General features: G+C 48.6%; 1 protein-coding gene and 1 long non-coding RNA gene across 2 annotated transcripts in view; one reads left to right on the top strand and one right to left on the bottom strand.

Annotated features, from left to right (window-relative positions):
• The window catches only part of LOC119089104, a 1,448-nt gene extending 654 nt beyond the window's left edge, over nt 1-794 (bottom strand). Inside the window, exon 1 of the long non-coding RNA XR_005092934.1 lies at nt 1-794. This exon is cut by the window's left edge and continues 30 nt beyond it. This is a non-coding gene — a long non-coding RNA (uncharacterized LOC119089104).
• A 28,599-nt stretch (nt 795-29,393) lies between these two features.
• Nucleotides 29,394-52,003, top strand: Tlr5 (toll like receptor 5). Its single transcript, XM_028894572.2, is given in 5 exon segments — nt 29,394-29,565; nt 46,166-46,264; nt 46,943-48,620; nt 48,623-48,841; nt 48,844-52,003. Coding segments are annotated over 3 exon segments (2,571 nt in total). The 5' UTR covers nt 29,394-29,565; nt 46,166-46,264; nt 46,943-46,945; the 3' UTR covers nt 49,521-52,003.
• Nucleotides 52,004-72,089: the final 20,086 nt, after the last annotated feature.

Below are 72,089 nucleotides of genomic sequence, written 5' to 3'. Positions count from 1 at the left end.
ATTCTCACAAATACCCAACGATCCGCCGTCCCCATCTTCCCTGGCTTTGGTCTTTCTTTCTGACGCGTCTCACCTCCCACTCTTCTCATCTGGACAGTTGCTGAAGTAGAGTGGAAAGAGCTCTTTGTCTGAAGCCTCTCTTGCTTGGCACTTCCTCCTTTCAGCCCTGGCATCCCCACCCCTTCCTCTTTTCTTCAGGAAGCACTTTGTCAATAAATCACTCACACGTAAGTTCCCATTTCACCATCTGCTTTACTGAATCTGCCATAGATGCTGGTTTTGTCATGTTAACTAAAATAAGTGCTTAAAGAACATTCCACCTCCTCCAACACCTGGTACAGCTGCACACTGCAGACTTCAGAGAGGGTGGACACTCACACACAGCCTTCAGACTGTGACTACCATGTCAACTTGCCATGAATCTCAAAGTCCCCCAAATATACCTCTGAGCTAAATGTACCTTTTGTGAGAAGTGTTACTGTTTGCTAGCTGGGAAAACAATTCCATAGGTAAGAGCACTTGCTTCACAAGCATGAGGATCTGGGTTTGAATCCCTGGCATCCATGTTAACATTTGTCATGGTTGTACATGCCTGTAACCCCATCCCTGGGGGAAAGGTGGCAGGCAGATCCATGGAGCTCACTGACAGGTCAGCAGAACCAAACTGGTGAGCTTCAGATCCAATGATAGAACCAGTCTCAAGGAAATACAGCAGAGGTAGTTATAGAGAAGGACTTCTAGACCTTTCTCCATCTTCCATACCTGTACCTGGGTGCATATCTGCACAAACTACAAACACACACATCACACAAAAAGAAATAGAATAAAATGAAACTTAAAAAGAATGAGAAGGAGGAGAAAGAGGAGGATGAAGAAGAGGAGAAGGACCTTTCCATGTCTTAAACCAGCCCTGGAAAACATTCAAGGGAGAAAAACATCTCCGAGTGCATGAGTTAGTGCCAGAACTATGCAAGGTACTATAGAGATGTGCTGACATTTCCCCCGAAAAGAGAACAAACTGAAATCCTTCCATCCTCCCAATGTAAGCTGAGCTTCTTCAGTACACTGTCCTCAACAGACCTGGGGGTGGGTGATGGTGAGTGAAAAAAGACCAGGCTGAATGTGAGCCATCTTCTCAGAGTGTGAATTGTGAACTGAGACATCTTCTCAGAGTGTGAATTGTGAACTGTAAATGTGAGACATCTTCTCAGAGTGTGAACTGTGAATGTGAGACATCTTCTCAGAGTGTGAATTGTGCTGAAAAGTTTCTAGGAACCCAGCCATGGTGGTACATACCTGTAATGTCAGCACTTGGAAAGCCTGAAGCAGGAGGATTGGGCTATTTGGTGAGACCCTGTCTGAAAAACAAAAATGAAGCAGGAAAAAAAAAAGAGTTACTGGGATTTTTTTAAGTTAAGTATTTTAAATAATTTAAAACATTACCTTAATTTTGCAACAAGGGGATGAAGAACTGAGTATAAAATTTCAATGCTTTGGACCACCTAAGAAGATGCTCCATAACTTCAGGAATAAAGTTCTTTTTCCTTCCCTGTCTGGTGGATTCAGAAATAAGTTCCTATGCAATAGTGATATTCCTTGTGCTTATCCTTCTTTGTTGTCCATTTGATTGGGTCAAAGATAACCTAGGAGACTGGGAGAGCACACTTCTAGGTGCACCTGTAAAGGCCTTCCACAGAGGATTACTAAAGGAAGAACTACTCTGTGTGGGTAGCATTGTCCCATGGGCTGGGGCCCAGATACAATACAGGTGAGGTGGGAAGAAAACCACTCAGCTAGTGCTGTGTTCTATCTGCTTCCTGTCCTATGATGCTCCAGCAATTCTCATGATGCTCCTGCATGCCTTTCTACCATGATGGATTGGAACCTTTGAAATGATGAACAAAATAAAAAATTGTCCCCCTATGTTCTTTTTTTGAGGCCTCTGTCATAGTAACAGAAAAACTAACAGACTCACTGATTTAGGTATTTTTCTATTGCTGTGGTAAAATACCATGACCAAGGCAGCTTATGGAAGGAATGGCTTATTTGGGATTGTGGTTCCAGAGGGCTAGAGTCCAGCCCTGGGGACAGCATGACAGCAGAAAACATGACAACTGGGACTGGAAGCTGAGAGCTGATGACTCACATCTCAAACTTCGAGCAAGATGGAGAGAGACAGAGAGAGAGAGAGAGAGAGAGACAGAGAGAGAGAGAGACAGAGAGACAGAGAGAGACAGAGACAGAGAGAGATACAGACAGACAGAGACAGAGACAGAGACAGGGAGGTGGAAATAGCACATGGCTTTGAACCCTCCAAGCCTACCCCCAGTTAGTTCCCTTCCTTCAGCAAGACCACACCTCCAAAGCCCATACAGACAGCTCTACCAACATGCCCAAGACCGTGGGGAATATCATCAATCAAACCAGCATACTTCCCTTCTTCCTTACTAACCAAAGCCAGGTTCTGTTAGGAGACCCACCAGGGAACTGACAGTAACTGCTAACATTTCCTGACACCCCTTAAAATCATGGTGGCCAGCTGTCCATTCTGGATGGCAGTGTAAATAAAAATGACCGAGAGGACACCACAGAGAAAAAGCTCCTTAGGGCAGTTGTGTGTGGCTTGAGCCTCCTTTTAGCTTTGCCCTTTTCCCTACTTTCCTGGGAGTGCAGCCTCATCTCAGCATCTGTTTCTGAAATAAACTTGGCCCTGACACCTCTGAGTCATTGGAACATACCCCGAGCATCTAGCTCTAAAACTCTTGTATTAAAAGAAAAATCGAAGCCGGGCGTTGGTGGCGCACGCCTTTAATCCCAGCACTCGGGAGGCAGAGCCAGGAGGATCTCTGTGAGTTCGAGGCAGCCTGGCTACAAGTGAGCTCCAGGAAAGGCGCAAAGCTACACAGAGAAACCTGTCTCGAAAAACCAAAAAAAAAAAATAAATAAATAAAATAAAATAAAATAAAAGAAAAATCGAACTCCTAACATATGGAAACCACTGTTTTTCGAGTTCCTCTTATACCTGGTTGCAGTTCTTCATTAATACAGTGTCCGAGGTTGGGGGATTTTTCAGTAATTCTCAATCCTTTACATTTACCCCCTTTCACTGTGTGTGTGTGTGTGTGTGTGTGTGTGTGTGTGTGTGTGTGCGCGTGTGAGTATGTGTGCATGTGAGTATGGAGTCCAGAGGTAGATGTATATATGTCCAGGGATCTTCCATTAACTCCATTATCACTTTCCTCCTCATCTTTTGAGACAGAATCTCTCAGTGAACTGGGTACATGCTGACTGCACTGGCTGCTTGGCCAATGAGTTTTAGGAGTCTACCTGTCCTTGGCCCTTCTCCTGCCTCAGCCCTAGGGTTACAGACAGGTGTGACCATACCCAGCCTTTACACATGGGAGTACAAGCTCAAGTCCTCACACTCATATAGCAAGCCCTGTACCCGATGAACCATCTCCCAAGCTTCCTCTTTTCAATATTTTACCTTCTGAGCTGATTTCTTATCATGTTATTTGCACTGTAGGGGATTTTATTGATTGATTGATTGATTTTTGAGAAAAATAACTGGATTTTAATACATCGATTCATAGACCTTCGTTTGCAAGAGGTTAACATCTCGATTCTACCGCTGGAATGAGTCAGGTTACAGAAAATAGAATTCAAGTCTATGAGCTTCTTTTCTTATGCTCCTTAGGGAGTCCCCGATTGGGATGCTAGGGAATCAAGAGTATGCTGGGTTAAGGGACAAAGGGGAAGCCCTCCCAGCTGGAACTAAGCACAAAGACCCAGGACCCATTCATTCCCTACGAAGGCTCATACTCCTGGGTCTTCTCTCCAGCCATCTTCTTACCTCCTCCGGCTGCCCATATGAAGTCACTTGGAAAGCTGGATCCTGAGGCTGCTGGAGTCCTGCTCTTTATTAGACACTGTAACACGAATCTTAAAAGGTCTTATTAATAAAAACAAACTCAGAGCCAGGTATGGGGTGAACGTTGAAGGATCAGAGAGACAGAACCAGCCACAGCTACCTCACCTTGCCAATTCCTCAGCTGACCCTGTTTCCTCAGACTGGAAGCCTCTGTGTCCTCATCTGAATGGGTCTCAGCTGAACTGTGCTGCTCAAAAGCCTAAAAGCTTAACCAGGCTCTAGTTCCTCATCTTCACACCTTATATACCTTTCTGCTTCCTGCCATCACTTCCTGGGATTAAAGACTCTTGTTATCATGCCTAGCTGTTTCCAGTGTGGCTTTGAACTCACAGAGATCCAGACGGATTTCTACTTCTGGAATACTAGGATTAAAGGCGTGTGTGTCACCATTTTCTGGCCTCTATATCTAGTGGCTGTTCTGTTCTCTGACCCCAGATAAATTTATTAGGGTGCACAATATTTGGGAACACAATATCACCACAAGACACGAGTCCTCTGGTCCCCATTCATAATGGTACCTGGTCACAGTGATAGTGAGATGACAGCATGTAGTAGTGTACATACAGTGCCTAACACAGAACCTTGCATGTAAAGCATGTCCAGTGTCTTGTGTTTTCTACCCTTCCTTCAAGTTCATTTTCCTTTTATCACTTGTATAAAATTGGTGGGGTACAGTAGAGGAAGTGGCCCCATAGTGTGACTTTTCTTGAAGCTCTGTGTTTCTAAAAACAGTGCTGGTGGGCTGTGGGGCAGAAGCAGGAACCTGAGAGAGTCCCCAAAGGTCGGAGATGTCAGCTACAGACTCGCCGTCCCAGAAGACAAGAATGAAGAATGATTGTAGCTGAAGCTCCAAGCGATGAAGTGAGGTGACTTTGAGAGACAAATGGGCGTAGGACTGTGAGTTCCCGGCCACAGGGAATGGGTTGGGGGGGGGTGTTGGGGGGGTAGGGTGAAAGCACACCTCTGCTGGCTCTGGGCTCTGCTGCAGTGTAAATCGGAGCTAGTTTCTGTCATGTTATTTACACTACAGGTTCTTCTGAGAAAATAACTGACATTTAATTCATCGATTCATAGACCTTCATTTACAAGAGGTTAATATCTCAATTCTCCCAGTGGAATGAGTCGGATTAAAAAAAAATAGAATTTAAATTCCAGCTTTATCACCAACTAGGTGAGTGATTGGAAAACTCATTTTATCTCTCTGGGGTAGACGCTATGAAGACTCAATGCTTCTTATTATGACACATTTAAAAACATACAGAATTCTGTAAAGAATAATATGCTCTTGTCCACACCACTAAGCTTTATTAAATCTCAGCGTCTCGCCACAGGCATTTCCTTAAAAAAGTAAAAAGCCATTACAAACGCAGCCCCAATCCGAACTGGTTCCTGCTCCTGCTTGGCAGCCAGCATAATCTGCATGTGCTGCTGTCATTTATTATTTATAGCTGGGTTGGGGCTATTATTTATTTATTTGTTTATTTGTTTATTATGCTCAAGACCCACCAACAGTCTTGCTCATACACCCCAATCCCTATGTGTGATTTTATTCTCAGATGTATTTTCCCTTATTCACAAATATGAACCCCCCAAAACTTCTGAGATACAAATGGGGTTCTGTTTGTTTCCTGATTCTGTAAATTTGTGACAAACTTATTTGAGAACAGAATCTAAATAGACACAAAGTTATTTATGGACTTTGTGTGTCTCACTTTCAATGACTGCATTTCACTTCAGAATATTAATTATTTCACTTTGAAACGTTAGTGTATACGAACATGGTTTGGTCCCCCTTGATAGAGATATGTCCCATCATGTATAGCCCATGTGAGGATTCTAAAATCAGAACAACTCAGAATATCAAAATACATTTTGCCCCTACATGTTTAAGATAGAGCAGTGGCTCTATATGGCCTTGTACGTACCATAGGTACCCAGCTTCAAACACACATATTCATGAGGGTTCCATGCAATTTTCCAGCTTTTATTTAATGATATCATACAATATACTTTCTTTGGCAACTTGCTTTTGATCACTAAATATTTTAAGGGTTATTTTATTTTTTGTGCAAATGTGTGTACATGTGCATATGTATACATGCATGCTGGTGCCTGTGGAGTCCATAATAGAGTATTGGATCCCTTGGAGCTGGAGTTACAGGCAGTTGTGAGCCGCTCTGCGTGGGTGCTGGGAACCGAACCCCGGTCCTTTCGAAGAGTGGCACAGGCTCTTAAGTGCTGAGCCATCTTTCCAGCCCCAACACTAAATATTTTTTCAGCGTACCCACACTGATAAATGGCAAGTGTAGCTTTGTGACAGACACTCCATTGTATGAAGTGGCTACTTTATCTGTTCATTCTGCCTTTGGAGAACGTCTGAGATATTTCCAGATTTTTCGTTTTTTATAAACTGCACTGAATGAGCACACACTTTCATGTGAGGAGATCCTTCCAAAAGAGGGATTGCTGCCCCCAGGAACACATCTTTAAATTTTAATCGTGCTTAATTACAGCTCACAGTGGCCAGGCAATTTACTCTCTCAGCAGCAGTGCCCAGCCCTGTTGTTCCTGTTCCTAAGGGCACATGGCATCATTTAAATTTTTCCCATTGTTGCCAGTCAATCTGTAGGCTTTGGAGAGCCCAGCCAACGGGGCTTCTTCTCGCCCAAGTTACGAGCCAGTTGGGAAATAATGACAAATGGCTTGCTGATAGAGGCCCAGCCACCCAAGGGGCTTGACCTTGGAACAGCCTGGCCAGGGAAGAATGAATCTACCACAGTATGCTTTCCCAAGCTACTCCTCATGCTAATGCAGTCAAAAAGGGAGAGAGAGACCATACTTCTGCGTTCGGGATCGTTTTCCGGTTGAGTTTCACACAGAAGAAAAAAAAATGTGATGGAATGCCCACCCCAGGCCAGCCACCGTTCCACCTCGGTAGGAAGGAGGGAGACAGAGAAAAAGCCCTAACATTTAGAGGAAATCCCTGCCTGAAGAAAACAGGGTGAAAGAGGAACATCTGGATTCTGGCTGTTTGTTTTGTTTTTATTATTGTTTCTCTGGTGCCTACCAAAGCCGAACAAATATTCACAAGGTTGTTGGTCAATGATGCTTTCTCTGCCGGCCGTTACTTATTTGCTTTCTGTGCCCATCCTTGTATTGTGCTGTCTGTCTCATCTTTATTGGCATAATTAATATGCTCTGAACTTTTTGGTGGCCATGCACATTGCTAACACCGTTTCCCAGAGTTAGCTTTCTTTTTTTCTTATTTATGATGAAGTAGATATGTATGAACAGAAGGCTTTTGCTATAGTACACAAATCATTGATTTTCCTCTGAGGTACGTGTGTGTGTGTGCGCGCGCGCGTGCGTGCGTGCGTGCGTGCGTGCGTGCGTGCGTGTGTGTGTGTGTGTGTATGGTCTTTGTACCTTGAAAAACTATAGCTACTGTGAAGGCTGGGTAGGGAGAGTTCCAGGAAATGTGTGGACAAAGCCACCTGAGCCATACTCTGGAGTGGGAAAATGAACGCCCATATTTTTGGTTTTGTTCTGAGACCAAATCTCACTATATAGACAAGGCCAGCCTAGAATTCATAGAGCTCCACCTTCCTTTGCCAAAAAAAAAAAAAGATATGCTAAATAAAAGTATCATTGATCAATATGGATATCAAGTGCTGAGATGAAAGGAATGTCCTCCATGCCTGGCTGGAAGTCTGTAATTTTGAGGCGCAAAGAGGGAAGATGTAAATGGAGGAGATCCCCAGCTGGCTCCGAATGGTTCAACTTGTCCAGAGTTCTACTGAGCTCAAGCCCTCAGATTCAGACGTGTGCCCCCATTCCTGGCTGGCTGTGCCTTCCTGTTTTATGTACTGTTGCTTTTGTTTAACAGGTGTGACGAAATACCTGACAGAAACAACCATAAAAAGCATTTATTTTGTCAAAATGTTCAGTCCATCCTGGCTAGATCTTTTGTCTCAGGGTCTGAGGGGAGCAGACTATCATAGTAACATGAGCATGTGACACCTCAGGCTAACAGGACACAGGAAGGGGCGCTCTGGGGACCTAGGATAAGTGACCTGTTCCCTAGCCAGGCCCTACCTCCCAAAGTCCCCACCATTTCCCAAAACAGTGCCACCCAATGGCCAAGGATTTAACACAGGAGCCTTTAGGCCAGGGGAAACGTACTTTCCAAACCAAAACACAAAGAGGTGGATCAGCAGTTGAAGGTGCGTGCTCTGTAAGCCGGGTGACCTGAGGTCAATCCCTGGGACCTGCATAAAGGTGGAAGTCAAAACAGACTCCACGGAATTGTTCTTTGTCCTCCACACATGCACACATGCTAAAAAGAAGAATAAATAGGGAAAAAAAAAGAGGCCTCAAGACTCCTTGGGCATCAATCCTGTTTTCTACCCACACAATCTAATAACCTCCAGTTCTTAACTATTGCGTTGGTGATCAGGTTTCAAAGTGGAAATAGTGGAGAAATACTAACATTTGACTTCTGTGGGAGACACAAAGGTCCTTGTGCTCACAGATAAGCGTCAAGGGAACCAGGAATGTTAAACACAGAGGGTTGACTTTTCAAGAAGAAGAAACGTACAACTGTTTTCTGCCCAGAAGGCTGGGAGCAGAGGTGGTCAATAGCCTGGTGACCTTTGCAATATCTGTGTGGCTGAGACCACACCGGATCCTCCCCCAGACCATTACCATGAATTTGCTTTTCGCAGTCAGTCCATAGAGCCCACCTTTATGGAAGATGTCATGTGTACTTCAAGGAGTTTTGACATAGTCACATCTCAGACTGCTGTGCATATGGGGTTGAGTTCATTATCACCAGGATATTTTTCAACAATTCCTGCTGTGCTTAAATATGCCTAAAGTAAACTACTCAGAGTCAGACTCTCAAAGTTTGAACCAACACTGGCTATGGAGTCCTGTTGAACCTAACTACCTTCTTTCCTCCTCTGGATCATCACTCTGTTGGCTGTGTTGGTCACAGAGACGCCCTCCCAGCCCCTGCCCACCCTCAGACTTCCTCTGACCAGATTCTGGGACATTTATGGATGAGAGTGTTGGAAACTAGACAGACCCTATGTCCACCTTGCCAAGGGGCCCACAGGGCCCTGGTGGGGGTGGGGGGTCTTGTGGACACAGGCTAATGAGCCGGGTAGCACAGGGACCAGCCATCTCCTAGGCTAGGGAACGCTGAGGAATGTGCTGACCATTATCTGGGGAACAATCATCTGCCCACATCTCCTTCAAGTGCCTTTAGTGAAATCATCTTTGAAATCTTGAGATCCTGTGTCCTGAAGTCACCTGAAACCTTCAGATCCCCGCTGTGTCTGAAGAGTAGCAGCTGAGGTGACTTGAATTTGTGAACTGCAAACAAATTCTTCGGGTTCCATATTCACCAGGCATCAGGCTAGCCATGCTTCTGGAACAGGTTCCTCATGCTTTCTGGAGTCCTTGTCCACTGTACCAATCACAACAGCTCAGAAACTTTCTCTTCCTAGCTCCGTCCTTCAGAAAACTCTTTCCAATCTCCATCACAATCTAAACGGTCACTTGTCACACTTAGTAGGTCATTGGTGTCATTATTTCCCAGGGAGCCAACAGTCTGGCCTCTGATCTACTCCTTCCTGACTATAGCCCATCATATTCACCACACACATTCCCTCTCAGAGAACCCAGTTTAACCAAGATGTGGCCAAGAGAGGTAAATATCCCAGTGTAGTCTGGATTTCAGTCAATCACTGAAATACCTAACTTCCCACCATAATGCTGATGAAGATGGAGGGGAATAAAATGAGAGAGCCAAAGAGAGACAGACGTGAGGCTGTCTGGATGTCACCATGGAGGTAGAAAAAAGGACCCTTATCTCTTCCGCACTACCTGATCTTGATTCCAAACCCCCAAATCTATATTGATTGGACTACTGAACACCTGGACAGCCAAGTGGCTGCTTATAAAGAACTATGTTCTGTCCACCTCCACCCCAGCATCCCCTCGTCCCTCATCAGCTCTTCTCTCTTTCTATAGCTGTGTCTAGAGTAACTGAGGCAATGATGAGAGGTGGGAGGAAGAGGAGACACTGTCAGGAAGTGCCCTGGTACCAACCAGCCCTATAGAAGGTACTTCAGAGAACCAAGGAGGGGAGGCTTGAGAAGGGACCAGTCTAGCCTAGTGGACCAGAGAAAAGGAGAGTGCTAGATGTGGGGAGTGGGCCCTGGCTCAGTGTCCGGCGATGGGTGGGTCTGGGAAGACAATTTGGCAAGCAGTTAAAGGACTAGAGAGTTGTCACGTGGAGCCTCAGCCTCGTCGGTAGTCACAGCTCTGCAGAGAAGGAGCACACAGCTCAAGTCAGGCTGGGAACAAGTGCTGCCCTGTATGGGAAGGGGGAACGCCCAGATCGCTAGAAGTAGTTCTCTCTCTATCCCTCCCTCCCCCGCTCCTTCCTTCCTCAGAAACTAAGGGGAAGGAGGACTTAGTATTCTCTCAAGGGAGCGAAAGAGAAGATGTGGCTCACACAGAATAGAAGGGAAAAGCAATCCATGTGGAAAAGACCACAGCTGTGCTTGCATGAAGAAGATGGGAAGAAAAAGCATGGCCGGCAACAACAGGCTTAAAACTCAGGTTTCTCCTGCTCCACAAGATGAAGCCTGGCACCTAGGACCATCACTGGGCTGAGAACCTCATCTACACAGGGCCCTGGGGGAGAACCTACTGTTACCGCTCTGGAAAACAGACACAGTACTAAAGCCACTCCTGGCGACTTGCCCTCATAGCCACAGGCCAGTGCATCTCCTGACCCTCATTACAGAAGCTTCCATTTGTGGCAGATGGGGATGAACTCAGAGATCCACAGCTGGCCAAGACTCAAATAAGAGACCCCAGCCTGCTCAGTCCTAGATGGAACATATATACTGCACCCCTCCTTCCAAGCTCAGGAGTTGCTGAGAAAGAAAGAGGGGGGCAGGAAGACTGTGAGAGCCAGAGGCAGCAGATGACTATGAGGAAGCAGTAACCTGGACACTGCGTGGAAGCTGTACAGAGGAACTCACGGTGGTCGTGACAGCCTGCACAAGACCTGTGAAAGCCCGACGCACACCATGTCCCAGCGTGGAAAGGGGAGTTGAGTATGAAGTCCCGCCCCTCAGACAGGAGTGACAGGCAGCTGACAGCTTCCGGGAGAGGGAACGCCAGTTGTCTTTAAGAATGTAGTCCCCATAAGTCATCCACTCTCCAGGGGAAGGCCACACATCCAAGAATGTTTGGACAGCAAAAATTGGCCTTGATGAGTTTAGTTGGGTGGGGGCACAAAGTTGGGTGAGTAGAAAGGGGGTGTTCTGAGAAGAGTTGGAAGAGGGCATAAAAATGATCAGAAGAGGTGGTACAAATTTCTCAAAGAACTAATGAAGTATTTTTTAAAGACTTTTTTTGGGTTTTTTTTTTTTTTTTTTTTTTTTTTTTTTGCTAATGAGTATAAAACCAACCAAAGTCTCAAAGAGACTGGCTTTACAGAGCCCTTTTTAAGTTAATGAACCATCAATGGGGGTTGGAGAGGTGACTCCGTGGTTAAGAACACCCGCTGCTCTAGTAGAGGACCTGCATCCAGTTCCCAGCACCCACGTGGTGGCTCATAACCATTTGTAACTCCAGTCCAGGGAATATTATGTTCTGTTCTGACTTCTGCGGACCACTGCACATACATAGTGAACACACATATGCGCAGGCAAAACAATCACACGCAAGACAAAATTCACACTAGTGGGTCAGATGCATGCCTACCATCCACAAAGATGTGGGTTCCGTCTCCAGCACCGTGGGAACCAAACGTGGTGTGCTATCTCCCGTAACCCCAGCACTCCGTGGAGACACGAGAATCAAAAGTTCAAAGTCATCTTTTTGGCTCAGTCTAGCCTATCTTGGGCTGCATGACACCCTGTCTCAAAAAGAGAAAAAAGCACCTAAATTGCCTGCTAATCTCAAGGGGGGAGGAATAGAGCTTTACAACTGAGATCCCAGATATAACTGCCTTAGCCACACAATCAAACACAGTGTCCTTAATAATGGAACAAGGGGCAACACAGAAGCATCCCTAGGAAGTGCTCTTACTGTTACCAGGACCTCATTCTAAGCCTCCCCTCACCCCAGTCCTTGTGATCTCCCTCAGGTGAATTCAGACCAGACACAGAGCACAGGGTTGAAATCAGGAAGAGAATATTACACTCATGGAGTGGACAGTGGCAAAGGAAATGCTGCATAAACACACACACACACACACACACACACACACACACACACACACACACACACACTGACAAGGTGAGAGTGGACAATTGGCCACTGGGTCCATTGGAAAGAGAAGCACACTTGTGGGCTCAGAGTGCACAATGGCCAAAGGGACCATCATGCCGCCCTGCATGATAAGGTAGCCTTTAGACAATTTTCTCAAGTCTGTGGAGCAGACAGCTTTCCCAGGGGCACTTGCCTGTCTAGGTGATTGACAGGCTGTTCTAGTTCCCTCTGCGTGGCTGTGATAAAGCACTCTGACAAAAAGCAACTGAGTTGGTTTCAGCTTAGAGGTTAAGGTCCATCACTGAAGGAAGTCAAGGCAGGAACTTGAAGCAGAAACCATAGAGGAATGCTGCTTGCTGGTTCGAGCAGGCTCGTGCTTACCTAGCTTCCTTATAAGGTCCAGGACCACCTGCCCAGGGAGTGGTGCCGCCCATAGTGGAGGCCGGGAGCCCTCTTACATCCATGAATAATCAAGACAGTCCCCACACAGACAAGCCCTCAGGCCAATCTGATTCGAGCAATCACCCAGCTGAGACTCCTTCTGAGGTGACTCGAGGCTGTGCCAAGTTGGCAGTTACAGCTAACTAGCACACAGGCCCATCTGGGTGGGGACAATAATGTCTTTGTTCTTTCCAGAAAGGCTTCCTTCTGGGTAGTGATCTTAGAATATTCCTGGCAGTTCAGGAAGTTCTCAGGGCCGGAGAGAAATGTGACTCAGATCACATTCTTTTGACCAAGCAAAAATCATGTAGCAGAGTAGATTATACGGGATTAAAGAAAAAAAATTAATAAATCTATAAGAACATCCATGCTTTACCAGAGGGAAATAACTTTCTTTAAATGGGCATCCGTGACGCTGCTGCTTCCACCGTCCTCCGTTTCATTTGGTTTTCTAAATATTTGCTAAGTATGTTTTTTAATTGAGATAGAATTACATCATTTATCCCCTCCCTTTCCCCCCTCCAGTCCCTCCCAGGACCCCCTCCCACTCTCAAGTTGATAGCCTCTTTTTTCTTTCACTATTACTATTGCATACATGTATGTGTGTATGTATGTACAAATAAGTACAAATCCAACCTGCTGAATCCATTTTGGTTGTTATTATGTACGTGGTTTCAGGGCTGACCTCAGACAGCTGACAAGGGGTCTCATCCTTGGGAGAGGCTAATTCTCTTCTTCTAGCAGTTATTAGTTGCCTGTAGTTTACTACCTAAGGGTGGTATTCTAAACACTAAGGAGGGGCAACTGTGGTATTCCCCTTCATTTACCCACCCCTGCTTTTCACCTGCAAAATCAGTGTGTTACCAGCAACCAAGGTTGGGGCTTGAAGCTGATGATAAGGGAAGGCGGCTCGATCCTCCCTGAATCTTCAAGTCTGCTCATTTCTAACTAGCTACCTAAGGTCGCCCAGCATGCTTCAGTAGAATTGATTCCCACTGTCACACCCCACTCTGTAGTAAATGCAGGTGTGGAAGAGCAAGCAAGTGCCCCCAAGAAGAAACAATGAGATGAATCCGGAAGGCATGGAGAGCCTGAAACCAGCATCAGGAATAATGCTGGTAGAGCCGGGGGAGGGGGGGGGTCGGAAGAGCCAAAGCAACATAAGCAACATTTACCTTGACGGCACGCTAATCTGGGGGCGGAAGCTTGAATAGGAACTAGGTTTGGGTATTAAGGAGTTATTAAATGCCTTAGCTATGTTCCCAGTGTGGCACTTATTAAAAAGACTGGCCTTCATGAACTGTAGACTAGCGGCCGTGGAGCCCCCATGGGACTGGAATAGGTCCTCTGGATATGAAAGATGGTTGTTTGGCTTGAACTGTTTGGGGGGCACCCAGGCAGGGGGATCATGATCCATCCCTGGTGCATGAGCAGGCTTTTGGGAGCCCGGTGCCTGTGGTGTGACGCCTTGTGCAGCCTTGGTGCAGTGGGGAGGGGCTTGGACCCGCCTAGGCTCAGTGTGCTGGGCTCTGCTGACTCCCCATGGGAGACCTTGATTTGGGGGATGTGAGGATGTGGGGTGGTTTGGGAGGGAGGGCTGGAGAGTGGGAGGAGGGAGGAGGGGGGATCTGTGGGTGGTATGTGGAGTGAGTAGAAATTTTCTTGATAAAGAAAAATGAAAAGAAAAAAAAAAAAGAAGACTGGCCTTATTTTGAAAAGATACGTACTGGGCTGGCAACATGGCCAGTCTGTAGTGTGATTGTCCAGCATGCATGAAAGCCTTGAATTTGATCCCCGGAATCGCATAAACCAAGCATGGCAGCATATCCTTGTAATTTTAGCACTCAGGAAGTGGAAGAAGAAAGATCAGAAATTTAAGGTCATCCTCAGCTACATTAGCAAGCCCAAGGGCAGCCTGGGATACATAAGACCCTGCCTCAAAAACAAAAACATAAACAAAAAAACCACACTGAAGTACTTCACAGGGCCATGCTAGAACACATGCATTTTGTTTTCAAATGTTTGAGCAGTTGAAATATTCATATATATGTAAATGTATATATTAGATATATAATAGATAATATATGTACATGGATGATCAAATATGGAAAATTTATCAATACTAAATTATTTCAACTTTTTATTGAATTTATTTGGGAGGTGCTCATCATGGCACTTACATAGAGGTTCAGAAGACAGCTTGTGAAAGCCAGTTTTCTACTTCCACTATGTGGGTTCCAGGGTCCATCTCAGGTCATCAGCCTTGGTGGTCGGAAAGTGACTTTATCCACTAAGCCACCTCACTCTCCTCTGCCACCTCTATTACTTAGCAATATGTCATAGAAATAACTTGGTAGAATTGGCGCTATCTTGGTTTGCTTTCTATTGCTGTGACAAACACCGTGACCAAAAGCAACCTGGGGAGAAAGGCTTTATTTCACCTTTCAACTCCCAGGTCATGGTCCATTATTGAGAGCAGTTAAGGCAAGAACTCAAGGCTGGAACCCAGAGCCAGGAGCCGAAGCAGAGACCTGGAGGGGTGCTGCTTACTGGCTTGCTCTTCATGTCCTGCTCAGCCTACTTTGTTATATAAAGAAGGATTACCTGCCCTGAGGTGACCCTCCTCACAGTGGGCTTGGTTCTTCCATACCAGTATCAACCAAGAGAATGTCCCATAGACTTGCCTACAGGCCGATCTGCTAGAGGCATGTTCTCAGCTGAGGTTCCCTCCTCCCAGAACGGCTCTGACTTGGGTCAAGTTGACAGAAAACCAACCAGCACATGCTGCAAAAAAAGCAGCGGTAGCCTTGCTCTACGGAGTAAACAACAGAGAATACAAATGAGAGACACCCCCGTTCTAGAGCAAAAGAGCTGACAGAAACCACAGGGGAAAATGATGTCAAGTTTCTGGGCCAACTGACCTTGAGCGAGCCTGAGAACGAGTGGGAAAGCAAGATGAAAGGCGTCTTAGGAGAGAGCATGTCGTGGCCTTCCTGTTGTCCCGGTCTGTCTTCCCAAGGAATGCGCTGAGATGACGCCAGGGAGAAGGACAAGAACGGGACATGAAACGTAGCTGCTGCTAAGCCTGAGGAAATTTCAGGTAAATCCAAGCGTCTGCATGCTCCTTCCTTTTGTATCACCGAGACCGGAATACCTGACAGAACAGTCTAAGGCAGGGAGGATTTCATTGCGGTAGACAGCTTCAGGGGTTTCGGTTCCAGGGTGACTCGACCCCAAGCTCTCGAGCAGAACATCACGGGGGCAGGAGTATGTGGCGGCGGGTGTTCTCCCAAAGGACTCTGTGTTTCATTTCTGTTGCTGTGATAAAAGGTCCTGACTGGCAGAAACCAGCTTAGGAGAGTAAGGGTTCATTTGGCTCACTGTTCTGGGGGATCGGGAGTCTGGGAGGATGAGGCGGCAACAGTCTGGGCAGGAGAAGGGGCAGGGGCAGGAGGCTGACTCATCGCACTGCGTCTACGAACAGCAAGTGGGTGAAGGCTAAAAAAATCCTTCATGATGGTTTGAAAGAAAATGGCCCCCAAAGGGAGTGTCACTATTAGGAAGTGCGGCCTTGTGGAGTAGATGTGGTCTTGTTGGAGAAAGTGTGTCACTGTGGAGGTGGACTTTGGGGGTCTCATATGCTCAAGATACCACCAGTATCTCAGACCATTTCCTGTTGCCTACATGATATAGGACTCTCAGCTACTTCTCCAGCACCATGTCTGCCTGCATGCTGCCATGTTCCGCCATGATAATAATGGACTCTGAAACTGTAAGCGAGCCACCTCAATTAAATGTTTTCCTTTGTAAGAGTTGCAGTGGCCATGGTGTCTCTTCACAGCAATAGAAACCCTAACTAAGACAGCCTTAAACCCCACTCCCAGGAATGCGCTCCCTCTTGTAAAGCCCTGCCTTCTGAAGGGGCCATGACCTTCTCACACAGTGCCACCAGCTGGGAACCCCATGTCCAGGCACATGAGTCTATGAAGACATTTCATTTTCAAACTACAACAGACGCATTTCTACCTACCTTTCATCATCTCCCAATAATCCCAGCACACTGCAAGTCCATGGAGGGATTAACCCATCACTTAAGCCAAAGTTCTCATGATTTGTTCTGAGAGACACCCTTTGAGAGACAAATCCTTTCCTAATCTCCAAGGCAATTCTTGAGCCAATGAGTTGGTAATCGAGGTTAACCAGCACGGTTTGACTTCTAGACACTTTTTAAAAACAGATTTGAAAAAACAAAACAAAACTGGTTTGAACTACAAGGGACTGCAGAAACTGTAAGCATCCACACAAGGGAACTCCATAATAAGCAGAGGTATGGAGTTTGTATCACAGATAACTCAACAATGCTAAATATGAGGGGAAAGTCACATTACAAGCATTTCAACAAAGAAAGAACTCAATCATTTTATTCTCAGCCAAATTGTGTGCTGTGTAGAGGCAGTGGAAAGATGTTCTTATATATGGGAATGGGAAGAAGAAAAGCTTTTGTGAAAAATAAATGCATGTGCACATAGGCTCCATTCAACCAAGAGATACATTTAAAACACAGACAGGTAAAATCACTTCTAATAGTACCTGTAGGTCCTTTGTGGTTCGATTTGGAGCCCTGTCTGGTAATCCAGAATCCTTGCATCTACCCAGAGGTAGGCTGGACCGTTAGTTCATCCCCATTTTCTCCACTGAGAAGGCATTCTTTCAGCCCTAGGAGGTATGGCCTCACTCCATGATTGCAGGGGTGGTTCTCCATGCTTGACAGGCTTGGAGACAGTGACTGCTGCTGTTCTGTCCTCGATGTGGCAGTGGCTCACAACCTGCACGGTGACAGGGAGAAGGCTCTGCCAGGAGAATTGCTAAACTAAAAAAAAAAGTCTTAATTTCCCCCTCCTTCCGTTGATAAAGAGGCTAAGTATCACCACACAACAATAAAGAAGCTGAATAGTGATCGTTCTGCATCTTCAATCACAGGCAAGGGTTGGTTTGGACTTTCCAGTTCTAGAGATAGAAGCTGGCCTCTCATGCATGTGAAGCAAGAACTGAATCACACTGAGTCACGCACCCAACCCTTTTGTTTTTAGTTCTTAGTCCTAAAATACTAATGCTTCACAGTCATAGCTGTGCTGCCCACTACATCCCACTGCCAAGGACGGAAGGGCCTGAGGGATCGAGAAGAATCTGAGTAGGGTTCTGATGAACAGGGTACAGTGTGGATTTCTTTCCTATCTTCCAAAACACCTTTCATGAAGTAGCCATGCATCCTCGGTGTGTTGTGAAAGTGAGTTTGTTTCGTGGATTACAAAGAAATGTCAAAGAATGTGTCTGCGTGTGTCAGAACAGGATGTTAAGGATGAAAAAAAAACCTCGGTGATTTTTTTTCTCTTTTCTCTTATTTTTCTTGTATTTAGTTTGGGTTTCTTGAGTTAAGGTCTTGTGAGTCCCAGGCTGGTGTCACACTCACACTCACACTGTAGCCAAGGATAACCTTGAACTCTGATTCCCCTGCCTTGACCTCCCTAGCGCTGGGATTACAGGCTTGCACCACCACCACTTTGCACATTGCTAGGGATGAAACTCAGAACTGTGCACATGCCAAGCCGATGCTCTGCCCACTGCACTACATTTTCACTTGCTGCAGCATCCCACAGTTGAACAGACACTTTTATAACGAGGGAAACGCCTTTCTCAACATGATAATTGCATTTAGACTATTCCTAGCAGTCGGCCCAGGAAGAAGTGCCGTAGAAATGGTACAGTGGCTGCAAGTACACCGAATAGTGTGGCTGAGGTCTTCCCTCCTTCCTTTCCTGACCTTTCCAGTCTTTCTACAACAACTAGCAAGTGACTTTGAAGCCAAATCAGAATGAGTAATTTTATTTGCAATGGGAAGTGGGGTGCTATCAAAGCCAAGAGATATGAAGACTGATTTTAGGAAAATTTGATTGACTGTATGGGAACCAACCAGAGCAAGGTAAGATTTGAACATTGCCCCAACCAGTCTTCTCAGCTCTCTAGCCGCAATGAGCTCTTCATGTCTTATTACTGAGGATTATTAATGAACGATTATCTTTATTTGAGATATGCAGTGAACTAGTATACCAGAAATTCCCAATTTTTTTTTTCTGACTGTTAAGGGATAGGAACAGAATAAATAAGATACTGACTAGAAGCCGGGCGGTGGTGGCGCACGCCTTTAATCCCAGCACTCGGGAGGCAGAGCCAGGCGGATCTCTGTGAGTTCGAGGCCAGCCTGGGCTACCAAGTGAGTCCCAGGAAAGGCGCAAAGCTACACAGAGAAACCCTGTCTCAAAAAACCAAAAAAAAAAAAAAAAAAAAAAAAAAGATACTGACTAGGAAACACGGTGGGTAGAGGATGAAGGGGTTCTGCTTTAGGAAAGATGGGCAGGGCGTGTCTCTGAGAAGAACTGGTGTTCTAGTTGAGGCCTGAGGCCAAGGAGGAGAAAGGAGCTGTAGAGGGGTTTCAGGCCATGGATTCTGCAAGGACAGAGGGAGACTTGGGTGTGTCCACAGGTCAATGGTGCAGAGAGGGCAGGACGGAGCTTGTGGGGACCAGTGGCAGATGACGCAAGAGTTTTCCAGGAAACCACTGGAGGGTTTTTCACAGAGGGACGGTCTGATCTCACCGAAGTCAAGCTGAAGAGACCATTTAGGGGGTCAGCGCTGTCATTCATGAGAGACAATGGACAGGGTAGGTCTCTAAAAGGAATTCAGAAGGTCACAGGAGCTTAATTGTGACAGAGTTGGGAAAATGTAGCTCAGCTTGCCCTTATCAGTGCGACTCTGGGTGGGCATATGGCTCAGTGGGTAAAGTGTTTGCCACACAAGTATAAAGTCCCGAGTTCAGTCCCCAGGACCCACATAACAAGTTGGCTATGGTGGTGCACACATGTAACCTCGGTGCTAGGGAGGGTCCCTGGGCTTTTTGGAAAGTCAATGTAGCTGAAACAGTGAGCAACTGGTTCAGGGAGAGACGCTGTCTCAAAAAATAAGGAGAGGAGTTGAGGAAGACAGCCAATGTCAACCTCTGACCTCCACACAAACATGTACACACACATGAAGGCGCGAGCACACACATGTGCACACAGCAGCACAACCACTGCCTTCGAATGAGGCTTCTTCTGACTCTTCCCAGGTAGGATTTTTAGAATTCCAGGTTCCCCTTGCCCGTGGCCCTAGATACCATTGGAGCATTTTATTACATTTGTTTTGGGGCATGTCCATCTCATTTCCGTAGACAGCCTCCTTCCATCCCTCAATGATGCTGTATACCACAGCTGGGCCCTGGCGACGGCAGGAACAAGGTTCTGAATGCCTTCCACGGCTGTGTTTCCCTTGGGTGATTCACCTACTGAGATGGTTTAATTTGACGTGCCAACTGGACTGGATTAAGGGATTTCCAGACAGTTGGTAAAAGCATCATTTCTGGGCATCTCTTTGAGAGTGCTTCAGGAAGAAAATGGCATTGAAATCACCAGCCTAAACCAGAAACCTCTCACGCAGTGACATTGGCATCTTTTAAATGGTCACGGGCCTGTGACAGGTTTTGAGTTTGAAACCTCCAGCAAGTCCCTGCGTTTGAACACCTGGTCTCCAGCTGGGGGTGCTGTTTGGGTGGCTGTGGACATACAGCTAAGCTGGCGAGAGCAGGTTACCAGGGGTGGGCCCCGAAGTTTACCCACCCACCCTCTCATCTTTAGGCCTGCTATTTCTGCTGCCCCGTTCACAGGGATGGGAGGAGCCACAGCACAGACAAGGACACTCCAGCGGCCATGTCCTGGTCATGATGGATGGGACTGTGACCTTCCGAAAATTGGACCCCAAACAAGCCTTTTCTTCATTAAGTTGTTAGCAGGTGTCCTGTCACGTGGCTGAGCAATTTATGCAGCCCTGTGTGGTGATACTGTGTTCCCCAATCTATGGTGTACCCTAATAAATTTATCTGGGGCCAGAGAACAGAACAGCCACTAGACAGACATAGAGGCCAGAAAATGATGGCACTCACACCTTTAATCCTAGCCTTCTGGAGGCAGAGATCCATCTGGATCTCTGTGAATTCAAAGCCAGGCATAGTAACTCACACCCTTAATCTCAGGAAGTAATGGCAGAAAGCAGAAAGATATATAAGATGTAGAAACCAGGAACTAGAGCTGGTTAAGCTTTTAGGCTTTTGAGCAACATACAGTTCACCTGAGATTCATTATGGATGAGGACTCAGAGGCATCCAGTCTGAGGAAACAGGACCAGCTGAGGAACTGGTGAGGTGGCTGTGGCTTGTTCTGCTTCTCTGATCTTCCAGCATTCATCCCAGTAACTGGCACTGGATTTGTTTTTATTAATAAGAACTTTTGAGATTCCTGCCACAGCCCTGTTAGAACAAGAATGCAAAGGGCAGACATTCATTCACCTTTCTCTCCTCTCTCCCTTCTTTCTCCATCCCTTCCTCTTCCATTAATTCTTCCATCCCTCTGGCTGGAGAGATGGCTCAGCCGTTAAAGGCTAGGCTCACAACCCAAAATTCTCCTCGCCCCCCATCTCAGAGCTAGGACACTGATGTTCTTGTGCTCCTGGACACCAAAACTCCATGTACTTTGTGTTCTTGGCCCTTTGAGTTCCAGGACTTGTACCTGTGGCCTCTTAGATCTAAGAATTCTGGCCTCAGGCTGAGAGCTGCACCTTTGGCTCCTCTAGATCTCAGGACTTAATCTTGTGCTGAGCCATGATACAATCTCACAATTCTCCATTTTGTATATGGTGTGATGGGACTTCTCAGCATCCATAACTGTATGAGCCAATTTCCCTATAAAATTCCCTCCTAACTCTCTACCTAACCTATCTCTCATCTACCTATCAATCATCAATATATCATCTATCTATGTATGTCTGTCTATCTATGTATATCTATCTATCTATCTATCTATCTATCTATCTATCTATCTGTCTGTCTGTCTATCTACCTATCTATCATCTATCATCTATCATCATCTATCATCTATCATCTATCATCTATCATCATCTATCATCTATCATCTATCATCTATCATCAATCACCTATCTATCTCCTATCTATCTCCTATCTATCTCCTATCTATCTCCTATCTATCTCCTATCTATCTCCTATCTATCTATCATCCTATCTATCTATCATCCTATCTATCTATCATCCTATCTATCTATCATCCTATCTATCTATCATCCTATCTATCTATCATCCTATCTATTATCTATCATCCTATCTATTATCATCTATCTATCTATCATCCTATCTATCTATCATCCTATCTATCTATCATCCTATCTATCTATCTATCTATCAATCAATCTACCTACCTACCTACCTACCTACCTACCTACCTACCTACCTACCTATTGCTTGTCTATCATCTGTCTTTCTGTGACACTTGATATTGTCAAATTAACAGGATGTGGAATCACCAAGGAGATAGACCTCTGTGCCTTTCTGTGAGGCTGTTTCCAGAGAGGATTAACTGAGAGAGAAGACAAGCCCTCAGAACAGCCACTGCCTTCCCATAGGCAGCCTCCGAGGTCTGAGGGGGAAGTGCCTACCTGTGCTCACTTCTTCCTGAGCAACAGTGTCTGTGGCAGCTGCCTCACCCTCTGTTGACATCAGACTCCAGCTTCTCTGGACTTCCAATGTGGAAGTCAACATCAGTTACTCTCCAGGGAGCTCCAGGCCTGTGATCCTGGACTAGAACTACTGAGGGATCCAGTCTTGAGGACTGAGCAGCTGCTGGGTTCTCTGTCTCTGCCATGTACAGACAGCCATTACCAGACTATCTAACCACTATCATATATGTCTGTGTAATGAATCTCCATTTATCACATATATTCATTCCCCCAATTCTGCTCCTCTCAAGGACCCCGATGACCATCTATCACCTATCATCTCATTGGAACTGTTCTCTGTGCCTTGTATCATTTAAATCCTGACAAAACCTGGTAAAGTAAGTATTATTCTTTCTGCTTTGCAGATCAGAAACTAAGGTGTAGAGAGATGGGAGAACTTGCCCAAGATCACACCACTAAGAAATAGGGGAGCCTAAGCTTTGAGTGAATGGGGTGTAGGTGGCTGTCAAGCTCAGGCAGCCATTGGGTGGGGGATTCAGCATGCAGGTGTTAAGTGAGGGGACAAGCACACGAACATCTGGACTAGGACAATGCCAATGAGACTAGAGATAAGGAACTGCCAGAGAGAAAGGTTCCGAGGGAATTCTGGGTAAACTTCTATCCAGCTTAAACGTCTATCCAGATAAACTTCTGGGACAGCTGTGATCACACAGTGAAAGCCTAGCTAAAATATAATCATCATCATCAAACAACTCTCTTCTGCTTCTCTTACCTGGGTTTGCCAAGGGAGAAAAAGCAGCCAGTCCACGAGGCTTCAACATGGCCACAGACTGAAGTTTAACAGGCCCACCTGTTATGTAAGCGGGGAGAGGACCCAAATAAAGAGAGCGGAGAGTCCTCCATGTCCTGGGAAGCCCGTATGAAAAGGTCCAGAGTGACTGTTGTGTTGAAGTTATTGGGAGAGAAGGCAGTTTGGAAGAAATGGCCAGCAATAGGGTCAAACTCTTTTTAGGCCAAGTAGATTAAAAATCAAAACCTATTACCACAGTAGCTGTTTGTTTGGTTTTTAAACCAAAATTGTACTACCACCTAAGGCTAGGATGCACCTTGATTATTAAGAAGAATCAAGTCTGGGTACAGTGTGGGTCACAGAGCCCATTTTTACACCACCCATCCTGTAAGACACAACCCCCCAGTAGCCACAGGCAAAGACTGTGCCAACCAGAGAGTCACTGGTGGGTGGGGCACACAGTTCACTCTGAGACCACCACGAACAAAAGCTCCAAAGTGTGACAAGAGCTCACCTGAGGGGAAAGGCTCCATCCAGCACTCCGCCAGAACACAGCCTCGCTGATAAGGGTTTCTGGATGTTGCCTTTGCCTGCAGGCAACCTCCTTTGAACCTGACACTGCTTCCAGAGAGCGCAAAGTTGGTAGAAAACATGTGACTCATGGGTCTCATTGGACCCGCCTCACAGTTTTCAGAGGTATGTTCTCTGACACCAGGACAGCAAGTTTACAGAAAATCAAAGTAAAGAGAAAAAAAGAAAGAAAGAAATTCGTGCTCATGGTATAAACAAAAGAGGAAGGGAAACTTGCTGGCGTTGCCAGGCAACACCAACCTGCACCCCCTACCAATACAGGCCTCCTCCTGGGCCACACCCCTTGGCAGACAGGGGAGCCTGAAGAACACACAGCCAGGCACACCATCACAGCAGCCCTGCAGCTGCACCTGGGACTGTGACTCATGAATCTCCAGGGAGAGTTTACTCCAACTAGTGGGCATTCACTGACAAGATACATCTCATCTCAGCTGGGACTTTGCAGGGTGGGGAATATAGAAACAGGACTGTTCAGGAGGAAACAACTAGATTCCCCCCACCCCCAACCCACCCCTAGAAACAGGGGGAGGAGCTAGACCAAAGAATGTGTCCCAATGCTCAGGTGCACCTGCCTGTCAGACTCCTGAAAATAAAAAGCTTTGCAGAGAAAGAATGTGGAGGAGGAGGAGGAGGAGGAAGCAATTGCAGACTGGAAGCTGAAATGAAACTGAGTGCGGATTCAGCTGAACAGCATTGAGCAACCAACTCTACGCTCTCCTCATCTGGAGGACTGGCCAAAGGTGAACTTCCTCTGCAGCTCAGTGACAAACCAAGACTCCACAGGTCTTGTCGATCTCCCCAAGTCTTCCATGTTTTCATGCTCCCAGATGATCAACTCTAAAGAGCTTTAAGACGTGCTCAGAGACTACAGGAAACAGTGTTCCTTGGCTCTCTGTGGCTATCTAGACGGAGACATCTCATCTGCCTCCTCCCCAAGCTTACTTCCATTTACCTGTAGCCATTGTTCCCGGAGAGGGTCAACTAGAGTCATCCACAGAGCTTTCTAGAACTTTCTGATGTTAAGTAGGGTTGTGGTGCCATGGAGCTATACAAGCTCCAAATTGCCACTGAGAAAGTTTGTACTCTGACTCCCAAAGCATGATCATAGCAGGCAGAGCACCAAGACAAGACCACCAGGGACTGAAAGATGTCTTAGTCAGTAAAGTGATTGCCACGAAAGCATGAGGGCCTGAGTTTAATCCCTGCACCCACATTTTAAAAAGCAGGGCACAGAGGCACATGCCTGCAGTCTTAGAATTGGGGAGGCCTAGACAGGAGGATCCCTGGAGCTTTCCAGCCTGTCCCTCTAGCAAAATCAGTGAGCTCTGGGTCCAGTGAGACAGCCTGTCTCTAAAAGTAAGGTGGACAGAGATAGAAGAAAAAAAATCTGTGTCAACCTCTGGGTCCCATATGTATGTATGTGTGTATACATGCTCATCTGTACACACGTGTACACACACACACACACACACACACACACACACACACACACACACACATGCTCACTGTTCTCACCATCCTTTACTTCAATCCTTCAAGCAGCACCAGTGAAGGATTCACATGTGACACACACAGAGTTAAAGATGAAGGACACACTACTAAGGATAAGGAAAATTCTGGAAAGAGGCTGGCCTTCTTGAAGCTCAAAACCAAAGCAAGTGAACAGATTGGCCCATGGCAGGGATGATTCATTATGGCAAGTCAGGGAGGACACGTTGATCTTTTGGGAGCAAAATTTGCTAAGTAGGAAAGTGAGAGAGGCTTGACTGACCCAAGCAGAGGGACCATGGCAAACGGAACCCAGTTTCCAAGACTGCTTGCTTCTCTGGGTCATCGGCTTCTTGTTCTATTCCTCCTGTTCTACCTCTGCTCAACCAACTACCAGAAGCGGTGATGCCTGCTTACTGTTCTGCAGTTTCTGAAAGCTGAAAGTCCGGGCTGACACCTGGAGTGGCTGTGTCCTCTGCTCGAGGGCCCATCAGGCTGACTGGGGTGTGTTCTTTTTGGGGGTTGGGTCTCCTAGCAGAATTCAAATCCGTGTCATTCCAGAACTGTTTCCTGGCTAACTGGTGACCGGGGAGCACTGTCACCTGAGTCCATCCACAGGCAGCTGGTAAGCATGGCTGTCTGCTTCTTCAAGTCCCTCAGACAAGTTTCTAAGCAGTCTGCTCAGGTGGAGGCTTACACAGCAGTGCCTAAGTGGGTAAGGGAGCAATTACCTAATCCATGGTGGTGGTGGTAATATCGACGCAGGATTATCTAGATTAAGGTTAGCATCTAGGAATGTCTGTGAGGGAATGTCTTGATTATGTTCATCGATATAAGAAGAGCCATCTTAATGGTGGGTGGGGCCATTCCCTGGGCACGGGTCCCAGAGTGTAGAAGATGGGGAAGGTAAGTTAAGCCCAATGCATGCGTTCATTGCTCCTTTCTGACCGCAGATGTAATGGGATCAGTGGTTTCAAGCTCTAAGTGTCTCCCTTCCCCCTCACGCCGGGCTGTAACCTGGAATTGTGGTGTGAACTCCAAGCCACTCACAGGTTCACAGCCCTCTGATCTGGACCTGTCAACCTCCACTTCATCCACTCTGGTCCTTCTCCCACACACACCCACTCACTGAACCAGCAGGTCTCCAAACAAGCCACATTCCTTTACTCTTTTCTCTCTATAGAACATTCTCTACTGGCCTATCCAGCTAGTGAAATTGGCCCATCTGTTACCTGCAACCCCTACGTCAACTGGTCCCAGATTGAGGGTCTTCCAGGCAGTGCTAGAACTAGATGCTATTAAAACATTTATCAAATCACCTTCTAACCATTTGTTTCCATGTTGAACCCACTATGGGAACACAAACTCCTTGATGCTGAAAGGCAGACCTAACTCAGATTGGTACCCCTGGCAAGAAACACAAGGCCTGTCTGTAGGGGAACTGAATATATATACGATTGTTGGAAAGACGGTCAGTTTTAGAAAGTACCTAGTGGATCTTGGGGCTCATACTTTGGGGCTCGTACTTGAATCTTGTTTGAATTACAACCTTTTAAATAGAAATAATAACAATGGACACTAGTGCCTACATCACAGGCTGAGTCTTAATATTAAAATGAAGACGGCAAATAGTGTTCATTCATTCACCAACGAATATTTATTGGGAAACACTTATCAGGTACTAGATTTGAAGTGAAAAATCAGGCATGGCCCCTCCCTTCATGTGGCTTCCAGGCTGTCAGTTTGAAAGTCTGTCTGTCACTTTGACATAGAACATATCAATACAGAATTACAGACTGAAGCAAGAGTTGCAGAGGGAAAAGAGGGAGTAGATAACAAGATCTAGATAACAAGATGATGAGTCTAATATAGATGGAGAGTTTCTCATCTCATGATGGTGTGTGTCTTAATCAACTCATTGTAAATGGAAAATGTCATAAAAGGAGAACGTATTTGTTCAGGACAGCCCACCTACTGAGCATCAAAGCTTCAGAAGCAATATACTGCAGGTTTTGGCTGTTTGCTCTTGTGATCACGTGGCTGAGCAGGAGTGTGGCCTGCTGGTTGTACAGCAGCAAGAATAAGTGGCTGGAGAGGTGGCTCAGCAGGTAGGAACACTTGCTGCTCTTGCAGAGGACCCAGGTTCAGTTCCAGTATTCACATCTAGCTATTCATAACCTCTCTCAACTGCCACTCCAGGGGACCTGACACCCCTTTGTGGCTACCACAGTCACGCACACACACACACACACACACACACACACACACACACACCTATATATCTACATATAGATATATAGATATAGATTCACCATAAATTAGAGACTATCTGTAGAAGTGTTAGGAACATTCTTTTTGAAGATGTGATGCTAGGGGGGGTAGGGGTCTAATGAGCCAGGCAAAATCATGGAGAACATTCTAGCTAGTGCCTTTCATTCTGACACGAGTCTCTGGTGCCCAGTAACCAGAATGATTATCCAAAATCAGGGGCCAAGCAGGGTGGGGCCTTAGGGGGTCCCTCTCCATACTCCTAGCACTCCTATGATGAAGTCCTCCACGATCCCACAAAGGAAGTAAATGATGCCATGTACCTAACACTCCCTGGTCTTGTCCTCAGCCCTACTAACATTACAGGGATCGGCCCCTCCCTCCAGCAAGGCTCATTAGGTCAGATGTCGGTGCTGAGGCCACTAGCTCCTCCTGGGACTGACAAAGCTCCCCCCGCCCCTCCACGCTGCAGAGCAGGTGGACAGGGAGGCAGTTCCATCCCTCTGCACTCAGCCTTTCGAGAGCTACTTGAGGCAATTTGTCACCTGGGCTTCAAGCTGCCAGCCAAGGAGGGGAGCGGAGACGACTTTATAATGAGATCTTACGTGGTAATTAAGTGCCGGGCTTTGTTCTAACCTCTCTCTCCTGCCCTGCTTGATCATATCGCCTAGCTGTCAGGCGGCGGCGGCGGCGGCGAACGGGGAGTGTGAGTCACCCTGGGATGACATCCCAGCTACAGGAGGCCGCTGTCTTCTCTGTCCACCCTCCATGCAACCCTGTCTTACTCCGGACTGTGCCACATCTGTCCCTGAACTGGGTTTCAACATCCCCCCCCCCAAGCTACTTCATCTCCTTCTTATAAAAACAGCTCTTTTTAACACTCCAGTGGCAGCAGGCTCTGGGAGCCTTCCCTTCCTCCAGCATGTCCCTTTTCAGAATGCAGACACACACACACCCCCACACACACCCCAGGAGCAGGAGAGTGGGAAGGAAAGGGGGAAGTTAAGACAGAAGGACAGGACGCTGGGCTCACAGGACAGAAAGTGTCTCTGCCCTCTTGCACTCTCTGAAAGAAATCTCAACTTCCTTCCTCAGCCTTCAGCCGCACACGCAGGCAGCAGCATCTGCTGACCCTGATCTGACCTTAAGATATTCAGTCTTAGGCTGGGGAGACGGCTCAGGTGGAAAAGCGCTTGTGCACGTATGAGGACCAGATTCAATTCCTATCGCCCACGTAAAAAAGCCAGACACCGTGCCCTTGCTTGTAACCCCAGCACTGCAGAGGTAGAGACCAGCAGATCCCCGGGGCTTGCTGGTTAACCAGGCCACCCTACTTGGCCAGTTCCAAGCCAGTGAGAGATCCCAGCTCAGTAAACAAGATGGACAGCTCCTAATGAATAATATCAGAGAGCATTCTCTGGCATTTAAACATATATGTACACATATCTACACACACACACACACACACACACACCTTCAATAGTAAGGACAGAGGGTGTAGCTCAGTATTAGAGGGCAAGATGGCAGCCAGTGTCACCCCCAGCACATCGTCAGGATTTGGCCTGAATTTGGTACAGGTCAAAGACCACAGGCAAGAATGGAAATAATTGTATGGGTTCTGGTCCTGCTAGCTGGGCCTCTGTAGAGCACTTCTGGACGGGCCTAGGCTTCCTTCCCTGGGTCAATGCCGGCTTAGATTATTTCGGTGGATGTTTGGGGTGTCTCCAGAAGTCACGGCAGGCCCTCTGCCTCCTGTCCTGGGCTCTATGACAGCCCGCCCCAACTCTGCTTTCTCTCCTGCCTCAGTCACAGGATCACTGCAGCAGGGATAAAGGTCTTCCCCCTGGCGAGGGAGCAAAGAGAGCGCCTAGGCTGTGGTAATTTGGCCAGGACTCCTGGGGAGGAGGCGTGGACCACAGGGTGGGCGTGGTCAGAATTGTGGGCGGAACCCCTAGCGGCGGGCGGGGACTTCCCGAGCCCTGCATTCGAAGGCAGCTTTGGTGCCTGGAGGGAGTGAGGTCGGCCCTGGAGCCCGCGGTGTCGGGGATCCCGCTTGGAAGGTGAACCGCCTTGTAGTTGCAGCGGTCCTGCAACGGGTTCCCTGAGACCGGCGGGGCTCGGACGCGGCTGGACGCGGCTGGACACGGTTGGTGCCACCGTCCCTCTTCCCTCCTCCTGGGTTGGTCCTGGGCCCTTTTAACTCTCCTTCCTACCTGACATCCAGCCCCTAGAAGGCGCACTATTCGGTGCCATGGAAACTGGGGTCCCCTGGTGGTGGATGGAGAGCAGAGCGGGAGAGCTAGCAGAGAGTACATACCCTGTGCCCACCAGGGCAACTCTAGGATTGACAGGTTGCTTGCCCGCTGGTTTTAGGACTATGGATTCCCTAGTGTGTCGCTCACCTTTTGGCCCCACCCTCTAAAAGAAGCAAGTGGCTATCGAGTCACAGCCTTCCTTGGAAAGGGGAGTCTGTCACCATCAATTGAGCTATGGATGCCTTAAAAAGTCACTGGCACTGAAGGCTTTGAACACCCTACGTCGGCAGGAGAGGTAGGCCAACCCAATCGACTCCATGGAGAATATTGCTGGCCCTGAGGCTGTGAAGAAAACGGTCCTGCCTTTGGCGATTACAGCCGTGGCTCTGTTCTGTAAAACCACAGCTATAGTGATGGTCCCTGGGGAGTGATGGTGGCTTGGGGACACCTTGTTGCTGGTTGTCCTGGGAGAGAAGATGTGTTCCCCAGGAAGGTTCCTGAGGGCTTGTGTGGTGACAGCTTCCTCCCAGCTGTGGGTTAGCCCTAGAGTGAGCTAGTGTTTGGAACACATCACTGCAACGCTGTGCACCATGGGCAAGCAGCTAGACTGCAGGGCCATTTACATTGTTGCAGAGGGATGACCCTATCAGTCAAGTGTGCAGCCATGCCTTCCTCCTGCCCAGTGCCTGGAAGAGGGTGTGGGATGCTTACCTGCCGTGGTCACATAAGGCAGCAGGGCTCTGCCGCACACATGTGGCTTGGTCTCTTTCCTCTGTCTTTCCTCAAAGGACACAACTCTGAGTAGTTTGTCCGGGATCTGTATCTAGCTCTTGACTACATTCACCTTATTCCTTGGGGCAGAAATCAATAGTGAGGAACTCCCAGCATGCTAGGTAGAGTCAGGAGGGAATCCTGGGAAGAGAGCCCTGGGTTCTGCTCTGCAAAGTGTTTCCTCGTTCACACTGTGTGGGGTTCTGGGGGTATCCCAGAGTAGGGGCCTAGGTCAAACTTAATTACAGAGTGGCACAAAAAACAGTCCCTATTATAAAAATCAGAATGACCTAGCTCATACATATGGGCTTGATGGTCCTACTGGAAGACACTTCCATCCTAATCCATGGCCCAGGATCACTCCCTTCCAACCTTTGTTGCTCTGAGCAAAGCAAGAAGAGCTTTCTGATTCCACTGTGTGACTGCAAAGCTAATCTTGTCAGGTTTTAGTGTTGTCTGGGGAGGGACGACCTCTCCTGGGGCTGCTGTCTCCACCACAAAGGTTTCTTCGGTAATCTCCTGCATCCTCAGTTTTAGCTCTGCTGGGGAGTAGAATCAGAATCATTCTGTTTGTCCGTGCATGCTGTCAGTCCCATGTAGCAAAAAAATCCCTGAAGTAGCCAGTTCCTGAGCCCAGGTGTGTTTCTTCCATTCTTTGTTTTGTGGAGAAGAATTCAGAGGGTAGATCCACACCTTCAGTCAGATCTTTCTAGTCCCGGTTTCATAGTCTTCGGATGGGTGAACCATGGCTGTGACATGCTCAGCTCTGTGGGACAAGGTTGGGGCATGGCCCCCACAGTTCTGAGTTGTCCAGGTGGTCGGTGGGAAGATAAAACCTGCAACGGTGAGTCCAATTAGAGTGCAGTCGAGGAAAAATCATGGAGTGGCATCTGCTAACTCCAGGAAACAGGGTGTGGGGGCTGGAGGAGGCCGAGAATACTTGGAAGAGCTGGATGTTAAGAAGTTCAACTTAGAAACCAGGCAAGGCCCAGGCCAGGCCGGAGGAGAGCCTGGATCAGGACAAGCAGGGGCTCCTGCAGTCCACCTGCTCACTCCCCTCTGCAGCCCTGCTTCTGCTGCATGTTCCCCCCACCCCCACCCCACCCCCGCACTCCACACACCAGCCCTGCCACACTGGCTTCCTTCATGGTTCTGACCATGCCTTCTCTTTCCCTCCTCTCCCCAGAGCATCTTCTACTTTTTCTTTTAGAGACTGAGTGAAGCCCAGACTATCCTGGAACTCTGTGTGTTCCGGGGGGCTGGCCTTAAAGTCCCCCTCTTACTACCCTGTCTCCCACGGGCCGGGATTAGAGGCAGGTGAGAGTATGTGCACCCAGGTGCAGGTGTGCGTGGAGGCCAGAACAGGCCATGGGATCCCTGGAGCTGGAGTTACAGGTGGTTGTGAGCTGTCAGAGTGAATGGTGGGAGGTAAAATTGGGTGTCTGCAAGGGCAGTCAGTGCTCTTAACTGCTGATCCATCTCCCCAGCCCCTAACTTTACTTTATAATGGTCAGATACTTTGCCCTCCACACACATTAATAATATGGGTAATTGTGATAAATGCATAAGTAGCATTTATGTGGAACCAGGCACTGTTCTAAGGACTTAGTGATTACGCGATGAGTTGGGATTCAGACTCATCAGGCCTGGCTTGAGATCTATTCACTTAAAACCTCTCTGTTACACCCAGGACAAATGACTGGCCCTTTGTCTGGTTCGTGTTCACATTCCTGATGCCACCGCAAGAACCATTACCCAGTGTCGCCAGACCAGTTCTCCATCTGGACTCAGCTTCAATGTCTTAGAGCGCTCTCATAGTCAATAAGTAACTTAATAGCCAATGAGCAAAATGCAGTGTGTGAGATACTGTAAGAGACCCAGAAATCTGAGCTGTTTGTCCCATCCCATTTGCCCTTCATATTCACCCCTCTTTAGAGGAAGGGAAACCCTGAAAGGATTTGAACTCTGCACAAATGTAACAGAGGCCGCACCAAAAGCCACCCCTGGCCCTGAGCTCAGGACCACAAGTTGCTTGGAGATGTGACTCCATCTCCCCATCTCCATCTCCGTAGTGACAAAGCAGTGAATGTGGATCCCTAACATGGACATGCTCAGATGTGCGAGACTGCCACAACACTCCTTTAATTTCTAGAAATCAACTTACTGTGCACTTGAACTCTGGATCTCACTGGGCTGGGATTCACAGTGAATGGGACCCTGGGATTGTCACAATTTCCAGATTTTATGCACCGCCAAGTCCTCAGGGACAGGGGTAGTGAGTGTGTACTGCCCAGTCCTCGGGTCACTCCAGTTATCCCTAAGGGAGGTCTTAGTCTCCCGGCAGCCCTTTCTGTCCTAATGGCACTGGCACTTCACAACACAAAGCTAATTCCCCAGGGCCTGAACCAAGTCCTGTCCTCCTGGGCCCCCAGACCATGTTTCCTCTTCTGTGTCTATGGCCAAGCTGCTCTCTCCCTGGATTTCTCAGCAAAGAGTCTATGTCCGCACCCCAAGGGCCCTGCTTGGGAACCCACAAACTAGCCCTTGGTGTGATTCTGTCACATGTTTGCCAGAGGGTGAGGACCAGAGAAACTGTGAATGGTGGAGGTGGGGGAGGCAGGGTGGGAACACAAGGAAGGGAAAACACGTGTTCTCATCCCAAACGTTAGCAGTCTCCACTCTGAGAGTAAGGTTTGCTTAAAGCCAGGATACGCGTGGAACCATTTTCATCAGTAGGTCAAAGGCCTTCCTCTTCCTCTGCCTTCAAGGTCCCCTGTGACAGGCTTGCAGCTTTGCTTACATGGAGGTGAATGTTCTGCTCCGGGGAGGATTGGCTGGCTCTGACTGCTGTCAGACTTCCTTGGGTAGTTTCAGAGTCCACAAAAACGGGGACATGCTTCTAGTTCGTGGTCACCACTATGCAGATACATCACTCACCCACCCAGTTTGGAGCAACAGAGACCCTTCAAGGATTTGAACATATGCACCTTAATGTTGCTGTCATCCCTGGGATGTTGTGACCTGAAATGTAGGAACTGGGGACAAGGAGACCAAGACTGGTCCACAATCCCCAGTTGGTAGCTGAAGGAGGATTCAAACTCAGATGTGGCGTCTCTGGACCCAGCGATTCTGCTGTGGTCTCATATATCATGGAGGTAACTGTCACCAGCAGACAAGAGTCTGGTCACACTGACTTCCTGCCCCAACCTTGAATGGAGCACAAACACTTCTGATGCCCTGACTTGGCAGACTCCATGTGCATAAACCTGCTGGGGGAACACATGCTTCTCATCAGGGCACATCACCCAGCCCTTGCCTGTCTCGGTCCGATGAAGTCCTCTTTCCTCCTCTGCACCTGGATTCTTAGGCCTGACCTCCCCCTACTTTGGGGCCCAGCTTGGCCTAAGAAGCTTTCTCTTCAAATACTGACTACAGATCCTCCCCAGGACTATTCTCAAGTGTTTTACTATCTCACCTTCAAATTCCCATCCTCTGCAGGTCTGACCTGGGCTTAATAAGATTTCTACTCCCTGTCCGCACCCACCCACCCAATCCCAGCGGCTTCCGATTTACATCACTCTGCAAAGGACTTCTGTTGCTCTAAGCAAATTGTCTGTGTGGTTACCTGCTGCCTTGGACTTCCCATCTCTCCCTGCCCCAGCTCCCTGACCTGGCACTTGCCCAGCTTTCCTGGCAGTTTACTTTGTCCAGTGATACTCGAGGTTTAGCTGAGCTGCATCTGAGGAGGCTGTCCGAGCCTGTGGTGTTAATTTTCTAATTCAGAGCGCCAGTGGCGTAGCCTAAACCTGGCGACAGACAGATCGGAATGTCCGATGCCACGTGAGCTCCCTTCACCCGGGGCTTTTAAGTGTGTCATGCCAGGAGCTAGTTTTGCATAATCACTCAGTGGAAATGATTTCGTTTTGATCAGCTGTTATAAAAGTGTGCTAATGAGTCTATAATAAGCACGCAGAAAGAGCCATTCCAAGCCTAGACCTTTGGGATACTAACACTGGTTTTACAGAGTATCATTTTGTTTGCTTGTTGTTTGGGAGTGCTGGGGACCATTGCCTAAAGATATTAAAGCAAAAGGGAGTCATTGTTATGTAATTTCCCATGAATGGTAAAAGACACGACACACCAACCCGCTCCAGGAAATGTTCCTTTTCTCTGCATTCCTCTTCAGCGGTTTCTCTGGGTGTGCCTTTCTGCTGAGGTGTGGGTACGTGGATGATGCTGTCTCTTTGAGCAAGGCACTGTTGGAGGATTGTACACAGGTCGCTGGTTCTCTGGTTTGCCCCCACCCCCCGACCCCGTGTTACTGGAGGAAGCGGTAACGATTATCCTTGCTATTTTATAGACGATTAAACTGATACTCAAAGAACTTCAGCGCTCGCCCCAGCTCACGCACCTGTTAAATTGTGGAGCTACGATCGAATTTAGCCGCTAGTTTGGTTGGCGTCTTAATTTGGAAAATGCCCCGCATTTCGCAGGCAGTTGGCGCTTCCCAGCAGAGCCCAGCTCCGGTTTTCCCGCTGAGGGCGAGGCGGGCTCCTCCCCTGGTCTCCGCCCAGTGTGTGCCCCCTGCTGGTGTCCAAGAGTACCACCTCTGCAGGACCTGAGAAGTTAATCCCAAACTCTGTTGCCTCCTTCGCTCAGATTAAACCATGGGGCTTTTCCAGCTCTTTCTCATGAGAAATCTCCAGCGAGAGGTGAGAGAATTTGGGGTGAATTCATTAATACAGCTCAAAACCAGTCGTATAGAATTTTGTCCATAAGGCATTCACAGGCGAATGGATTAGTGCCGCACAACCATGAGGCTAAAAGCAGGACTCCCAAAGTCCTGTCCACTAGGATGTGCTCACTGGGCCAGCCCATCAGAATCACCTGGCAGCACGTTAGACCCGCAGGCTCTTTAGCTGTGAAGATAGCTCAGCGGGGAAAGCCCAAGTGTGAGGACCTGAGTTCAAATCCCTAGCACCCCACATCGAAACCAGCAACTGTAACACATCAGCAATCCCATTGCTTCTGCAAGGAGATGGAAGAGACGAGAGAGTCCCAGAAGCTTGGGGGCCAGCTATTCTGGGGTACAGAGTGGCAAACAGCAAAAACATCCTGCCTCAAATAAGGTAGTAGAGGATACCTGAAGTGGTCCTCTGGCCTCTGCATGAGCACTGTGCCATTCTCTCTCTCTCTCTCTCTCTCTCTCTCTCTCTCTCTCTCTCTCTCTCTCTCTCTCTCTCCCTCTCTCTCTCTCTCTGTCTCTCTCTCTCTCTCTCTCTCTCTCTCTCTCTCTCTCTCTCTCTCTCTCTCTCACACACATACAAATTTCTCTTAATTAACAAAAGCACACGCTCTCGGGTTTCCCCAGACCAAATGGATCAGCATCTCCGCCTCCAGGGGACCCCTGTGCACAGCATCTTTGAGGCTCTATATGTTTGGTAGAATTTTCAGGTTTGATTTTGTTTAAAGATCACAACGACAACCTGACAACTGGGCTTGCAACTGGATTCAAATCCCAGCTCCACAATGTACTCTGGGTGAGACATTAGTCAAGGGCGCGACCTCACCAGGCGCTCGTTTAATCATCTAGAAAATGATCTGATGCTCAACTCGTCAGTTCTTCAGCTCTTAGGACACTCCCATCCATATCTGAGACCCAGTGCTTACACACCAACTCCTAACCCTGCCGCCATTCACCCAGCTCTGCTGCTCTGAGATGCCAAACCCTCATGGTGGCCTTACTTCATGCCTCCCATCCCCAGCACCTCCCTCCCCCACCCCATCCTACCCCCCCCACCCCCCAGAAACCCAAAAGACCCCTGAGTTAGCAAGTTCTTGTTCCTTGGAGTGCAGGGAAAAAGTAATTGTCTTGTCCTGGTACTGGGAGCTCAGAAACCAAATGATCGCAGACAGGTCATGAAAAGGACTTCTGGGTCCCCAAGGGAAACATCCACACCACTGTAGTGATTGTCTCTTCCTCCCTGGTGGTGCAAAACAGAAAGGTGACTGAAGGACTTAGAAGTCACCTTCTGCACCAGAGGCTGGGCCAGACATTTCTCAGTCTCTTCAGCCCTCATGTCTTACAGGTCTCAGTTTCAAAAATTATTTAGAACATTTCACTTCCAGTGAAGATTCCATTTAAGGGGACTGGGGGCTCACACCTCTAATCCCAGCACCTGAGAGGCAGGAAGACTTTGAGTTCAAGGCCAACCTGGGCTGCACAGTGAGACGTTGTCTCAGAAAGCCAAACATCAAGATGAGTAAGAACAAATATAAGGACAGTTATATGAATGAAATGCCATAATGAAACTCATTGCTTTTGTATGCTAACTTTAAACTTTAATTTAAAAAAAAAAAGCCCAACACCAAAAGCCAAAGAAAGAAGTGAAATCACACATAGCAGAGACCTGCTGAAAGGAAAGTGATGCACAGTGCAGGAAAATGTGTGTAATGTTTTCTAGTTATTCTCTCTTAGGAAAGCAAACGCTGTGTCTCCTGATTCATTAATTTTTTTTTTATTTTTTATTTTTTTGCTACCACGGCTGTGATGAGATTCCTACGGTCTCCGGAGTTTTTGAACAACCCGCAATCCACTGCCCCTAGAATGAGAAGAACTTATTAGATGTTCCTGGTGTTAGGATGGGACACAGCGACTGTGGCTTCCAAACGCTAATGGGATGAATATTGCTGGGGCGCTGGGGTCGTGCTAGGAACGGTGGGGGATCGAGTATGAACAAAACCCAGTCCTTGCCTCATGACTTACAGCCTAGCAGGAAAGGTGTAATGTAATGAAATGCTGCCATGGAGATGGAGCCAGAATATCAAGGGAGGGGGGTGAACGTGCCTGGAGAGATGTCAGGACTGCTTTGAGATAGCCTTTGGAGGGAGGATGGGGTGGGATGAGCCAATGAGACATAGACATGCACTCGGAGCTTGGGGACCAGGCTAAGCAGAGACGCGGAGGCCGAGGGGAGGCCAAATTCTAAGACTGAAGGTGAAGTCAGACGCAGGGCCGTGACAGCAGACAGTGTAGAGGTGATGAGGACAGTTGGCTGGGTCGAATTACCTCTGTAAAACGACAGTTCAAGCCTGACGTGTCCCCTCTAGGTAGCTCTTCTAGAAGGCCTGTAGTCTGAGGTAGGGACCCTGGAGCCACCCTGAAGAGTTCTGGTTTGCGGGCCTAAGGACTCATCGAGGACTTTTCTAGTCAATGCTGTCTTCTGGGAAGCTCTCTCCAGTAGCATGCATGTGTTAGAGACATGTGGTAAGGATGCGTGTGTTAGGGTCACACACTGTTAGATTTTTTGTCAGAGTGATAACATACCTGAGCTAATCTGTAAGGGGGAAGGTTTCAAAGCTTTAATCCATAGTCACTTGGCCTGTTGGTCTGAGGCCTATGGCAGCGTAGTAGTCATGGAAGCACACATGGCCTATCTTACAACATCAAAAGCAGAAGGAAGGACAGGAGGGGCCGAGAGTCTCAATATCCCCTTCAAGGACACACAGCTACAGTACCTTAACCTACCTCATTACACCCCTCCTAAAGGTTGTACCATCCCCCAAGAGCGCCAGAAGCTGGGGGCTAAGACTTAACACATGGGCCTCTGGTGATATTTAAGATCCAAACCATAACTCAATGGGAGATAAGCGGGGCAGTCACTGGTCATCTAAGGCAGTGGGCCTTGAGTTGAGGCGGGCAGTGGAACTCCACAGTGAAACTGCTCAAGTTCCCAGCTGCTGATGCTGGCTTCTTGGGGAATCTGTGCTGACCTCACCCACTTTGTAAGATTTCTGAGGAGAGACCAAGGGGATAGCTGCTCTGAACAAGCTGAGGCCAGTCCCATCCAAGGGACCAAGAGAAGCACACAAATCTCTCATCCGCTGGGCAGCCATCCCTGCAGGGCCAGGAGGAGCGAGGCAGGCCCGAGAGAGAGCTGGGTGCAAATGGGTACATCCATTCAGCAAACATTTACCGTAAGCCAGAGAGAACAAAGCACTAGATGGCATCGAGGAGGAAATTCTAATCTACAAAAAGGGTTGCAGGTGGCTTTTTAAGTACAGCCCAGGGAGCCTGGTGGCAGTTTGGGAGTGCATCTTTGCAGAGGTCTAGTATTAGGCCTGTGGCTTTGAAAGAAGGTGGGGAATTTCTAGCCTCCCAGGAGTTCCACCCTCCCACCCCCCAGAACCCCCGAGACTGGGAACTCAGCGCTCCTCATGCCGTCCCTCCCCCCTCCCCCCTGCAGCCCCCGCAACCCCTGCACACGGAACAAAGATTACAGATAAGTGGGAAAGTTCTTGCTGGGCTAGACATAACAGACGTGCTTTGTATTGAGGAATCATAAACATTTAGAGAGGCAAAGGCAAACAGACCCTAATGAGAACAGCGAACATCAGTAAATAAATCACTCTCCTGAGCTCACAGCATCCCTAGAAAACTAATGTGCTAATCTCGGAGTCCTGTTTGGAGAGTAGTTGTCCAGTGTTGGGCATTCACCTGCTGGGCCAATCCCAAAGGATCTAGAGTGGGTGGGGCTGAGGAGTATGAGAGCCGTACCATTCCCAGCTCTCAGGAACAGGCAGTCTGCTCCCAGCTGTGGAGATGGTGCCTCTGGCAATCATGATGGAATGAGTGAGCCATCCTCTACCCATATCAGCCTCAGCCTGAAGAGTTGGATCCCCTCACAGCAGCACAGAGTGGGGCTACCTCTTGGCTGTGCTGATGAGCTCTCCTGTGCCGAACCCCCCCCCCCCCCCCCCCCCCCCCACCCCACCCACCCCAACACACACAAGTTCAAGTTCAGACCGGAAGAGGGCAGCAGCAGACCCAGGGCTGGAGCCTGGCCTTCCTATTTCTCTTAGGAACGGGAACAAGGAAAAGCTGGCTGCTGTGCGAAGTGACTCCTGAACTGAAGGAGAAATAAGGGACCTGGAGACAGTGTGCTGAGGGCACACCTGAGTAGCACACCCTTGTGTGGATGCCAGGACGCATGGTGTGTGGACATACAGAGGGCAGGCAGCTGGTCTGGAAGAGCTGGGAAGCCTGAGGACTGAAGGTGCTGGGGGATGGTTTGTAGAGATGGTTCATGGGGATGGAAGAAGGAAAAGTGCCAGTAGACAGGCCACAGAGAATGAAGAGAAGGAACCAGAGACAATAAGCTTCAAGGACCCACCTCCAGTGACTCACTCCCTCCAACTAGGACTCACCTCCCAAAGCTTCTAGAGCTCCCTAAAACAGTACCACTCGCTGGAGGGGCCAGCTATTCAAATAAGAGCCCAAGGAAGTCACTTCAGATTCAAGTTATGACTCCACCAAATGGGCAACCCTTGGTTGTCCATTGCAGTCCAAAGCATTTCTGGGTCCGCAGTTTCTCCAGCATTCTGTCTATAAGCCTGCATCCCGTACTCACACTGGGAATTAGTCCACAGGTTATTACTATGTGAAGTTTGGAGAAACTCTCTGAGGCACCTATTTGCAAATGATTTTTGGTTTTCTTTTAATTTTTTAAGCTTATTTGTTTGTTTGTTTGTTTATTTATTTATTTATTTATTTATTATGTATATACAGTATTCTGCCTGCATGCCAGAAGAGGGCACCAGATCTCATTGCAGATGGTTGTGAGCCACCATGTGGTTGCTGGAAATTGAACTCAGAACCTCTGGAAGAGCAGTCAGTGCTTTTAACCTCTAAGCCATCTCTCCAGCCCAAATTTTGGTTTTCTGTATAGCGAGCCTTCCATGCTTGGTGCTCCAGTGGCGCCCCAGGTTTGGACCTGGTACTTACCAGAGGAAACATTCTTTCCACAGCGTGTCTTGTGGACATAGCTAGCCTGGGACTCAGCTCAGACCCCGGGGCCTTGCCAACGATCCATTACTGGTGTGATTTTCTAAGGATCATGTATTCAATTAAAACAAGGGCTTCCCTGGCTCAGCCTGAGGCATTCGATAACTAACTGTGGTGTCAGGGGAGCAGCAGCACCCCCAAAATAAAAGCCTGTGGATTTGCTGCCGATACCAGGGCCCATAACTCAGATTGCTTCAGCAGGCAGCTTTTCTACTCAGGCAATTAAGAAAGGAACCTGCTCTCTTAATGGCTGGGATTAACTCCAAATGAAGGCAGCTGAAACGAAAGGGATGCTGACCTTCTCTCTCTGGCCCGATTATCTTAATTAACACTGCATGGCAGGGTTTGGAGGCCAGCATTGATTGCTTTATTCCTGTTTGTCCCCCTCAGAGCCCTAGACACAAGTTAACCCGGCCATAATAATCAAACCCAATCAAAACCCAATACTCAACGGTCTTCCAGCCTTCTCGCCAGAGCTGCTTCCTGCAAGGGAAACGCGGGGTGTGTGACTTAGAGGGGATCCTTAGACCCACATTTCTCAAAGCATGGCCTGAGAACGGCTTGCATCAAAGGAGCCTGGGATACAGTTTTAAAACGCTACTTTCAACAGCCTCCAGGCCTGTGGAATCTGCTGGAGTGCCAGTAGCACGTTTTAGCTTGTTAAATTGGTGGGTTTTTTTTTTTTTTTTTTGAGATAGAGCCTTACATTGCTCAGGCTGGCCTTGAACTTGCTATGTAGCCAAGGATGAACTTGAGCCCCTCATCCTCCTCCTTCTCACTTCCAACTACTGGGATTACAGCCAGAGGAGCAGGTGTTCAAACTGTTAGAGCCCCGAGTCACCTACGGAGAGCTAACAACTCCAGGTGCCCATGCCTCACTCTACTAGGGATGGCCAACCTTTTAACATTGCAACATAGCATCAAGAACCTTGTGATCAAGTTACAAAAAAAAAAATCAGCAAAACTCTCATATTTTTAAAGTATAAGTTTACAATTCTGTGTTGGGCAGCATTCCTGACCATCTTTGGCTGCATGGGACCTGTGGGCTGAATGCTAGAGATGCCTGCTAGGTCAACTAAAACCAGCCTTTCTCTGCTGGGACCCAGGCTCAGACCCCAGATAATTTCAAGGTGTTGGCAAATTCAACAACTATTGATTTATGCCAATGACTCTTGGGCCTGAGTGTAGATAAAATTTTCACACCTGTTAAGAATACAGATTTCTGAGGGTACCCCTCCCCTATCTGTAAGTGTCTCACTGAATAGGCCTACGGAAACACCAGATCTCACAGATCTCAAGACTCTACCGTGATTCTAATAAGTAACCAGGTTGAGGACTGTTCATCTTGGTCAGTCTCTAAGAGAAACATAAGGACACTGAGGCTGGAGAGAGGACCCTGGCCTTCCCCCATCCCTGAAGCTGGGTCTGCCTGGCTGTTCCCAAGTCCATCCTACTGTTCGGTGCAGGGGGTAAAACTGTTTATACAACCGAAATCCCCCTTCCGTAACCGAACTGGCGCTGTCTGTTCAGCTATAATGCGTGTCTCAAAATGTGCACTAGTTCCTAAGAAAACTGACATTAGGCAATGATACCGATACATTTGGGAAGATTATTGGTTTATTAGAGAACTTGACTGGGGATATGGTTCAGTGGAAAACTCTTGCCTAACATGCCCAAGGCCATAGATTCAATCAACAGCAACAAAACAAAACAAAAAGCCCTGGTATTAGAAATGCCTAGTTCATTTTTTCTTGTATGCAATTTCTTAAATCCAAAGATAGAAAAGTGCACCAAGCTGAACTAAGCCACCTAAAGTAGACAAAATGCACCCTGGTGTCTGTCAGCCGCCTCGCTCTCCATGTGTTTTGAGCCTCAGGCATCTACAGTTGGCATTAAAATCTTCCCCCTGGTACCAGTTAGTCCTACCGTTTCATAATAATTTGGCAACTGCAGCCCTTCTGGTGCTCACTTCCACCATCAAACCTCAGGTCTTTTCCAAAGCCAAGCACCATGTCTACCGAAGTATTAATGGGTCACTCGTTCATTTAACTGAGCTCACCACATACCATTTTTATTTCATTCCTGTCCTTTGTCTCCTTTTTTTCCCTATAAAGCCTGGAAGCAGAGTGTATGATTTTTGAGGTGGTTTTTGTTTTTGTTTGAGATAAGATTTAACTATGGAATCTAGTTTTGAACTCTCGATTCTCTGCCTCCTTCTCTCAGGTTCTGGGATTACAGGCATGCACCACCACACCTAGCTGAAGGGCAATGACTTGTCTTGAGCAGGTGTTCATGGTGGGTGGAGGACCGAACCCAGGACCTTACGCTTGCTCGACATCTATGACCAGGGAATGTGTATGTCACCAGAGACTCCTAACTACGGAAGTTACTGTCTGTGTTTCTTTTTCTCATCTGGATAATGAGTCATGGATACATTGTCCCTTAAGTTTAGTCCACTCTTCTTCCTTCCTCCCTCTACTCTTGGCAAGCGCTAGAGGGCAGCCTCCTCTGATGGGGTTGAAGGGATTTCCTGAAGGTTAGGGCTGAACTCCTGGACCTAGAGAGAAGCAAGTGGCCATGGCTCTCATGCTTCCCTTGGGCTCTCCCCCCACGTGCAGGACCGTTTGCCCCTCTGACCTCAGACACTCAGGGGTGCGGCTTCAGTCACTTGCCTGTCTCTGTCGTCTCCCTCATGCCCACACCACTCAGTTCTCACGGCCCCACCTCTGCTGTGTGGACTCCTTCCTGTACGCTCATCATTCAGAAGTTGGAGTCTGGAGAGCTTGGCAGTCTGGTGCTCATCTTTAGTTCGGCTCGCCTTGTTGGGGTTGGATGTCGTTACTTCCACACATTAGAGCTTCTGGCTTCCATCACAGAACAAACACTTGCTGGTTCCCCTCCCACGCTCTCAGCATGAGCCTCTAACCTCATCTGATGCTTAGCTGGCTCCCCTGCTCCCCTCTCCTGTCAGCCACTTTAACCAGAGATCTGCTTCAGAGGTAAAAATGGAATCATCCCACCCTTTTATATCTCTTAAAGATGTAGGTCTGCATGATATCTTTGTAATTAGAACTTGGGTCCAGTGAGTTGTTTGAAATCTGCTTGCTCAGTTGGTTTCATCTTCCTTGCTTTAATTTTAGCTTCTCTTGTGGATTCGGAAATTGAAATATATCTTGAGATATATGTTATTTAGGCCTGTCACTCATTACCAGAAATTCAAGGTCATCTAGTTCAGCAGTCGTACCTGGGGACCAACACTGATCCCATCAAAAGTCAGAATTGAAATGAAGAAATTCAACCGTGCTTCTCTGAGCGGGCATCCTCACACTTGTGTCTCTGAGGGAATGTCTCCATCCGGTTACATGAGATGAGAAATCAGCCCGATGTTTGGGGAAGATAACAGCTGCAAAGCCTTCGGTGACTTGGGGACCACACTAGCTCTTTCCTGCACCTTCTTGTACCCCAGCACCATGTTTATCTTAGAGTCACTTAAAAACCCTTATTCTTGGAGTCGGAGTTTCTGTTCTCTTTTCGTCTAGAACAGAGGCCAGCAGTCTGTGTTTAGACTGCACAGCCTAACGCATTTACCATCTAGCCCCTTACAGACAGTGTTTCCACCCCCAATCTATGAACCGTGGTGGGTGGTTGTATGTGTACTGAAGGTCCTCTAGATCACATGAAAACAGGCAGGCTCAGGGAGGCTGATGTGCTCTGAGTCCGGGTGCAGCATTAGGTTTGTGATGCCAGTGGAGGATAAGGTCACAGAACTGTCACCAGAGTTTCAAAGTACTCAAAACCTCAGAGCCTGTGAAGAAGCTATGCACAGTGTCATGTGCCTGCAGCCTCAATGCTTGGGGACAGGATGCTGAAGAGAGAGGAAGATCCTGAGAGCTTGTTGGCCAGCTGGGCAAGTCAGAACAGTGTGCTTCCCATTCTGTGAGGGCCCTGTCCCAAGGCAGCAAGGCAGAACACGACAGAGGAAGACACCCAACATCCTGCCCTGGCCTCTGCAAGCATGCACATGGGTGTGCACATCCTTACACTCACTTGCATGCACTATACAGACAAAGCACAAAAAACAAACCATACAAGGGCTACTATAGTAGGTTGTCCACTGTGGTCTGACTGTGTGTGTAGCAGAGCACCATGGCATCCTCAGGTGTGGGCAATGAGGCTATAGTCTTGCATGCTTTGGAGGCCACACTAGGTCCCACTTCCTACTGGAAGACGTGAAAAAAGGATACGTAAAGTTTGATGTGGGAGCTTCCCACTGCTGCTTGTTTTTCTACTTGGGTCCCAAGCCTGGCTTGCCCATTCTTTTCTCCACTGAAGCGCATCTTCAGAGTCTTCATTTTGGGTACCACACAAAAGACTTATGTTTCACGCTGGATTCCTTCATCTGCCTTTCGGGGTCCTACCAGCTTCTAGAATCATAGTCTTGGGGCTGCACATCAGGAGAGCTGGAGCGTCGCTTAAGGTCCATTTCAGCAGCTGCCTCTTATATCATCTCTCGAGCTGTCCACCTCTCTCCCTGTAGATTCCAGTCTGCTCTCTCTAGACTTGCTATGTCAGCCGGGACTCATGTTTGGTGATGACCAGAGCCGTGGGGGGACTGTTCTGGGTCTAAATGTTGAATACACACTTGAAGCTGACAGCCGAGCCGCATGATGGCTAGTCTAGGCCGGGTAAACAGGAATCCGCAAGGAGAGAGATGACCGGCTCAAGGGATGATACAAGAGGCCAGTGACCCTTTAAAGGCACAGCCTCGGTGACCTGACTTCTTCCCACTAAGCCCCACCCCCTAAAGGCTCCACTGCCTCCCAGTGGTGTCCTAGGATGACAATTAATCCTTCAACACCGGGGCCAGTCCCCACTTTCTAGAATACAGACCCTTTCAACAGAGGCTCTTGGTAAGAGCCATTGATAACAAGTGAGGTGTGTTCCAAAGATGGGGGATGTTTGGCAGGAGTCTGGTGGAAGATCCACCTCAGCTCCCCTCCTCATCTCTTTCCCTAAACCTGTCCTTCAAAGCCCACCAAACACAGCTCTTCCCCCAGAGAGGCTCAGGACTGATGCCACAGGATAGATATAGATATAGATATAGATATAGATATAGATATAGATATAGATATAGATATAGATAAGATATAATATAAAAATATAATATAGATGATATAGATATAGATGATATAGATATAGATATAGATATAGATATAGATATAGATATAGATATATAGATATAGATATAGATAGATAAAGATATATCCTGTGGCATCCCAGAAAACAGACTCATGGTTCTTCCCTTTCTTCTTCTCCCTGTCTGCTCTCTACGGGGCAGGGGGATTACCCAGGAGTCTTTACCCATTAAACCTGGGCTTTCATTTGGTCTGATTCGGTTTGTTGCGATGGCAGAGAGGCCTTCAGGAGGCCTAAAACTTATCAGGGGAGCCATGCACATGGAAGGTGTCTTAGTTGTTGTTCTATTGCCATGAAGAGACACCATGACCACAGTAACTCTTAGAAAGTAATTTAATTGGGGCTGCTTACAGTTCCAGAGGCTTAGTCCATTATCATCATGGTGGAAACATGGTGTCAGGCACGGCGCTGGAGAAGTAGTTGAGAGTTATATACTGATCCACAGGTCAAGAGAGACTGACTGGGCCTGGCATGTGATTTCGAGACCTCAAAGCCCTCTCCCAGTCATACACTTCCTCCACCATATTCCTCCTAATCCTTCTAATCATTTCAAAGAGTTCTACTCTCTGGTGACTAAACGTTCAAATATCTCAGCTTATGGGGGCCGTTCTTACTCAGACCACCACAGAACACACTGAGCTTTCTGAGATCCTTGTTAATTTTTTTCTGTCCTCACACAGCACCTATGCTTGGAAAACATGACAGTCACACCTGTGAGACACCCTTTGCTACGGAGGCACGTGGATGGATAGTGAGCTCCCTGCACCAAACTTCAGCAGGTGGGTGCATTTCTGTTTGTTATTACATTCTCACACAGTCTTGTATGTGTCCAGTATGCAGGGGCTGCCTAGTCCACTTAATTCAACTAACCAAATCTGATTCTTTAGGAAGACACAAAAAGTACTCAGGGCCTATATGATGATGTGCTCAGATCTTTGAGGATGGGCTAGAGTCTGGCTAGAATGCAGTAGAGAAATCAGTGTGGTTTTTTTTTTTTTTTATCTGTTCACCAGCTGTGGTTCTGGGGTTCAGAATGGGGAATGTCTGGATGAACAGAAGTAAAAGTGCCTCTCTCCCTTGTGATTTTCTACTTCCCTCAGCAACTCTGGAACTAATGAGCAAACACCGAATCGGTAACAGTTTTGTTGTTTGCTGTTTTTGGGGTGCTGGGAGGAAACCTAGAACCTGGCAATACTAGTCAAGTACCCTACCACTGAGCTACCTCCCCAGCTTGCAGTATCTTTAAAGTACTGGCGCCCTGTGTGTAAAATATGCACTATCAAGCATTTGAGAAGAAGAGTGAGTGCTTTTGTTCCACCCAGCAGAATGTTTGTGGCATCAGTTGATCCAAGGGCTCCAAGGGAAGAGCCCCATCACACCGGAAACCCTCAAGTGCTGAGGACCCAGGGGCAGATCCTTGGGCTGTGATGTGTTTCTAGTCTTCTCTTTCCCCATAGGTCATGGCGGATCAACTTGACCTCCTCTTAGGCGTGATCTTCATGGCCAGCCCCATGCTGGGAATGTCTCCCTGTTCTTCTGATGGCCAGATAGCCTTATTTCGCTTCTGTAACCTCACCCAGATCCCCTGGGTCCTCGACACCACTGAGAGGCTCCTGCTCAGCTTCAACTATATCAGTGTGGTCAATGCGACATCATTCCCATTCCTGAAGCAGCTCCTGCTGCTGGAGCTGGGAACCCAGTTTACACCCATGACCATTGGCCGGGAGGCCTTCAGAAACCTGCCCAATCTTAGGATCTTGGACCTGGGCCAAAATAAGATTGAAGTCTTGAATCCAGATGCGTTTCAGGGACTGCCCCATCTCTTCGAACTTCGACTTTTTTCCTGTGGCCTCTCCAGTGTTGTCCTAAGAGATGGCTACTTCAGGAATCTGAATTCACTAGCTCGCTTAGACCTATCTGGCAACCAGATTTACAGCCTTCATCTCCATTCTTCATTTCAGGAATTGAATTCCTTAAAGGCCATAGATTTTTCTCTCAATGAAATCCTCACTCTATGTGAGGATGAACTCAAGCCCCTGCAGGGCAAAGCACTCTCCTTCTTTGGCCTCAAATCAGCTAGCCTGTTCAGCAGAGTCTCTGTGGACTGGGAGACATGCAGGAACCCATTCAGAGACATGTGGCTGGAAACTCTAGATCTTTCTAGCAATGGCTGGACAGTGGACATCACAGGGAACTTCAGCAACATCATCTCGGGGAGCCGGGTTTCCTCTTTGATGCTTACGTACCACATAATGGGGTCTGGCTTTGGCTTCCAGAACATGAAGGACCCTGACCAGGACACATTTGCTGGCCTGGCTAGAAGTTCGGTGATATTCCTGGACATCTCCCATGGTTATATCTTCTCCTTGAATTCCAGGGTGTTTGAAACGCTGAAAGATTTGAAGATTCTGGACCTTGCCTTTAATAAGATAAACAAGATCACAGACAACGCATTTCATGGACTTGACAATCTCCAGGTTCTCAATATATCATATAATCTTTTGGGAGAACTTTATAATTCTAACTTCTATGGGCTACCTAGAGTGGCCTACATTGACCTTCAAAACAACCACATTGGGATCATTCAATCCCAAACATTCAGATTCCTGGAAAAATTACAAACCTTGGATCTCCGTGATAATGCTCTTAAAACCATTAATTTCATTCCAAGCATACTGACCGTCTTCCTGGGTGGCAATAAGCTGACCAGTTTGCCACACGTTCGCTTCACAGCCAACTTCATCCAGTTATCTGAGAACAGGCTAGAAAATCTGTCTGACCTCTACTTCCTCCTGCGAATTCCCCAGCTCCAGACTCTCATCCTGAATCAGAATCGTCTTTCTTCCTGCAAGGCAGTCGACACCCCTTCAGAGAACCTGAGCTTGGAACGGCTTTTCCTTGCAGAGAACATGCTGCAGCTTGCCTGGGAGACTGGCCTCTGTTGGGATGTTTTTAGAGGCCTTTTCCGCCTCCAGATCCTATATCTGAACAGTAACTATCTTAATTTCCTTCCACCTGGAATATTTAACGATCTGGTTTCCCTGCGGTGGCTCAGTCTTGGCGCTAACAGGCTGACCTCTCTCTCTCCTGGCAGTTTACCTGCTAATTTAGAGATTCTTGATATATCTAGAAATCAGCTTTTTCTCCTGATCCTGGGTTGTTTGCTTCACTTAGCATCTTGGACATAACTCATAACGAGTTTGTCTGCCAATGTGAACTTAGCCGTTTTATCATCTGGCTCAACCAAACCAATGTCACCCTGCTTGGCTCTCCTGCAGATGTATACTGCATGTACCCTGACTCGCTGTTAGGGACCTCCCTTTACGACATCTCCACCAAGGACTGTGATGAAGAGGAACCTTGGGGTCCCTAAAGTTTTTCCTTTTCATCCTGTGCACCGTCACTTTGACTCTGCTCCTCGTCACCACCCTCATAGTCGTAAAGTTCCGGGGGGCTTGTTTCCTGTGTTATAAGACCATCCAGAAGTTGGTGTTCAAGGACAAGGTCCAGAGTTCGGAACCTAGTGGATACAGATATGATGCCTATTTTTGCTTCAGTGGCAAAGACTTTGAATGGGCACAGAACGCTTTGCTCAAACACCTGGATGCTCAGTATAGTTCCTGCAACAGACTCAGGCTGTGCTTTGAAGAAAGAGACTTCATCCCAGGGGAAAACCACATCTCCAACATCCACGCAGCTGTCTGGGGCAGCAGAAAGACTGTGTGTCTAGTGAGCAGACAATTCCTCAAGGATGGCTGGTGCCTGGAAGCCTTCAGGTATGCCCAGAGTCGGTGCCTGTCTGACCTCAAGAATGTTCTCATCGTGGTGGTGGTGGGGTCCCTGTCTCAGTATCAGCTGATGAAACATGAGACTATCAGAGGGTTTCTGCAAAAACGGCAGTACTTGAGGTGGCCCGAGGACCTCCAGGATGTTGGCTGGTTTCTCAGTAAACTCTCTGGGCACATACTCAAGGAAGAAAAGGGAGAGAAGAGAAGCAATACCCTTCCGTTGCAAACTGTAACAACCATTTCCTAGTGGAAGGAACCCTTTACAAGCACACAACTTTGTATGCATACACTATTTGGGGATCCTTCCCAGGGGTTGTTTTCTGACTATGAGAGCATCGGCAATCTCTTAATTTCCATGTCAACAGGTGTTTTGTGTCACTGACTTCCAAATGGAAATTAACAGGTCCAGAAAACTGCAGTTGCTTCTGAAGGGGCCCACTCACCATCAATTTCCTTTCAGGCCCGATGATACTGTTTCCTCCCATTCTAGTGCATCCTGGATGCAATCGCAGCCTCCTAGGTGGTGAGGACACCTTGGAGCAGTGACAGGTGGCTTCACGCTCTCTGTGCTGTTCAGTTCAAGAGCAGGCTGCTGGATAACCCTGAGTTCTTGACCCTGCAGAGCATGGACAGAGGAGACGGGGCCTTGTCTGGCCATAGAAACGAGGCCAGTGCTGAGGACTGCTGTCGTCGCTCTCCCTCAGTGAGAAGAAGTTGGAGGGCAGCGGTCCCATTGCTGTGGCCACAGCACACTTCCTTCCTGTTGTGACCCCGCAGGTCCAGCGTTTGTGGGTCATGGCCATCTTCTGACTTGGACCTCTCGCCTGATGCTCACACCCTTTCACGACTTAGCACCAGCCTGACCTTTGTGTTTTCTTCCCTACAACTATACACCAGCTGTTGTGTCCGCCACACAAGTGTGAGAAGGATGTGGACGTCACACACTGGTCTCGTACTGCTTCTGCGCTTTCTTAGCTGGGTAACTCGAGCATTCTATGTCATGCCTGGGCCTCGGCTTTCTCTCCTGTAGGCCTAACAGTATCTACCTCATAAGTATGCGGCAACCGCTCACTGGCCAAGAATGTCATGACTTCTCTGATAGTTTTCCTAATTGCCCTAGTGACCAGAGGAGAAGACTCACATTCAAAGGCCCCTGGAGGCTGCATTGATTTTTTTTTTTTTTTGAGTTTGTATTTTTTTAATCCTAAAAAGGGATTTTTGTGTACTCTGCCTTCTAATCATCTTTGTACATTTATTAATGGAGCAGTTTTTCTGCAGAAATGTTAAGGAACTTTAGACCAAAGAACTTGTGTCCCAAATACTCTTGCCTGTCATTCAAACTCCTTCACACTCAGTGTCCTGCGAGGCCAGCTGTGGGAGCGTGAATGCACAGGGGGACTCGCCACCTAAATGTCACTCTTGGAGCCTCACGGGGGCAGACACATGCACCTCAGACTCTTTGCACTTCTTAGCCATGTGTCTGAGCATACCCTGCAGTCGGCATTATACTTGTCATTATACAAACATACATCCCACTCCACCTCTTCTTTCTGGAATGTTCTCCCCATATCTTCCCATCCATTCTACACATTCTTTGAAATCCAGTCCATAAAGACCCCGTGAATCCTTCCAACGCCAAGTCCTCCGCCCTTTCTTCTCTGGACACTCTCGGTACGACATCTGTTCTTTCTCGCCTAGGACTTACCCCTCGCTGCCCCTCTGGACCACAGACTCCATGAGGAAAGTTTGCCCCGTGCTCCCAGCCCCACCCTCACTAGTCACAGCATCGCATACGGCTTAGGGACCACGTGGGAGTCTTCCGCCTGTCGCCTCCTGCCCTGGCTTCTTCCTCCACTAATTCCCACCAGGGCCGTTTCCCTACAGTAGCATGACTGCTTCTTCGTGGTGGCCTCGGATTTCTGTCACTGAAATGTATGCCTGTGATGTGTTTGGCGTGTGTGTGTGTGTGTGAGGATACCCCAACTGGGAGCCCTGGTGGCCAGCCCTTTTCTGTTTACCTGTGTGTGCTGGGCCAAGGGTGGGACCTGGTCCACAGTAAGTTCTTAATAAATACCCAAGGGTCTGATGACGCCCACTTTCTTATGTGTCCGTATAGTTGTCTTGTGCTCTTAGACCTCCAGGGAGGGGTAGGGCAGGGCTAGGCTGTGACAGTGACATCTAGAGAGAAACGGAAGGCAGGTGAAGGTCGAAGATGCCACAGGCTCCGGGAGGCACTGGGCTTCATCTTGTGGTGTGGCACATCTGGAACAGCCAAGAGTGGTGCTGGGACTGAGGAACGGGTGTGTGGGGGCAGGAACACAGCCCTGGGCTAATCACAGAGAATCCGCTCTTTTGGTCCCTGTTCTAAGGGGCACAGCAAAACCAGACCCCAGCCTTCCAGACAGTTACAGCCACAGCTCCTAAAGACGGAGGTAGATGAGGCTGGGCTGGTTCGGTCTCACCACTCTGCTGTCTGTCAGCCTTGGCTGCAGGGACACACTACAGGGACAGCCATGATACTCAGCAGGTCTCGGCAGAGCCTCTCCCTGGAACGAGGCGGCAACGAGCAGCTAAAGAGGAGGAGATGAGGAAAAGTGTAGACACGCGCAGCTCCGCAACTCTGCCTGCTTCTGAATTACTCAGAAAAGTGTGGCTTTTCTCTTTTTCTTTCTACTCTCTCTAATCTAAGCATGCTTTCCCTGGCACTTTGGTCTTCCTTTTTTTTTTTTTTTTTTTCTGGAGCCCCCCTCTAGGCCACATGGTCTGTCTGCCTGACCTCCCTGCCGGCTTCACTCACATGACATGGCTTTCCCCTTTTTTCTTCTCCAGTCTACTCCCCCCAGCATCTGCTGAAGTACACACCCTGCCTGCCCTGGGGTTTTTATTTGTTTGTTTGGTTTGTTTTGAAGTTAAACTCTAACAAAATTGTTTTCAAGCTTTAAAAAAAAAAAAAAAAAAAGGACTCTACTGCTCAGCAAGAAAATTGAAGGGCGTTTGTTCTCTTTAGTCACTAGAGAAATATAAATCAAAACCACATTGGTGTGGCGCTACCCACCCACCAACATGACGAAAATCAAGATGCCTGGCAGTACCAAATTGTGAACAAGACATGGAACAATGGCTTGGTTGATGTTGAATATGTAAATTAGCATCTTTTCAGAAATCCAGTTGTCATTTCCTGGTAGTGTTGAATCCATACGTGTCCCCCGCATACTAGAAACATGTACATAGTCCACCAGATGCTTTATCAGCATTATTTACAATAGCCAATACAGGAAGCAACTTTCTTGTCCATTAACCATAAAAGAACAGACTGTGGCCATTAAGAAACATGGACACTTCAATGATTGCAGCAATTCATAACCACAGGCGCCAATCTCACAGAAATGCTGGCAGTGGAGCATAATGATTATGTATGAAAAGACAGCACCCAGCTGATCGTGTTGACAGCAGTCACCTTTGAGGCATATGGACGGGACTTCTGAGATACTGGGTAGGCTCCATGTCTTGACCTGGGCAGCGATGACCAAGGGTGTATAGTTTGTGGCAATGTAGTTTCTGTGCACCCCTGGATCTGTTCACTTTTGTCCAAGGTTGTATTCTGCAGTTTAAAGTCAAAGAAGCTTAGGAAACAGGGACATTTTTTTTTATCATGTCTGTAGAATAGATGAGAAAATGCCTCATCCCCCAAACACTTCAGTTTTGTTGGGAAGGTCATTGAGTATCATTGTGTTTCCCTGCACTGCCCTCACCAAAACTGGTGATTTCTCTGGGGATTTGGGGAGATCATTAGGGTACAAGAGGACACGCGTTTTCATTATGCATCTTTGCTATTAATTTATTTTTTATTTCTATATGTGTGTGTGTGTGTGTGTGTGTGTTAATAAGTCTTTAAATAGGCAAAATAAATATGCCCTCACTCAAAATCAAGAGGATAATGTCTGTCTGTGTAAAAGACAGAGAATATAACAATTGTCACCCAGAATTTATTTTATCTACTTACTTTTTTCTTTCAAGGCAGAGCCTTACCTTGTCGCCCAGGTTGGGACTGCAAGCATATGCCACCATACTAGCTCACAATTTTTAAATTAAACAGGCAAGGTAGAGCAGTTATTTCAGCCGATGACTGTATATGGACAAATCATGTCGAGCTGGCAAGATGGCTCAGCCGATGGGGGCCTGCTCTGCAAGCCTGGCGGTGTAAGTTCGATCCCGGGAAACACACAAAGGAGGAGCCAACTGACTCCACAATTGTCCTCTGACCTCTACACGTGCTGCGGCACAAATGCACACCGACACACATATACACCGTGTGAGTTCACACTACATAGCAACAGTAAATATTTTTTAAGAGTTTATATGATGTATGTAATATTTTGCTGTTTTCCTTGTGAGTAAAGGAATTTTTAATCTGTTTTACTTAGCAGTTAAGTATTTTATTTCTCATCAGCCACAATAGCCCTCATTTAGATGGAGTCTTAAAGAAAGTCAGCATTTTTATTTTACAGAAAATTCCATGGAAAGAACTCGCTCAGGCCGCTGTGGTCCTCTCTGGCGGCAGCATGGCCCCAGCAATTCAGACAGGGTGGCTTTATTTCTGAAACATGGGCATCTGACCCAAATGGCTGGAGATCCTGTTTCTTTTCCCAATTAAGGCTGCAGGGCTCCATTTTCCCATCTCCTCCCCAGGAAGGCTGCCTCACAGAGCTGTGATAAAAAACCAATGACATCATGTCTCGTTGAGGCTCAGCCTCACTTCAGGAAGCAGGTGCTTTGGCGGAGAGGAGCTCCTGCTGTGATGACGTAGGTTCGCTGCTCAAGAAGTCCTCAGGGCCCAACACTCAGGGCTGTCTACGTGGTTTTTCCAGTGACCTGGGCTGCTAATGGCCCCACTCCTGGTACCTTCCCAGCTGCAGGTGTGGTATATGGCAGCATCTTCCAGGTCTGTAAGTCATGCCAAGCCTGGAGGGATTTACACAAGTAATTCACCACTGGTATGGCCCCTGCGGAGATAAGGAAAGCTTTCGGGAGAGGGAACTCAAAAGCCCACTTGTTCTTGGAAATAAGATATCTAGCCAAGTGGTCATGCCGAGGTGCAAGAGCGGGTAGGGGGTCTTGACTGGCAAAGGCATCCCTCTGTCCTTGCTCTAGCTGCAGCTCTGAAACAAGCCTTGAGATCCTCACAGGCCATCCCTAGAGACATTCCCAGGAAATGTCAGGGATTTGGAACTGGAAGACCCCAGGTGTAACTCTGCCTGGGTCTCCTGTCACCCTTGGCACTTCACAGATTGGGTTGTGGTCATTGTTTTTAACCTAAGCTAGGGAGACGACTCAGCTGGCAAAGCACTTGTCCCAAGTCTAATGACCAGAGTTCCATCCCTGGGACCCACATGATGGAAGGAGAGACAGTTCCCACATGTTGTCCTCCGGCATCTATGTGCATAATGTAGCACATGAGTGGGTGCACATATACACCACACACACACACACACACACACACACACACACACACCACCACACACGTGTACACACACACGTACACACACACACACACACACACACACACACACACGTACACACACACGAACACACACAATAAATATGCATCAACACATGCTGCAGAGAGGCACAACTCTGCTGTGTAAGTTGGCCATGTGGGTCTCTCTGGGCTCCTGGGTCTGCCTCCAGCTTTCCTGGTCTGGACACTTATGCTTAGTCCCTGAGGTGAAGTCACCCCTTTAAAGATCTAGGAAATACCCCTGGAAATCTGAGAAGGAAGTCAGTCACGTCACTACGCCTGTAGTTTTTAAAAACACAGTAAAACAGACAAATCCTAAAAGGACCCCTTAATTCCTGCAGCAATGTACCTCAGTCAAGATATAGAATAGTTCCCCACTCCCCAAATTCTCTTTCCTTTTCTGCACACTCCACCCTTACCTCAGTTCAACATCGTGAACGTAGAAGGAATTTCCCTATTTTTGAAACTTCACGTAAAAGGAACCATAGCCCAATTTTTGCATCTGTTTTCTTTTGCTGAACATAATTTGAGATGCTTCTCGTTATAACCTGGTGGTTTTTAGTTTTCATTTTCCTACGGGGGTTGTTTCTAGGTTTGAGCTGTGAGAAATAAGACTACAATATACATCACTTTGCAGTCTTTTTGTAGCTCCGTCTTCACCTCTCCTGGGTAAGTCACTAGAAGTGAAATCGTTGAGTTGTGAGAGTGATGTACGTTTTCTTGAAAGAAACTGCCAGTGTTTCCAAGATTGTTGTAACCGTTTGCACTGGTACCTCCAGTGTGTGTGTGTGGGCGGGGGTCGGGCTGCCCCATGGCCTTGCCAACATTTGCTATGGTTAGTCATCCGGTGGGAATGTAGCCTCAGCATGTATGGTCTTCATGAGTACTCCCCATGTTACCTCCAGTGCTTAGTAAGCATGTCTGTATCACTGTAGATGAAGAATTGTTCAAGTTGTCCCCATTTTAATTGGTGCCCTGTGACTTGCCTAGGGAGACATAAAGAAATGTCTACTCACTCACCTCAGATACAAAGAATGATAGATTCTGAGCCCGCCCCCTGAAGGTACTAGGCACTCTAAGTTGGCCAAATCCCACAGCCTAAAGAAATCTCTCTCTCTCTCTCTCTCTCTCTCTCTCTCTCTCTCTCTCTCTCTCACACACACACACACACACACACACACACACACACACACACACTGCCCCCCCCCACTGCAGTGTTCTCTGAGACAGAGATTAAGAAGTCCTGTGTAGCGCCGCAACCCATAATCTACAGGCCTACCCAATACCGGCTCCTCCATGCTCTTTGTATGTAGGCTATCCCAGAAATCACATGGCGTGAACTTCCCAACACCCCAATATAAAAGTCAGATATTTTCCTTTACTCTAGGGATTTCTCTGAAAGCTTTTCTCTGGGTCCCCCTCTGTCATGTTATCCATGGTAGCTCACTTGTGTTCTCTCTCTCCCTCCCCCCCTCTAAGCCATCTCTCTTACTAAAGCCCCTCTCCAGTTTTAAAGCCCTTCAAGGCCCCATGATGTTGTCTCTAATATGAAGGACTATCCCACTTCAAGGTTTGATCACAGCTGCTGTGTGAAGATCTCTCCCCTAATAAAGCTCATTCCTGAAGGTAATTTTGTGTCAGCTCCTTTCCCAACCCAACCCAGCTGCTCTCTTTTCTAATGAAGAGAGCACCAACAGACCAAAGGAAGGATCTACCCGGGTCTAAATGGGTGAGCCAGTCAGTTGATCCAGCTTACTTAAAGAGCATGGATGACTCAAAGACAGCCCCCAGCTCCAGGAAGTGTCTAGAGCATACCATACCAACATACCAACACCCTGAGTACCTCTCAGCAGGTTATAAGCAAGAGTCTTCCACCTCAAGTCAGCCCTCATATAACCAGGAGAGGGCAGGCCATGTGAGCATTTCCCCTCTCTTCCAGAAGGGATGCTTTGAGGCATCATCTCTTGTGAGAGTTCTTGCTGGTGATAGCACTTGTTCAAGTTCAAGATGGCACTGGTTGTGTCCAACCCAGAAAAAACAGCGACACAACAGTTGGGTTGCCTTTCTACTTTTCATTTGTAGGCCAGGCATATTGTATATGCTCAGATGCAAGCCTTTGCCGGATAGATGGATTACTATTATTTTCTCACAGGATATAATTTGACTTCTCATCTTACTAACAATGTCTTTAATGCACAAGAATCTTTATTGTTGAGGAAGTCCAATTGGATGCACTTATGATTAGTATTGTGACCTGCCTGGAAATGTTTGCCTGCCCCAAGGTCATGAGGATATTCCTTAGTTGCCTTCTGGGGCCTTTCTAGTGTTTAGTGTTTGTATTTTAAATGCGTGGTCCCAAGGCTGGCTGGGGACTGAGGTTCGTTGTGGGAAGGAGCCACTACAGAGTAAGACCACACCCAGGGAAGGAAACCCTCCATGGTGAGCACCCTTCTCCTCTCTTGTTTTCCTCTTTCTGAACAGGAGGAAACTTGCAGGAACTGTTTCCTGGGGCTGTCAGTGATGGAGGACCATGGTCCTCTATGTTAGCCCATGACAGCATCTTGCTGAAGCCCTGGGGCTCCCTGCTAAGGAGGAAAGGAACCAGACTGGACTGGGCTCCTTTGTGCCAGGCTCTACACTGGCCAGTTCACACACATACCCTCATTAAAGTCACATGACTGGATCGGGCAGTGTGGACACAACCCATCTCATAGAGAAAGAAACTGAGATGCAGACGCTTGGGCAACTTGCCTAGCTAGTGAACGGTACAAACCTGGATTCTCCGACACTTTGCTGTCCTTCCTCAGCCCCCAGGGGCCCGTTTGCTTTCTGTCTCTTTGCTGGGATGTGGGTCCTGGCACGTGGTGGCTTTGTCCCAGGAAAACGCCAGCCCACCCCAGATCTCAGTGGTCTAAAGACACTCCCTGGTACTCTAGCCTTCTCTCCTTCCCACCATCCGTTTGGGATCCTCTCCAGAAGAACCAAGCCACCCTGTGACCCCCAGCTAGTCAGTGTCTTAATTAAGAGAATTCGGGATCTTACAACTGACCTGTTCTGAGTCATGGGGAGCAGGGCCAGGGAAGCCACACCCCCTGGAGGCCTTGACCCCAGATTCCCATGAAGCTTGCCCAAATAGCAGGTGCCCCTGGGTTTTGCATGGACGGTTGGAATCCTACTTATGTATTCTAGTTACTGTTCCATACAGAAGCCAAAGAGATACTTCCAACAATGAATCCAGTCACCTTGACCTCTAGCTTAAAAATGGACAGGCTCACGTAGCCCAGGCTAGCTACGGTTGACCTTGAACTTCTGATCCTTCTGCCTCCATCTCCCGAACGCTGGGATTGGAAGCGTGTGCCACCATAACTGTTGTGTGCAGGGCTGAGGCTTAGGCAGCGGAGCCGCATTTCCAATCTCGGACCTCACAGCTTTTTGAGGAAGAAAACGTCCAATCCCCGCCTTGGCTTCCAAGGCCATTCCTGAGTGTGTGAAGCATCCAGCAGGGTGCGCTGTAGAGACATCCTGGAGCGGGAGCCATTAATTCCGCGCTGTTTCCCGGTTCCCTGGCACCGCTGCTCACCACCGCCCTTGCTATGAAGGCTGGGGGGGGTGGGGTACGGGACTGACTCATTAGAGCCGTGTGTCCGAGGGATCCAGAGCCTGCTGGAGGGATGCCCCGCTGGAGCATCTGCAAAGAGCCTGCTCTTTGCTGTTCTGTTTCATCTCTGCCTGCGGTGGTCAACACAGCGCTGTCTGGCACCCCGTGAGCTCTGTTTGGGAAGGGAAGGAGGGAGAGCTGGGCTGCCCAGAGGCCTGGAGCTGTGGCGGAAAGGAGGGCGGAGGTCAGAGTGATCACCATAATCGGTTCTGAGCTAATCCTTTGGACTCAGTCTTAAGAACAAGGAGATGTCATTGAAGGGTGGTAAGCTGGGAAGACACTACCCGATTAGTATTTTGAGGATATAATCCTCTGTAGTTAAGGAAAAGCTTTGATGGTACTACGCAGGATAGACGGCTCTACTTCATAGCATTTTGTTGCGCCTTAGGAACTTGGGCAGCTAGAGATGAGGACAGAGAAAACAGTGCCCCAGCAAGTGGGAGCCTGTGCTCTAACCTGGCCTGGGGTTGGGGAACCCTGTCTAAGCACAGGAACGGCATGAAAGGGACTCTGGGTTTGCAGAGCGAAGCCAGAAATTATAGAGGGGCCCGAAGTTAAAAAGGGGCCACAGTAGGTGGAGCACATAGGAGGCCAGCCATGTGAAGGATGTAGAGTCTACCCTGGATTCTGTTTCCTGTCTGTGACACTGGCATCCTGTGAGAACTGAGCCCATGGGGCTCACTCATAAGGGTCAGCGGGAGGGCTCACAGGGTCGTCTCTGCAGCGCCTGCACACAGGAGGCGCATGCACTGTTACTGCAGCTGCTATTGGCAAATCAAGGGTGACCTCGTAGTCAGCAAAGGCAGACAGGCGGAGCTAGGTGTGGGAGGTGGAGCTGGGGGAGCGCCAACTTCCTGTGAGGAGCACTGGACCCCTTACCTGAGGCGGGGAGGAGACACTGAGGAGTTAAGCCATTTTGACCAAAGTGAGGAGATTGAAAGCTACGCGAAAGGAGAAGGGTGAGCCTCAGGAAGCTGGAGCTGGGGACTGAGCACAGAGTGGGCTGTGGATAAAGAGACAACTTGGCATCAGAGGCCTTGACCCAGAGGAAGCTGTGGCCTTCTGCCCCTAAGGACTGAGACTCCTGCTTAGAGAAAGCTTGAGGAGTCCCCATGATCGAGGGAGAGGCAGGAGTAGAGTGGAGGCTTACAGAAAAAGGAGCCTGGGGGGTAGCGGGGGAGGACAGTTCTGGGAACACTGTTGGTTAAGGAGAGCAGAAGAGAAGCTGATGGACGACGGAGATGTCTGGAGAGGTGGGCGGACCACGACAGACCAGTCACACAGAACCCAGGAGACACACTCTCAAACTGAGACACTGAAAACAGCTAGGAGCTGGCTGGGGTCATAGATGGAGGGAGGGAGGGGAGGTGGGTGGGTGGATGATCATTGCCAAGTACAGCATGATCATCCCATAGGGAAGGCCTGGGAAAATGTCCTATTGGCCTGGGCTATGGGGAGGTCACCGGTGAACTCAGAACAATGAGAAAACTGTGTACAGTGTGAGCAGTGAGAAGCAGATGAGAGATGGAGCCAGTGAGAGGACCAAGCAGACGCCATAACAGGCCACTCAGTCTTCTCTCGGAGACCAGGCCTCGATTTCAGTTTCCTGAGACTGGAGCAAGCAGTTTCTGGGAGGGCCATGAACAAAGACATAGTCCTTGCAGTAGCTCCCTTTCTGCACACACTCTGACTGCTCAAAGTTCAGCCAGTTGTTTACTGTCTGAGACCCCTCACCAACTTAGAGCTACATGCCTGGGTCAATGTGAACATGTGAGGCCTGCCAGCCTCCATGGCAGCTCAAGACAAAGCCTGGCACTTGTCAGGCCTGCCCAAAAATGGATAACTGTAACCCCCGACTAACCCCAACCAATTAAAAGTTACTAACATGGTGGCCACTCACATAAACCAATCCTGACTCTGTTCCTATGTAGTTCCTCTGTAGACTCCAAGCCCCCTTGCTTTAAAAACCCTGCCCCATTGCTACTCGGGGTCTCTCCTGCTCTGCTGCTGCGTCAGACAGACGGACGGAGAGTCCCGAGTTAACTTGTAGTAAAAATCCTCCTTGCTTTGGCATCGGAATTGGCCTATTGGTGGTCTTTGGGGGACTCTGGGTCCAACAGCTAGGATAGAATGTCTCCCCACAAGCAGGCAGCTCGGCCTGTGGAGCAAATGATATAGGGAGTTTATAAGGGAGAGATGGGTGAAGAGGTGATTTTTGTGGAGATAAAAAGGTCCTAAGATGTTGAAGTAGGGTGGAGAGGGCTGAGGACTCGGGAGACAGAGGCAGTCCTTGGTTGGGGGTGGATAAGAAAATGGTTGCGGGTGGAAGGAGCCCCCACCCTAACCCAGTCACAGTTGACGGGAGAACAGAGTGTGGGAGAGAGGTGAGGCCCACCCTTGAACCTCACACAAATGCTCAGGCCCATGTTCATAGGCAAGGTCATGAGGATTTTTTTTTTTAATTTGGAAGAAATAAATGCAAAGACAAACATTATAACGCTTCCAGCCTTCACAAAGCTGGCTACCACTTCATTGCAGCGAGACACATTTAAGGTGCTTGTACTGGAGTTCCAGCCCATGTTTCTTTCTGCACACGACAATGTGTCTATGCCTGAGCTAACTCAGTATTTTACGTATTCTATTATTGTTTTACGATGCAGGGGATTGAATGCAGGGTTCGTTCATGGGAGGCAAGCTCTCTACCATAGGGCTGCATCCCCAGCCTGTCCTTTTAAAAAACCTTTTGAGCTAGAGTCTCACTAAGTTGCCCAGGTAGGCCTTGAACTTGCAATCCTCCTGCCTCAGCTTCCCAAGTAGGTGGGATTACAGACCAGCAGCACCAGGCCTGACTTTCATTTGTTTTAAATAAACTTTCTCCATCAGGTGTGTGTGTGTGTGTGTGTGTGTGTTGTGTGTCTGTGTCTGTGTGTGTGTGTCTGTGTGTGTGTGTGTGTGTGTGTGTGTGTGTGTGTGTGTGTGTGTGTGTAAGAGGGAGAGAGAGAAAGAGAGTTATAAAAGTCCATCTTGTTTACAGTTTCAGTTGAGAAAATTAAATCCTCCAGGTCTGTAATGGAAAGAAATGGTAACTTCTTGTAAGAACGTGGTGTGGTGGAGGGGAACAGCCCATGGATCACACATTTATGTGTTTATCAGGCAGTGATATAATTGACATTACAGCGGACACTCTGGAATTCCGTTCTCCCTCAGCTCCCTCCTCATTAATTGCACTTGACTTCTTTGGAAAGAAAAGTTTCCTTGAAGTGTTCCATCATCTGAGTCAGGCTTGGAGCAAATCTTTTGGGGAAAAAAAAAAAAAAAACAGAGCTAAAATTGCTTCAACAGTTTCTGACTGATGGGATGTTGGAAAGCACACGCACGCACGCTCCCCCCCCACACACACACTTTTTTTTAAAGAGAAGGAAGAAGAAACGTTGATCTATTTTTACACCGACATTAAGGCTCCATCCATAGAACCATAAAACCTGAACTTGGCAAGACCGGACCTGACATCTTTGAAGAGGTAAGCCCAGCTGGCTGGAAAGAAAAAGGCCACAGCCATCACAAAAGTTGAAAACCCCGCATCCTGAGCCTACAGAGGGAAACCTCTCCTGCCCTGAATTTCAGCAAAGCTCATTAGAGAGACCAGGCTAGGAGCTTCAAGGGTGTCGCTGGGTGCTGGTTCCGTTCATTAAAAGCAACCCCGAATAAAAAGAAATAGAAGCAGGAAGAGACAACTTTTCAGCAATGGCAGCCTGATGGGAAAAGAACACACACCCACACCTGCACTTTAAAGACCCAGGCTCCTGCAGGAGCCTTCCTGGGCTCTGGAGACAACGACAGATAGGGTTTCTGGACCAAATGACATTTGAAATCTGCATTTGAAGGCATGACGAGGCCAGTGGATTAAATTCCCAAGTGTACCCACAAGTTCTAACTCCACAGCTCCTGACTCCTCCTCCGTTGTTGTTGTTGTTGTTGTTTAAAACAGGGTTTCTCTGTGTGGCTGTCCTGAAACTCGCTCTGTAGCCCCGGCTGGCCTTGAACTCACAGAGATCCTCCTGCCTCTGCTTCCTAGTGCTGGGGTTAAAGGCGTGTGCCACCACCATCAGGTCCACAGCTCTCCCTTTTAAAACACCTCAGAATACATCCAAGGACAGACTCTGACACCAAACCCATGACAAAGAGACAGGTTTCACCTGGTTTATCCGACTCCTTAATTCAGAAGAGAGATGTCTCACGTAAGCCAGGAAACTCACTTATGTGAGGTATCCCCTGGGGAAAGAAAACACTGGAAAGTCAGTAGAACATAGGGACTGGGACCAGAGGGCTCAAAGAATGACTGTCGGAGCTGGTCACCTCCCGAAGGCTCAGTTTCTTCTTGCCAGAGCAGGCCCTAGGTTTGCTCCCCCGGCACCGTACACACCCTGCTTGATGGCCCACACTTGTAATTCCAGCCCACAGGTAATGGAGGCAGCAGGCAGATCAGGAGTTCGAGGTCGTTCTTGACTCCATAATAAGTTCAAGGCCAGCCTGGGCTGTGTAAGACTCTGTCTTGACGTAGATACATAGATACGTAGACAGACAGACAGACAGATAGACGGATAGACAGATGGATGGATGGATGGATGGATGGATGGATGGATGGATGGATGGATGGATGGTCGGACAGGTGGACAGACAGACAGATAGATAGAAATGAGTGTAATTTTTGATATGATTTTATGTAGTTTATTTAAAGCACAGCCAGGCTCCCAGGTATCCCCTGCTGGTTCAGGACACTCCTTTCCCAGCATGAGCTAATAAACACACAATAGTTTATAAACTGTGAAGTGCCACAAAAAAATGTTGGTTTGCTTCGTGAATATGTAGAACATAAAGCCCCCCACTGCGCGAGTATTGTATTCCTTCATGATGGCGCATGTGCACTGGGAGCAGGCCCTCTCTCTTCAGGAAGGTCGCAGTGGGGCTCTCAGCCTGTAGGGTCCACATGAGCGTTGACAAAGACTCGGGCTTCTCCTCCTGCCTCTGAGTCCTGTGCTCTGGGGGCTGAAAGGACCAGGCAGACGCCATAACAGGCTGCTTAGTCTTCTCTCAGAGATCAAGACTCAATTTCAGTTTCCTGAGCAAGAAGTTTCTGGGAGGGCCATGAACAAAGACATGCAGTAGCTCCCTTTCTGCACGTACTCTGGCCACTCAAGGTTCAGTCAACTGTTTACTGTCTGGGACCCCTCACCAACTTAGAGCTATGTGCATGGGTCAATGTGAATGTGTGAGGGCAGCCCGCCTCCATGGCAGCTCAAGGACAAAGCACAGGACTTGTCCAGGCCTGCCCAAAAATGATAACTGAACCCCCAACCAGCAGATTCAAAGGTTACATACACACCCTCACCCAATCATATGATGCAAAGGCTTGTACCACCCTGCTTACGGTTTTTCCCTTTAAAAACCCCCTCACCCTGAGAGCTCAGGGCCGTCCTCTTCCACCCGCTGTGTCGAATGTTGGACACGGACCAAGCCTGGGCTTGCTTGTTATCAATAAACCCCTGGGTGTTTCTCATCGGATATCGGCTCTGTGGTGGTCTTGCTGGGGGTCTTGCCACACAGACACAACAGGGCCAAGCTCTGGTTTCCCTCTGTCTCGTAGGATCCAGTCTGAGCAAATTCCTGTTGTTACATCAGCTTGGAGAAGATCGCCCCAAGTCCCTGCTTGGGACCCCATTGACAGTCTTCATATTCAGTCTTTAGCAAGAATCCTACCATTCATTTTGACAAAGTCCCCCCAAGTTGGTGTGCCCTGCTAGTGACATTCCACGCACCGACACCCATCCTGTCTCTTGGCTGTGACCCCACTCGTCCTTGTTGGAGTCACTGAAGCTCTGTTCCTTTCCCTTCTTCCTGCAGGGGTCCTTCTACCTGCCGTGACGGTCCCCTAGAAACACAGACTGTCTCATCCTGAACAAGGACCACAAGTCACTCTTTTCTTCACCAGAGCACCAAGACTCACAGAGCCCTCTCAGGCCATTGCTGTCTGTGACAAGGACAGCAAATGTCATTACTGGGTTCTAAGCCCGCTGCTGACCCCACTTTCTCGGTATCCAGGAACTCAGACAACTTGGTTCCCGGGACAGGCTCAGACAGGGTTCCTCTCCATCTTATCCCCAGCTGCCTTTTCCTGCCTGGTAAGTTTCCCAGGCCCCAGCTCTTCCCCCATGCCTCCACGCCCCACGTGACCCTGCTCCAGCCCCAGACTCTCACCCTCCCCAGGTTCCCCTCTTCTGAAGGGACCATTTATTTGTCTCCCAGCGTGGTGCTGGCTCCAAGGCTGTGTCATAGGATCTGGATGACGAACTGGCTGTTCTCTGAAAAGTTACAATCTATCTCCGGCACCTGGCTGACAGACAACCGTTATCTTCTGCTGCACGCAGGATTTATTGAGTGGGAAAGAGATTCTCCAGCAGAGTCCATCTTTGGTGTCTAAGCAGCCCCTCCAAAATAGCCTGGCTGAGATCAGACCATGGGGCCCAGTGTCTTAATCCTTCCCAAGGGCCTTGGTCAAAAAGGACCTTTCAGAATCTTCTAGCAACTTCCAGATCCTCAGGGGTGTGGCCAGTGTTTGGGGGAAGGGGGGTAGATCTGAAGGACCCTAGGGGAAGCCTCTCCAAAGCTGAAAATAAAATGCCCATGAGTTCTATCCACTCCTTAATGCTCTAGCCGCTCAGCTCGTGTCGGGGCTGAGGAGGATGAGTTTGGAAAGCTACAGTTTGGTTCTGAAGTGCCCTCCATCCACCCCCAAAGCCCATGTATGGCTGGACATGGGAACACACACTTTTAATACCTGGGAGGTATACTACCTGGGAGGCAGAGACATCTTGGTCTACATGGCAAGTTCTAGGCCAGCCAGGGCTACCTAGTGAGGCCCCTGTCTCAAAACAAATCAAAGCCGATGTGTGGCGCAGTCAGCAGCCCATGGTGACATTAAGAGCTGATGGGACCTCTAAAAGGTAGGGTTAGCAAGAGGAACTCAGGCCTGTGGGGAACACTCTTGAAACACCCTTGGTACCCTAACTCTTCACCCCTTCTCCCTCCCCCTCTCTCCGCCACAATGTTTCCACCATATTGTACTTTGTAGCCAGAGGCCTAAAGCAATGGGCAAAAGTGAGCATGGAGTGAGACCTCTGAAACAGTGAGAGCAAATCTTTCCTCCTTAGAACCGGGTGTTTTGTCAGTGACAGGAATCTGACACGGTGTCCAGCACTTTGCTGTTATCAAGGAAAACAAGGCAGGCACCACCTTACAGCAGTCTTAGCTTAGAGGTATGCTTTCAGTATGCTGGGCAATGGTGGGGTGGGGGCGTGGAGAAACAAAGACTCAAGTCTATCCATCATTTTGGGCACACTTACAAGGTGTCTTATAAATCAGTGGTGGTAGAAATGATTTACTTCATGTTTGCCTGAAGAGTGCAAAGAAGAGGAACATGAGTTAGCCCTTGGGTGAGTAGAAGTTAGATCGATGGCCCCCCTGGGGCCCCTCGGTAGGACCCACTCTTGCCCCTGAACCAGTCTGTTTTCACACGGTTTCGGTAACACACCTCTGACTGTAGTCAGGGATAAATAAGGGAATGCACGCTGGAGTCTTCCCAAGGAGACAAAAGACGTTTCCTTGCATTCCACATCCCAAGTCCCCAGGCTTCCTCTCTGCAGAACCAGGGGTGTCAGCAGGGTGCTCTCTGGGGCACCCTGCAAAGACCCGGACAGGTCAAGGGGTCGGAGGGCACGTCTAGGGCCCCTGCTAGCATGGGCCTGGCCAATGTTAGTCCAAGCTCACCATCACCAGACGCCCCCACCCCCCACCCCCGGGATGCTTCCTGGCTTTGTTGTGACTTGGCTTTTCCTTCAGATTGGAAGTTCCTCTGCTGCCCAATGTCCCGCAGAAGCACCCAATCAGGCTCCCTACTCCAGGTGGACATGGTCTGGAACAGCTTCGAGAAGAGCCTCACTTTTTCACCTACAAAACGGGTCAGGTGAACTCCGCCCTCCAAAAAACCACACACACACCCTCAAGCTGAATATTTAAGAATCTTTTGATGTTGTTGTCTTTTAATAAGATGAGGCAGGGATGTCAGAAACGAGTCTTCGGGTCCCCCAACAGAAACCTTCACTTCCAGAGTCCCCAACACGTCACCTGAAGTCAGTACTGGAGAAGGGAGGAAGCCCATGAGCACCCACCTCAGGGCGGAGACTTCTGAATGGGTTCATCCTCTGGGGGCCTCTGCGGCCATTCTCCTCATCGCCTCCAGGTGGCGCTGCAGGACCACAACCCCAAGTCCCGTCCCCAGCCCCAAGCTCAGGTGTCCTTCCTGCCTTGGACTCTCAGGGAGGAGAAAGCAAGAGACCCACGCTTAAATTCCAGGCTTGGCTATCTCCCAGCACCCCAAAACCTTCTGGAGCATTCCACATCCAGTCGACTCAAAGGCATGTAGCATGTCTCCGCCATCCGACGTCCGAAGTGGCCCAGGGCTTGGAGCCTGGCTGTTAGAATTCACACTCACCGACACCCAGCTGGTCTAAACCCAGGAGCCGGTTTCTCTCCAGGACTCTAGCAAGCCAGCAAAGGCACAGACCTCAAGGAGAAAGATCCCTGTGGGCTCAAGTCACTCAAACAAACACCACACTAAAACAAACAAAAACAGACACTGGCTTCCACAGACGGAACCATCTGCCTGGAATCGCAGTTCACAACCTCCACCTGTGTTCCTTCTGTGAGTCCTCCAGATGACTGCAGGGGACGGACACACGCACACACACACACACACACGCACACACACACACACACACAGACACACACACTGCACACAGAGATACACAGCCCACAACCTCCACCCGTGTTCCTTCTGTGAGTCCTCCAGATGACTGCAGGGGGGCCACGCACACACACAGACACACACACTACACACAGAGATACACAGCTCACAACCTCCACCCGTGTTCCTTCTGTGAGTCCTCCAGATGACTGCAGGGGGGCCACACACACACAAACACACACACACACACACACAGAGATACACACACAGAGAGAGATCTACACACACACTACACACAGATACACACACACTGCACAACACACAAAGATAGACACACACACATACATACAGATGCATACACATACACACACATACTACACACACATGTACATACACATACACACTACATACAGAGACACACACAGCTTGGTCTACATAGCAAGTTCTAGGCCAGCCAGGGCTACATAATGAGACCCTGTCTCAAAAAAAAAAAAAAAAAGCCTATATACACACACATGCATCTCTCTCTCACACACACACATACACACACAGACAGACCCACATGCTGCAATCACACACATACAATAACACACCTCTTCATATATCACACATACTACATATATATAGTGTTTATTCCGTTACATCACACACTTTTGCATACACACAACACACATACATAAACATCACATATATAACACATAACACACACTTTTGTGTACACACAACACACATGCTACATATGCTCACATATCCATGATATACCAACATACACACATTTCTCCACTCATACGAAACAGTATATACCATGTTACCACTCATACAACATACATATATACCTACACAGCCACCACACACCCTACACACACACAGCACATACCATATACAGACATACACAACACATATATGCCACACGTGCAGTACACATACCATACACAGCACACAGCACATACCACATATGTACCACACACAGCACACCCTGCAGATCACCTCAGGATAGTCCTCCCTGCCTCGACTCTCCACTGGTGTGGTTTCAGCTCAGTGCCCACCCTCCCTGTGAAACGCTGGGCACAGGAAGGACAATGGCCCATGCCCCAGCCTGGCCACCGAGGACTCAGGATATGCTAGAAAGCCTGTTGAGTCCTTTGCTATTTTTGTAGAGTCCTGTAGTAACCAAAGGTAAAGACAGACAATACAGGGTGATGGAAAGAAAAGGGTTAAACCTGGTTCACCTTGCACTATAATACTCACAAGCTGAATGCCTCATTTGACCTCGACCCTGGTTGATATCGGGACGTTTCTTTCCATATTCTTGGGGCCCATGCAGGAGCAGCACTTGCCTGAACTCCTGTTCCATCCCTCCTGGCTGGACGGACAGACGGACGGACAGACGGACAGGACTGATAACTGACAGCAAGCCAGAAGCAGTGGCTGGCACAGCCCTGAGAACCCAGGCGGCCTGAACTCCCGTTCCATCCCTCCTGGCTGTCCGGACGGACGGACGGACGGACGGGACTGATAACTGACAGCAAGCCAGAAGCAGAGGCTGGCACAGCCCTGGGAACCCAGGCGGCCAGAGACACCCAAGATTCGACCGGACTACCAGTTGGGAAATCACACCACTCCAGCCTCAGGAGAGCCTGAGCCCAGCCTTGTGGCTGGGGTCAGTGCCGAATGCCAGCAGCGAGGACAGCGGAGACCGCGTCCCCTTGTGGCGCGCTCTGACCCAGGTCCTTCCCACACCCATCCCCACAGAAAGCTCAGTGGGTCTGCACAGGTGCCCAGCACACACCTGGAGGTCAGAAGACAACTCGTGGGGGTCAGTTCTCTCCTGCGACTGCCTCCCAGGGCCTGGACTCGGGTTGTCAGGCTTGGCGACCAGCGCCTCTACCTGCTTGGAGCCGTCTTGCTGACCCCATTCCTCATTCTTCGATGGAGATAAGTTTGCAGAACCGCACTGACGGGTTTGATGTCTGCCTCTGAAGCTGCACAGTGAGGCTTCCCCTCCTCGGCAGCAGGAAGGCCGGAGTCTTCATCACTGACTGATGTCTGCAAGGGGCTATGTTTGAGGGGGTGGGTGGGACTCAGGCAGCCTCCTCCACTCTGGACCTGGGCCATAGTTTCCATCCTGAAGGGACTCCATCCCCAAAGCCCACCGGCTAAATAGGCTTGGTGGTCAGTCCATGCGGTGGGGAGGGGGAGCCTGGAGGAAGTTGGATCATTGTTGGGGCAGGATGGCATGAGGGGATTTGGGGGTGCTAGTTTCTCGCCCTCTTGGCGTCTTTGCTTCCAGGAGGTTAGCAGCCTCCCCCATGTCCCCCGCCATGGCGTCCTCTGCCACCACAGGCCTAAAGCGACAGAGCCAAATGACGGTAGACAGAACTTCTGGAAGCATGAACCGAAATAAATGCGTCCTGCCTCTAAATTAGTTCTCCCCGATGGATAGTCTGTGACAGCAGCAGACAGCTTAGCCAACAGGGATGCATCCAGAGCACATGGCCAGGGCAGGAAGTTAGAATGTCTTCAGGTTCCACGGTCACAACCCCGGCTCTCCAGCTGAAGACTTCAGTGAAGAAGAATGGACACAGGCAGCCTCGAAGGTTCTGTGCTGTGCGGGTAGCACCAGCTGACCCTGCCTCCCGGCCACACTTGCCCTCTACTTGCCAGACCACTCTCCCTCCTCCCCTCCAGACAGGTGTGGGTACCTGCTTCCACCAACCAAAGAAAGGAGACCTGTAGACCCTGACAGTTTTCTCTTTCTGGAGGGCAGCGGGTCTTTTCTGAAGGATGAGGGCCCCCGGGGCAGACGCTTCCCTTCCCTCCCCCTGGCAATTGGCAGCCTTTGTCCACGTTCAGCTAGTCTAGCCCCACTACCTGTCCTTGAACTTCTCAGGCCTTCTCTGCCAACAGCATTGCCTAGGCCCAGGAGGCATCCTCCCCTCCGGCCTCTCCTCCTCGGCTCTCCTCCGCCCAGGCCCTGGTGGAAACACGTGCAGCCTCTGGAGCTGAGATGTGTAGAGGTGAGGTCACGGATGGATTTTTCAGAGTTGAAGATCAGGGTTCCCTCAAGACCTCAGAAAGGTTGAGGTCCAGGGTCCCTCCCACACCGGAAGAAAGGGCCTGCAGCCCCGGGCCCCTGCCTGTGTCTGTCACATCAGCTCCCAGGAGCGGTTACAGACATGACCTCGTTTGCCTAACCTGCCCAAAAGCAACTTTCCTCCCTCTCCCCCTCTCTTTCTCCTCCCCTTTTTCTTCTCCCCCTCCCCTCCATCCCCCTCTGGCTCCAGTATGGAGCTGGGAGGACATGGATCTCTTTGGAAGGGTCTGGTGTATGGCTTGAGGGTTGCTGGCAGTAGAGAGGAGAAAAGCATCCCTGGACTGGAGCCAGAGCCTGCCTGCCTCCCGGAAATGCAAGTGACTCACCACTGCAAGTTCCCCTGCTCCCCTGCACACCAAGGGTGTGGGTCCAAGACCCAGAAACATGTTGACCTCTCTCATTCTTCCCATGACCTGGCTTCCTTAGCCACAATCACACACAGGCAAACCTGGACAGAGCCCCACCGTCCTGCCCACCTGAGTGCTCAAGGTCAGGGCCGAGGCCAATTGTGTGCTTCTAAAGAGAAAGGGCAGCATTGGGCAGGAAGCAGGCTGGGTTTCTGGAGCAGGGCCCATCTCTTGGTGACAGCAGCATCCACGTACTGGGGCATTGCATCTTTCCTTCCTTCCACAGGGGCTATTATTGGCATTCCCCAGTCATCTTTAAGACCAAAAGGGACTCTTTACAAACCACAAGAAGAGGAGGAGATCTGGGAGGAGCCCCAGAAGCCAAGTCCGGCGCGTCACTCATGTACACACAGGAAGACTGGCTTTCCTGTTTAGACATCATGTCTGGCAAGAGGAAATCAAGATTGAAGTAACAATAATAATTATATTAACCTATGATCTGTTAACATTGCCAGCATCACAAATGACTCTGTTTGTGCAGGCCTGCCTGCCAAGCACGTCAGGGCCAGGCCGGGCTGCGGGCTGCTGTGCTCGGAGGCTGGGGGCTGGCTGTTATGGGGAAGGTTTCTCAAGGGAAGGAGATGCTTTATCACCCTGATGACCAGGTGACCTTCAGGGTTGGGAGGAAAGGGCCTACGAGTGAGGCGAACATGCTATGCAGCTGTGAGAAGCATGTGGGCCCAGCTCCCAGCCTAGGTCCAAATGCTAGCCAGTCTCCTGCCAGCTGCTCTGCTTGGACCAGCTACTCTGTGTCTCTCAGGTTCAGCCTTCTGGGCACTGAGGTGGAAATAACGGCATTTGTATTGTTACTATGGGATAAGAAATGGCGGCATGTCTGACGCATGCCCCCCCCCACCCCGACCCTCACCCATTTACAAGCAATGCTGAGCCAACCTGAAGAGATGCATAGGCCTGAGGTGTGGGGAGGAAAAAAAGGATGAGAATAGAAAACTACACAGGTCACCATGGGAGAAGACAATTTTTGAAGGACTTTATTTTAGTTTTAATTGTGTGTGTGTGTGTCTGTGTACCAATGTTCAAGTGTATGCGCACATGAGTGCAGGTGCCTGCAAAGTCCAGAAGATGGCAGCAGAGGCCCTGGAACTGGAGCTACAGACATTAATGAGCTGCCCAGGTGACTCTAACTACTGAGTCACCTCTCCACCCTGGAAGGAGAGAGTTGAAATGGGATCCCAATTCAGTCTTTGGCCTGATCTGCGGTCCCTTGTAAGCTAATGCCTTCACCCAGAGAAACTCTCACTTCCCTGTCCACATCAGTGGGGATGGCATCCCGGTGCCATGTGTCCTGACTACCCTCACGGAACCCACATGTGTGTGC

The sequence above is a fragment of the Peromyscus leucopus genome, chromosome 15, assembly GCF_004664715.2.
Source record: "Peromyscus leucopus breed LL Stock chromosome 15, UCI_PerLeu_2.1, whole genome shotgun sequence".
NCBI lineage: Eukaryota > Metazoa > Chordata > Mammalia > Rodentia > Cricetidae > Peromyscus > Peromyscus leucopus.
The sequence above is the reverse complement of the archived record's forward strand: the minus strand, read 5'-3'. Positions and strand labels throughout refer to the sequence as shown.